Source organism: Tachypleus tridentatus, chromosome 3 (assembly GCF_004210375.1).
Source record: "Tachypleus tridentatus isolate NWPU-2018 chromosome 3, ASM421037v1, whole genome shotgun sequence".
NCBI classification, from domain to species: Eukaryota; Metazoa; Arthropoda; class Merostomata; order Xiphosura; family Limulidae; genus Tachypleus; species Tachypleus tridentatus.
The window spans coordinates 78,516,740-78,588,828 of record NC_134827.1 but is presented as its reverse complement, the minus strand read 5'-3'; the positions used below and the strand labels follow the sequence as shown (position 1 = coordinate 78,588,828).

The window sequence follows — 72,089 nt, the reverse complement described above, 5'->3', positions numbered from 1 at the left end:
AGGTTAATAGACGAATGATGGGTGACTGGGGAAGGGGGCAAAGTCAGCAAGTAATCACCTGGGTAACACTTTCTGCATGGACCTTGTACCTGAAGCTAGATGTTTTTTTATGAATATCACGCAAAGCTGCACGAGAGTTAGGTGCATTAGCCATCTGTAATTTAGCAGTGATAGACTAGAGGGAAGGCAGCTAGTCATCACTACACTCTGTCACCAATGGGGCTATTCTTTTACTAACGAATAGTGGGATTGACCGTCACTAATAACGAGCCCAAGACTAAAAGATCGAACATGCTCGGTGTTGGAGAGTTGAACCCGCGACCCTGGCTGCGAGTTGAGCGCGTAATCATCAGGACAAGGGAAATGTATTTTTGTACTTTTATTAGAAACGGCCGTTACTGTTGCAAGTGTGCCTGGTACCATTGGATTATCTTCTTGGTGGAATAATGTAATTACGAGGCCACTCCCTATTCCAGGTGGCCCAGCATAGCCAGGTGGTCAGGTGATGCTCGACACGTAAACTGAGGGTCGCGGGTTTGAATCCTCGTCACATCAAACATACTCGACTTTTCAGCTGTGAGTGCGTTATAGCTCGCCGCCAAGAGCTGGCGGTGGGTGGAGATGACTAGTTGCCTTCCCTATAGTCTTACACTGCTAAATTAGGGATGGTTAACGCAGATAGCTCTTGAGTAGCTCTGCGCGAAATCAAAACAAACGAAAAACAAACAATCTGGAACAATGATGTGTCCCGACAAGTCCAATTTTTCATGATTCTCGGACAGTGGACGCTCCTGAATTTGGCGACTCTCTTCCGAGGTACTTCCGTTGGACCCCGTGCAAGCCTCGGCAAAATACGAGCATGGCAGTACTTTCACAAAATTACGGTTCAAAGGTCAGGATGTTACCACATTTCCGTGGTCAGCGGCTCAGCGAAGAGTATTTGGAATTATATGTTAGAAATTGAGTTTCGATACCTGTGACGTATAGGGCACAGATAATCCATTGTGCAGCTTTGTGCTTAACTGCAAAAACAAAAGAACAAAAAAACAATAATTTTACTTGCTCGCCCTTTCAGCTGCGAGGGCGTTATAATGTGCGATCAATCCCACTGTTCGTTGTCAAAAGAGTAGCCCAAGAGCTGGCGGTAGGTGGTGATGACCAGCTGCCTTCCCTTTAGTTTTACACTGCTAAATTAGGAACGGTTAGCGTAGATAATTCTCGTGTAGCTTTGCGTGAAATTTAAAAACAAACAAACAAACCTTTTATTTATTGGCAGGATGTGCATATGAATATTCCAATCATAAGCTCAACCCAATTAAAGTAAGTTTAATTTTTTAGTGTAAGAGATCTGTCAATACTACGGATTTAATGATGTTTTTAAAACTATATTTTATTCTCAGTCAAGTGATCAGAAATTTATGCTGGCTTGTGCAGACCAGGAACTATTTACGAGACTTGCTCCACTTCAGTTTTCTTGCTCAGACAAAATCCTCGGAGGATATTATGCTGATGTTGAGAGTTCATGTCACGTGTTTCACTTCTGTGGTCCGGGCTACAAAGGCGGAGTAGCTGATTATGTATTTTGCTGTCACCCCGACCTGGTGTTCGACCAGAAGTTCCTGGTGTGTGACAGACCCGACACTGTGGTCTGTGATAGGTCTGTTTTTTATTATAGCCTGCAGTTCCGAGATGTACGATCTGTGACAGAGCTAGGATATGAAAGATCTGAGAAGGCCACTTCAACAACAGCACAGAGAACTGGTAACTATGGTAGTGATGTTGAACAATCGACGAGAATCAATTCTTCAGTGCCTACGGTGACAAAATCTTTAAAATTAGTGAATCTGTTAGACATTGGTGATCCCAAAATAATTACATCTTCTAATATTACAGTCACAACAGAGGTACTATCAAAAAAATTGGCAAACATTTTGACAGCAGTGGATACTTCTGAAACTACTACAGTTTTATCAAAGGTGCAGACTATTCGTCACAACAGTGGGAAACGTGACTCCCAGTGGCCTCGAACCTTAGCGATCACCTTTAATATAGAAACAACTTCATTTGAGCCCGTAACAAGTCTCTCAAAATATACAGAATCTGTATGAGTCATCATCCACACTAAACGATAATACTTGGTTCCATCTTCTGGAAACTTTGAAAGTAACCGGAGCCGTGATGACCAAAACGCCAGTGTTCAAGTCGACAACCACTCGCAGTTCCATCAGAGCTGACCAGATTTTATAAGAAAAACGAAATATAATAAGACTTCAGAAAGTGCAATAGTGAAATATTTTATGATATCAGAATCGGGAAACTTGACAAATTCATCGATATCAGAAGCACAGATGACACACATGACACACCCTTTGACATCAGAGCCACACATAGAAACAGATTCCGTAGCATCAGAATTGTAAATTATGTTGGTATCAAAATTAAAAAGGACAACAGTCGATAGATTCTATGAAATCACGGTCTTCATTTGTTTAACTTTAGTCATCGTTTTAAAGGCTAAAGATTCCATTATTCCAGAAAAGACAAAACTTTTCACTCAGAAGTAACAAGGTCATACTGTTTCTTTGAACAGGTACAATATCCTTGTCATCCAAAACAATTTCTACCATAATAGCTGATAACAATACAACAATAATACTTAGATGTGTATAACCTTTGAAGTTTCTTTAACATTTATTACAGTAGCTGTCACCGTTGTAGTAACCATTACACCACCAAAGCTTCTCCTGTTCATAGCGACCATTAAACTACCAGAAGCTGTCACCATCGTAGCAACTATTACACCACCAAAAGCTGTCACTCTTCGTAGCAACCATTAAACTACCAGAAGCTGTCACCATCGTAGCAACTATTACACCACCAAAAGCTGTCACCGAAGCAGAAATTACCATGGCTCCAGAACTAATAATTTTTACCAACTGGAGGATATGATTTTTAACGAATTCACAAAGAAATAGTGTATAATTAATCTTTACTGGATTTGTTATTATTTAAAATCTAGTGAATAACGACAAACAAGTTAGGCATAATATTCGTACCAGTTTGTGTGATTAAAATACAAAATAAAAACAAGGTAATCTTCACTTATTTTATTTGTATCAGGTGAACATAGAATAAATATTAACTAGTGACGAATATTGGAATTATTTTTTAATGCAATTAAAACTTTGTGGCCGAAAACAAAGATAACCGAAAATGGTATTGGATAGTTCAAATAAACTGGTTCCATCTTGGTAATTCCTGTTCTCGCTGTTCCTGTACTGGTTCAAAACGACAGAAACATTGCCGAAACGGTGCACCAGAATCCTGTGTTAGTACCGTAACCATTCTTGCTTATGTTTAATAGAATTAAAATATATTTTGTTATTCAAGTATAGGTTTTACGAATTACGTGAAATGTGAAGAGCTATTTTAACAGTTAAAAGCTAGATGACATGATATGAGTGTGAAGTAGGTCCAGAGATTCCGTTGGCACATTATCAATAAGGGAAACTTAAGGAGCATCCCAAAATTTGAAAACATATGTCAAAATCTGTGATCACGGGAACAAAGTTTTTCACAAGACTCCAGAATTTTGATTTCTTTTCAGAGGACTACAAAATTATATTTTTCTTAAAATACGTCAATTGACTCTCACATTTCAGTGCCAAGGAGGCCTTTCGTAATACCAGAACTAGATAGCTAGAATTGACATTTTGAAATATTTTCAAAGCACTTTTGTACACAGTAAAAAAGTATTTCAAATCACGGTTTAAATCTAAAGGCCAGTGAAGTGATAAAGCCAGTAGGCTTGCTGTTCAAAATACACTATCAATTCATTAACAGAAATATGGTAAAAAATCTCCATAAATAAGTAATTCAAAGGAGTGTGTAGAAAAATAAAAAACAATTTAATGTGTTTATTTATAACCATTGTTAGGTCCATCGGTTTCTTCACTATCCCGGTGTTTGGCGTTGATTATTTTATCATTAAATGTTGTGTATTGCACATAAGTTAGAATTTTTGACAGATTTCTCTCAGCCAGCACGTTTAGAAAATCTAACGAGGTCTGATATATGACAGATGAGAAATGTACTGAAAACATTTATCAGCTGCAACTTAAAAATCAGTAAAACAATTCTCACGTGTCAATAGGAGATTATAAACGACTTTTCTTCCAACTATACACATTAAAAAGATGCTAATCCTTACTACACATTAGTCACATAATCAAACACCTACCTGTTACACATAAAATATCTTAACCCTTACTTTACAATATTCACGTATTTCAACATATAACTATCGTATAATTGCTTGTATGGTTTTGCCTGTCACAGCCTTACCCTAACACCTACCTTTCCGTTTCGCGAACACGATCTCAGTGTACTAACTGAGTAATGATAGAAATGAAAGCAATATATACTTAATTTGTAGCCTTGTAGAGTTTTTAACCATTAGTTCATTTTTTCGCGGTTTTGAAATGTTTATAATTGAAAAAATGAAAAACAATCGGTTAAAGTGAGGCTTGATAGACTCGGGGACAAAGCTCAGTGCTACGTTTTGTTTTTCTGACAATTTGATACTCGTATTCACGTTTACGCACGATAACCGCTAGGCCTAGCTCTGTTTGTTTCGATAGTATTTTAATATTTAATTTTACTCATCGACAGCAATTTCGCTTCTCGTTTGCCAAAATTAAAAATTACATTAAAAACTGCTTTTATTAAATGAATTATTATAATCCAGTTTAAACCAGGCTGCATAATTTAATTACTCGTATGGTTTGTTTGTTTTTTTAATTTCACGCAAAGCTACACGAGAGCTATCTGCACTAGCCGTCCCTAATTTTGTAGTGTAAGACTAGAGGGAAGGCAGCTAGTCATCATCATCCACCGTCAACTCTTGGGCTACTCTTTTACCAACAAATAGTGGGATTGACTGAAACTTTATAACGCCCCCACGGTAGAAAGGGCGAGCAAGTTTGGTGTGACGGGGGATTCGAACCTGCGATCCCTAACCATCTAACGCTAGAAACTAGTGTTTGTACCAGTGGTGGATTAAGGTCGCCCTTTGTTTACCTTTGCCTTTAACAGCAAATAAACAAACAGAAATAAAAATAAATTGACTTAATGAAGTTCACAGAAATGAATTTTGCAGAACGATAAACAATTCGATCACAAACAGAACGTTCTATTGTCTAATAGCGACTTCAGTCGTTGTTTTCGTATAGCTCTTTCCTTTCATTTTATTTAAAAAAATAAGAATGTGTATCTGGAACTATTTTATAACTCGTAGGTCGGTAAAAAGTTGCAAGTAGTACGCTTGAGAAATTAATAATATTTATTCTAGGTTTTGATTTTTAGTGTTGTTGTTTTTTTCACACACTAGAGTTCCCGCTGGTACAGAGGAAAGTCTACGTATTTACAACACTAGAATCAGAAATTCGATGTGGCTTTGCTACATCAGGCACACGAGTGTAGCTATGTTGTATGATAGAAAAAGCGGCTAAGTTTGAAATGCTCTGACCCTAAATGTCAAGTTGTAATTCAAATTCCAGTTCTACACTGGGCACGTTTTTCCGGTTACATTTATGATGCAAAACGAATTCGAAATCTTATCTGACGACGCCCCGTTCATACGTTTTCTACCTTTTATTTGGTAACTGGATAATTATAGTCTTATATTCTTTGAAACGACAGCGTCTAAATAGGCTTAGAAAATTCCGAAACAAATCCACAAAAAACAACAATAAAGAAAACGAATTGATAGATAAATGATTTACGAGTTGAGCTAGCATAACCTGGAATATTAATAGAACACTTATCTTGAGCCGCTCAAATCAAAAGGCTAAAAAACAAATCAAGATATTCGTGGAATCTATATAAGCCACTTTGATTTTTACATAACCTTGTTTATCGATTTGATTTAATGATTGATTATTTCCCATTGAAAATTCTACAAATTGTACGTAAAAATTTTAAAAACAATTACGTATAAAGAAATAGAGACAGTTGCTAAAAGTTTGTTTATTTTTTAATTTCGCGCAAAACTACTACAGTATTATTGGCTATAACCGTCTCTAATTTGAAGTGATAAAGTGAAAGCAAAGCAGTTAGTAAACGCCACCCATCACCAATTCTCTTAGGAACTCTTTTTTCCAAACAAAAGTGGGATTGAGTGTAACATTATAGCCCCAAACTATAAAGGACATGTTCAATGACAGGATTTGAGTGTCGTACTAACCACCAAGCCATGCCATGCTCCAACGCAAAGTAATTTGGATAATTGGATTTGACAGAGATAACCAAATATATATAAATACATGTGTCTGTGTGTGTTTACTGAAACATAATGTAGTCTAAATAGATTACATACTGAATATTTGACATAAAAATCTGTACCCCACTGTCACAACGATATGTCTGCCAACTTAAAACGTTTAAAACCGGGTTTTAACACCCATGGTGAGAAGAACACAGATATCGCATTGCGTAGCTGTGGGTTTAATTTCAAAGAACCATAAAAGTCTAAGGTAACATTTCATACTTGATTGCTAGACATGATCATAAATATGTTGCAAATCAAGTGGTGACCTCTGGTGAGTGTGAAAGACTGAAAACCATTGACCTAAAAGCATGTGAAAGTAGTAAATGTCTAAACAGTACCCATCTCTTATAAACATAAATAACACGTTTATCAAGACTCGAAGGTGTGAAAGTGAAGTATTGACTGTGAAACAAATAGAGATAAAAAACAAACAAAATCAAGTAAGTGTTAACAGCTTTAGTCTGTACTGCCTAAACCTATATTACCTGTATTGTTTTGTATGATATTCTGCGTATAACAAAAAAAAAAAAAAAAAAGATTTCAGGCGAACGAGGTGACCTTTGTAATGGTAAGACAATAGGCAAAAGTAACTATGACACTGCACAACAAAGATTTTGCTTTTTGAACACTGTTGGGTGTTACTTATAGATTTTTGGCTGCTGGTCACGAAAATCACATCCAAATTTACCCATCACGTACCGTTTCATCGAAATATTCAGTTTTGTCATGTTTTTTCTTATATTTGTGTCCAAACATTTTCGTTTCTATAAGAGACCTGTAAAAAATGTTTTGTGCAGTCTGGGCATGTCCAGGCATGAAATCAGGCCATAAAATCAGGTATAAAAGTGGCTTGCATACGAGGGCTGTTAAAAAAATACGCGAACTGACGTCTTGAAACAAAATGTACTTTATTTAGAAGTTACAGGCCTGGGACCCCTTCAAAGTACTTTCCTCCCCAACGCACACACTTTTCCCAACGATGTTTCCACTTGTTGAAACAGTCCTGGTACGCTTCTTTTGTAATGTCCTCCAGCTCCTTCGTCGCATTTGCCTTAATCTCGGGAATCGTCTCAAATCTTCTTCCTTTCAAGGGTCTTTTGAGTTTGGGGAACAAGAAAAAATCGCAAGGAGCAAGGTCAGGTGAGTAGGGGGGGTGGGGAAGAACAGTGATTGAGTGTTTGGCCAAAAACGCACGAGTTCTGAGGCACAAATTTCGCAGCAACGCGGTGCATCTTCAATTTTTCGGTCAAAATCCCGTAACAAGATCCAACTGATATCCCACACTCTTCAGCAAGCTGCCCGACAGTCAGACGTCGATTTGCCCGCACCAGGGTGTTGATTTTGTCAACGTGTGTGTCGTCAGTTGACGTGGAAGGACGCTCAGGACACTCATCATCTTCAATGGACTCTCGACCATCCTTAAAACGTTCATGCCACTTGAAACATGCCGTACGCTTCATAGCAACATCACCGTAAGCCGTGTTAAGCATAGCAAAGGTTTCAGTCGCAGATTTTCCAAGTTTAACACAACATTTTACAGCAAGTCGTTGCTCCTTCAGGTCATTCATTCTGAAATCCGCCAAACGAAAAAAATCGCACTTCATTTAAAACCGGTAGCTAATACACAAATGAAGATATTTGCAATCGGGAAATGGCGTCGTAATCAGCTGATCTGTGCGAACCTAGCGACACCAAGCGGATTCCCCTGGAACCAACTGGAGCCGCGCAATTCAAACAGTCCGCGTATTTTTTGAACAAACCTCGTACACAGGTGCTGCTCATTGGATTAATATAGACCTTATAGTGTGTATAAGTCTTCCAATTCCGAAACCACCAGAGGAATGGACCTTAGACGAACCAGATGAAGAAACTGCAATGCAGGAAACTGGCAGTGACATTGTTCCGGATTTTGAACCGTGCTCCTCAGGCGATCCACATCTCATAACACAGTCAGAATTAAATCATCTGGTCAGAGATTTGGGTCTGTCTAAAGCAAAAGCCGAATTGCTGGGTTGGAGACTGCAGGAATGATGTTTGCTGTCACCAGGTACGAAAATTTCTGTTTTTCGAAGCCGCCAAGATGATATAACCAAATTCTTTGCACAAGTTGAGAGTCTCTGTTTCTGTGTTGACATCGAAGGATTGTTCTCTACTTTGGGTTGTGACCATGACCCGCAAGAGTGGCGTCTCTTTACTGATTCATCAATGTTGAGCCTCAAAGCCTCAATGACAACGTTCACCTTTCAATACCTGTTGGCTATGCAGCACACATGAAAGAAACCTACGAGAACATGGAAATGCTGCTGAAGCACATCCAGTACAGCAAGTACAAGTGGAATATCTCTGGAGATCTGAAAGTCGTTGCTCTGTTACTGGGACTGCAGCTCGGCTGTACAAAGTACTGTTGTTTCATCTGTGAATGGGACAGTTGTGCCAAAGAGTCACATTATTCTAGACAGAGCTGGCTACTCAGTAAAAAGTTAGTTCTAGGGCAGAAAAATGTGGCGCATGAACTGCTTGTCGACCCGGCAAAGATTTTTTTGCCTCCTCTTCACATAAAATTGGGACTTATGAAGAATTTTGTGAAAGCAATGAACAAAGAATGCGAAGGTTTTCGTTATTTAAAACAGATGTTTCCAAGAATAACTGAGTCCAAGACCAAAGAGGTCATTTTTGTTGGCTCTCAGATCAGACATGTTATGAGTGACAAGCGGGTCGAAGATCTGTTAGTTGGGGCGGAAAAGATTACCTGGAAAGCCTTCAAAGACGTTGTTGACAATTTTCTTGGCAATTACAGAGCCCCACATTACATTCAGCTGGTAGACAAACTTCTCAAAGCACACAAAACAATGAAGTGCAACATGTCGCTCAAGATTCAGTTCCTCCACTTACACTTGGACTTCTTCCCCGCAAATCTCGGTGTTGTCAGTGAAGAGCACGGTGAAAGGTTTCACCAGGACATTGCTACAATGGAAAAACGATATCAGGGCAACTGGAATCCGTCAATGCTTGCTGACTACTGTTGGACACTGCAACGTGATGCACTGGACATTGAATACAAACAAAAATCAGGAGCAAAACACTTTTAATTATGTTCAACTTAATAGCGTATTAGAAACATAAACGCAATTAAATACGTTATTGCCGGTAAACAGTTAACTGTCTATTTCTCAGAGTTTGTACGTGATGAAGCAAAACCAAAACTATATTTGTGCATACCCACCAGGTACCTGTCACAATCAGCAAAAACTTTTTAGGAAGCAAAACTTTTCAAAACCATTGTTGTGCAGTGTTATTTTTATATTATGCTTATACATAGTTGTTATTAATGACAGAAGTTTCTACCAGAACATACCTGATAACGATGGTAAATGTGTATTAGCCTAAGGACCCTAGTTTTCATTCTCTCAGAACACACCTGACAACGATAGCAAATGTGTAATAGTCTTAGGACTGTGGTTTCCATTATATTACAGTGAGCAACAACGTTTATACAAATTCATTTAGATACAATAGTATTCATCCAAACACATCTTAACAGAATACTTAAACACAGTTATCTAAAAACTATAGTTTTCACCATACTGATATATACATGTTTATATACATATAATAACAATTTTTCTTCCAAGTAATATAAATAATGCAGTTTTCATCAGACCACAGCACAGAGCAGTACTTATACACAATTGTGTAAGGGCTATAGTTACTAAGTAAATGAAACTAAAAACGGGTTTGTTTAATTCTAGAAGTGTTTGCTTACTTATAGATTTTACAAAAGATTTTGATATCTCTTTTAAATAACTCAACATTTGTGAAATTCATCCATAGTGTATAGTTTACTTTCAGTTGACTAGATGGCGTGCATTTCTAATGAGAGGGCTCTACAAGGACTGGGAAACTTTTCTTACGATTTTTCTCTAAACATTAATTCATGATTACAGAAATACCACTGTTATTACATGTCTTAGTTGCGATAAGAAACAAAAAAAGGTGAATGTGTGAGCTCAGGTGTCTGCTTTCTTGTGTAGCATTGCTAATACAGAACCTCAAACATGGCCTGATTTACTTTACGTGTAGTCATTAGACTAAATAACAGATCAAAATTTCACCTTTATTTAAATATTATAGTATTATATTTGTTCTTAGTGTTGTATTTACTATGAAATACAAAGAATTATCAGAACGTTTTCCCGTTAGTGCTATATTAATATTTTAGGTTTGTAGACAATACACAGTGATAGCTCCGAAAGAATACATAATGATAGTTCTGAAATAATACAAAATTGTACATCTGAGACAATACACACTCATAGCCCTGAGACAAGCTTGTTTGTTTGTTTTGAATTTCGCGCAAAGCTACTCGAAGTCTATCTGCCCTAGCAATCCCTGATTTAACAGTGTAAGGCTAGAGGAAAAACAGCTAGTGATCATCACCTACCTGGCGGTGGGTCATCACCAGTCATCACTACCCACCGCCAACTCTTGAGCTACTCTTTTACAAACGAATAGTGGGATTGGGTGTAACATTATAACGCCTCTATGGCTGAAAGGGCTAGCATGTTTGGTGCGACGGGGAATCGAACCCGCAACTCTCAGATTAACGCCTTAACCCACCTGTCTATGATGGGCCATAACGCCTTTTCAAAATATATTATTTCTAATAAAATTAATGATAAATTTTATTTTTCCGTGGCACTTTTTTTTTAATTTCGCGCAAATCTACTTGGGGGCTATCTGCGCAAGCCGTCCCTAATTTATCAGTGTAAGATTAGAGGGAAGGCAGCTAGTCATCACCACCCACCGCCAACTCTTGGGCTACTCTTTTACCAACGAATAGTGGGATTGACCGTAAAATTAAAACGCCCTGAGAGGGCGAGCAGGTTTGATGCGACCAGGATTCGAACTTGCGACCCTCGAATTACAAGTCAAACGCCTTAACACGCTTGGTCATGCCGAGCCAAATAATATTGATCCGGACGTGACACGAACACTCCATGGCACTTATAAGCGTTTTTATAATAGTGTGGGTTCCAAGTTTATCTGAAAGAATGGTCTTAGATTACTGGAGTCTACATGTACGTGTATTTTCTTTTACCAAAGTTACATGGAACTATCTGCTGAGTTCACCGAGAGGAATCGAGCTCTTGCAGTTTGTATTGTAAATCCATAGACTTACCACTGTATTAGCGGTGGACTAGATTAATAGAAGATTTTTGAAAAATATATATACACTGTTAGCCAAAATCTAAAGGCCAATGAACATAAAAAAATATGCATTTTGCGTGTTCGACTCAACCACTTATTTGAGTAGAGTTTCGAAAGATGAAAATAAGAAAAGAAAAAATAAAAACAAAAAACTTTTTTGGCATTTAATATGGAAAAAGTGAACACCATGAAATTAGCTTAAACATTAGCTGGTCAAAAGATTAAGACCATACCAAAGAGAAGTCCCAAATAGTGTAGGAAATGCCCAACCAGAGGTCTCAGTAGTGAATTGCACGGCTGTCATTGCGAATAACTTCAAACATTCGCTTTGGCATGGTCGATATAAGCGTTTGCAGAAGGCTGGCTGGAATGTTATTCAAATGGTGAAGATGGCTTCACAAAGATCATGTTCTGTTTGGAATTGACCATTCTTTAGACTTCCATTGCCATCCACCCCCAAACATTTTCAATGGGGTTCAGTTCGAGCGAACACGTTGAATGGTCCAAAAGAATCACGTTATTCGCCATGAAAAAGTCCTTTGTCTTGCGGGCATTGTGAATTACAGCGTTGTCTTGCTGAAAGATCCAGTCATTTTCACACAAGCGATGGCCTTCAATCAATAAGAATGTCTCTCCAACATGCCAACGTAGCCAGCTGCTGTTTGACACCCCTGTATAACGTGAAGCTCTATTGTTCCATGAAGGAAGAAAGCACCCCAGATCACGATCGAACCTCCTCTACTGTGTCGTGTAGAAAATGTCTCCGGTGGAATATTCTTATCGTGTCAGTAACGTTGGAAGCCATCTGAACCGTCCAGGTTAAATTTTTTCTCAACAGGGAAGAAAACCTTCGTCCACTTTTCTACGTCCCATGTTTGGTGCTTCACAGCATTCTGCAACCGTAAGGGTCTTAATTTGGTTCGACGATCGACTGGTGTCTTGCCGGGCAACCTGTCGAATCCTCCTGCTCAACGCCGGTGAAATTTTCTTGGACCGACCACTTGAAATTCTCGTTCCGTATTCTTCATGGTCTTTTAAGAAATTTGCAATGGCAGTTTTACTACACCCAATCTCACAAGTGATGGCACGTTGAGAGAGACCTTGCTTTTGCAGCTCGACAATTCTGACACGTTAAAACTCTGTCAACATTTTAGCCTTTGCCATGTTTTTACCCAATGTAACACAGGAGATTTCAGTGTGAGAGTTGACAACGTTATTGCTTGAACACAAATGACTAAATTTCATTACGTGTTTATCGATTAACGTTTCGTTTCACTACGGTCTTAAACTTTTAACCAGCTAGTATTTAGGTTAGTTTCATGGTGCTCACATTTTCCATATTAAATGCTAAAAACGTTTTTTGTTTTTATTTTCCCTTTTCTTACTTTCATCTTTCGCAGCTCTACTCAAATAAGTGGTTGAGTCTAACAATGCAAAATGCATATTTTTTCATGTTCATTGGCCTTAAGATTTTGACCAGCAGTGTATATAATGTTATAAAATTATAGTTGGAGAAAAAAGTGTAACAGCCAGATACACTTCCGCTGAGTTCCCGAATTTCTTTTCTGTTTAAGAAGTAAATAAAACCAAAATTAAGAATAAGAAATATTGATATTTCTTGTTTTTAAAGTTCTTACGACATACTGTGTTGTACCCGACAGAATACATAATGTTTCTCGTGATTCATGACATGTACATGTTTTACTGATGTCACGACAGTACAAATCGAAACGCTAAGCGTTCCTTATGTGACGTCATTTTAGTGTCTATTGACTGACAGACAGTCTGGTGTGAGTGGTTTCAACAGTTGACCTCTACAGATGACTCTCAGCCTCTTTTCGGAGAAAGAAAAAATCGACAAAGAATTGCAGAAATTGCCATAAAGACGCGGAATTTCTCTATTAACATCAGTAATGCCGCCTAGTGGCACAACGGTATGCCTGCAAACTTACAACGGTAGAAACTGAGTTTCAATACCTGTGGTGAGAAGAGCACAGATAGCCCTTTGTGTAGCTTTGTGCTTCATTTCAAACAAAATATATATTATTATTCAAATTAGGTTTATTTATTAGGAATTTCGCGTAAAGCTACTTTAGTGACTATAAGCATCTAATCACCCCTAAAGTTGAAGTGGTACATTACGACTGACCGTTACATTATAAAACCCTCATAGTTGAAAGGGTAAGCATTTTCGGTGACGGTGTTCGAGCATGTGACCTGTAAAGTGCAAGGTAACCACCAGGGTCTTTAAGTTATGACGTTAAAACCATCGTAACTGTACAATTCATACCACTTATCAAGACCGAAACTTTTCGAATTAAATCTCTGAAGGCAAGGAAACTATATACTGTCGCAGTACTTTTATTTATATCTATGTTTCTGACGTGGTTAAAGATAATTATTGTTACTTTTAAAATTCATATTTTTCTTTATAAAACGGAATACTTAATTGCGTAAAAAAAACGGAACGTGATACATATGAAATAGTATTATATGTTACCTGTATTTTGGGTTTAGCTATTATGAGTGATTTCTCGAAAGTGATTTCTGATTTCTTATATTATAAGCAACCTACAGAATGTTGAATTCTTATGTTTAATTGTATTGGCGTTAATATAAAAATGCGTCGCAAGTTTCTGTTTGACATAAATAAATAATCGCATTATTATATTAGCTCACGCATGCGTATAGAGCAATCGTTTTACACAACCTGACAACTTCAGAGAGAAGCACTAAAGTTTGCTGTCATCTGTAATCCAATAAATTTTAATAACGCAACGTTTGGTAGTACTTGAAAGGTGGAAACAAGTGGCTGATTAACTTATAATTTATTTAACCTTGGTTTGCTTAGAATTAAAATTTTGTTTCTTTTGGAAGAATGAAATAGGCCTACAGCTGATCTATATAAACGCAATCATCAAAGCGTGAGCGGAAACCTTATTTAACAAGATGACATTAGCACTTGTCTAAACCTAATTTATCTACAAGTGACAAAATGGCATTCGTTGCTGATCTGGTGGACTTTACATCTATAGCTGTGTTTAAAATAAATACCTTTGAGGACTCCTGACCTTAATTATGCAGATCATATAAATACAGTATATTAGTTCGTGAAATGTCGCGTAAAGCTTCTCGAAAGTTACCAGCGATAGGCGTTCTTAATTTTAAACTGATAAACTAGAAGGAAAACAGTTAGTCAATACAACCCACTGCCAACTCCTGGATTATTATTCTACCAAAATATTTTCATTAACTGCCACATTATAGCGAACCTGTGTATGAAAGTTCAATCATGTTCGGGATTCGAACGCGGGGCCCGCAAATTGCGAGTCGAGCGCTACAACCAATAGACATACTTTAGTTAATACTACACCTCTTTATATCGATACTAAAACTTGTAATAAACACGATCTGTTAGGACCAAGAAGACGGCCCAGCATGGCCAGGTGGTTAAGAAACTCGACTTGTAATTCGAGGTCGTGGGTTCGAATCCCTTTCACACCAAACATGTTCGCCCGTGGGGGCGTTAAAATGTGACGGTCAATTCTACTATTCTTTGGTAAAAGAGTACTGCAAGAGTTGACATTGGATGGTGATGACTAGCTGCCTTCCCTCTAGTCTTACACTGCTAAATTAGAGAAGGCTGGCGCAGATAGCCCTCGTGCAGCTTTGCGCCAAATTCAAAAACAAACATCAATGTTTTTCCCTTTTCTCCAGTTTCCTTTAATTGTTATTAAAAACATAATAATACAAAACGTTCATTGTGGTAAACAAAATAATAATTTGATAATTTATTTCTTCCCGATATAAAAAAACAAAAGAAAACAAACAACTTTCGTGACAGAAAAAAATATATTTTTTCAAAATCTGCGTCGGTAACTTATGTAAAAATCGGTTAAAATATTAAAACAACTTTTATGAAGTTTAAATTTGTAGACCTGTTTCGTTGCAGGAAAATATTCCAGGTATCCAACAAGGCATATTCCGAAAAATAAATTCATTAGAATGAATATAATCTGATATTTGCACTTAATTCTAATAAATTCAACTTTGGCTCAGCCGGTTGCGATCGAATTAACAGTTTTTTTCATTGAACCTTAACGTTTTAATACTCCGACAACTAAACTTCTACGGTACATATTTCTGTGTTTACTATATTAGCAACATAAGCGGAACAGCTCAATATGATAAGAGGAGGTGCCTTGTTTTGTTTCTGTAGCTTAGTTTTAAAGATAATTCAACCCTCCAAGGTGTCAAATACCGCTTGACCAACAATGATCATTAAATGTCGTACATATTCGGTTGGCCCGGCATCGCCATGTGTTTAAGACACTCGACTCGTAATCCAAAGCTCGTGGGTTCGAATCCCGGTAACACCAAACATGCTAGCCCTCTCAGCCGTGGGGGCATTATAATGTGACAGTCAATCCCATTATTTGTTGGTAAATAAATAGCCCAAGAGTTGGGGGTGGGTGGTGATGTTTAGCTGCCTTACCTCTAGTCTTACACTGCTAAACTAGGGATGGCTAGCGCAGATAGTTCTCGTGTAGCTTTCCACGAAATTCAAAAACAAACAAACGTATTTGGTGGAATACATTGCCACTTCTCTCCCGAAGCAATTCAAAGTACATTTTGAAACTTGGAACTATATTACAAAATGAAAAGCTTTAATCACTGTTAAATATTGCCCGTCTTCTAACTCAAAACATTTAAAACGGATATGAAACAGTTCGGTTCCATTTTAAGAAGGACGCAATGGTGTGTCAAACCGAGACCCATCAACATTGGGATTCACATGAGCATTTAAGTGAGATGGGTCTTTGGTAATTAAGCCAGATTAATACGATTTTGCGCATATGAATCATATTGCTGGTCTGGTTCGCTTTAATAAGATTTCATGTCATTCTCAAATATCCTGTACTATTTTAAAACTATTGAACCAACTCATGTGGTCATACTTTGATCAATTTTTCACACATAAAACGAAGACAACAACAATAATTCAAAACAATAGATGTTCCTAACTCGGAAGTTGGTGAACATCAAACCTTTTAACAATATTTAATCCAAGCAATATATTTTAATTAGTGTTAAACAGTGAGGACAATGAGGTTTGTTTTTTTCACGATAAAAATATCAATAGAGCCTTTTATTGTAAAGAGTATACCTAATTTTACAAACAACTTAAAAGGAAGAACTAAAACTGTAGCTGGCTACTAAGTTTAATTGTATTTGAATAATTCAGCTTTATCAGTACCTTATATCTCGTCAGTACAGCTTAGATCGTGAGAAATTAGGAGAAAGGTTGTGATATTGGGAGATAAAATCTCATCTAGCTTTCTCTGGATAAAGAAACACCACGCCGTTATGACTGGTAGGTTGTTTTCAATTTACCTAGGCTTCGAGTTAAGCCATCTTCGTAAAGGGTGTGTTTGCAGTAGGGTTTTATTTGTAGTGTCGGAAGCACAAAAATAATACATGAAGTAAATCGGATTTAAGTAACCTATACTGGTAAAACTGTAGGAAGACTGAAACCGAGGAGATAAAGGTGCTTACTTATTAATACTGATGAAATAAGAAATGAGATCGACAACGTGTCTGTGAAACTTATGGAAAACTAGAGTCAGGAATCTCTGATAATCCAACTTGATGTGTTTTTTATTTTTCACAAGCTCTAGTGGTAGGCTACTGAGTTATCGAAGCTAGATGGCTGAAATAACTGAAACAAAGTTTATCTTTCACTGTGCCAAAAAAAAAGGAAAAAGAAAACGTTTTAATTTTTATTCTGAATATAGATTTGAGCGTTATAAGGTTGTTTTATCACCGACGTTATAAAAAATAATAAAAAAAACCTTTTAAAAAATCAGAATGAATAATCAGCTGACAGATTTGTTGGTAAAGGTTTGTTTGTTTTTAATTTTGCGCAAAGCTACACGAGGGCTATCTGTGCTAGCCGTCCTTCTTTTTGCAATGTAAAACTAGAGGGAAGGCAGATAGCCATCACCACCCACCGCCAACTCTTGGACTACTCTTTTACCAACGAACAGTGGGACTGACCGTTGCTTAATAACTCCCCCGTGGGTGAAAGGGAGAACATGTTTGGTGCGACGGGAATTCGAACCCGTGACCTTCGGATTACGAGTCGAACGCCTTAACCTACCTGGCCTGTTGGTAAAGGATGACGTAGTAACAAAGATAATAAGTCTTTCACAGTTACTAATGGCTATGCGCAATAGAACAAAAACGTGTGTCTTCACTCAACACATATGTTCTGAAACGTTACACTTCACATAAGACTTGCTTAAACGTCTCACACAGAACACTTTTGCATAATAAATAAATTGTTTCTAAACACTTAAGATTTTGTGTAAAATATACGAATACAAATATTTATACGACAAAGTTTTACAAAGTTACGTATAAAACATGAATATAAATTACGCTGTGTTTTTTCTTATAGCAAAGCCAAATAAGGCTATTTACTGTGTCTACTAAGGGGAATGGAATCCCTGGGGGACAAACTACACTGTGGAATGGGTTAAAATGTAGCTTATTTCTGTTGAATACGAACACAACTTTCTATCAGACTTAACCACTATTCTTAAATTTCTTAAGCGGGAAAATAAAGTTAATTATTTAATTAAGAAAATATACAATTGATCAGTCTCAAATTTATTCAACCATTCACATTTTCTGTTTCTAGTCAACAGTGAGGTTTTGTTTGTTTGTTTTTTTAATTTCGCGCAAAGCTACACGAGGGCTATCTATGTTAGCCATCCCTAATTTAGCAGTGTAAGACTAGAGGGAAAGCAGCTAGTCATCACCACACCCCGCCAACTCTCGGGCTACTCTTTTACCAACGAATATTAGGATTGACCGTCACATTATAACGCCTCCACGACTGAAAGGACTATAGCACATCCCATTCATCATTTATCAAGCTGTTTCAAAGTGTGTACTACAAATGATATTTACCTTTTCTTACTCTAGAAGAACGTGCAGTCCGTGTGACATGTTTCTCGTTGGAGTGAAATCAGTTTTTTGTTTATTGTTCTTGGACTACGGTTTTTCAGTAGGCTTGCCAGTAGGTATACGTTTCTCTAGCTAAATTGTCGTTATAGTTTTTGTTAACTTTGAGCTATAAAATGGGCTATCTGTGCTTTGCCTACCACGGATATCGATGTTTGGTTATTAGTGTTATAAGTCTTCAAACTTACCCTTGAGCAACAAGTAGATTCAAAGATGTGATGCGTAACATCTCGTAGTAAATAGTATGATATAAGAGTTATTTCATATTTTGAAAGGCGCTGCATTCCAAGTAATATATCGTCATTATTGTAACAGGGATGCAGAGTTTGAGCTACATTTGTTGTAGTTGTATGTAACAGTTCTATCACACTTAACTTAAGCTGTATTTATACGAGACGCGAATGGAAAGAAATCCAAAAGACTACAGATATCACGTAACCCAGTTGTATATTTCAGTGTGAAATCGGGCACTCTTAGAACTAGCTCTAAATGCACATACAGGAGAAAGGCTACAGACTTTTATTATTGGACCAACTTCATGCAGTCTCAACTTTGTTTTTATGATATTCCTTATAAATTCATATTTTCATCATTTTTGTCTATTAACTTTTTAATATATTATTATTATTATTGCTCACGTAATTAAGTGACTATATGGAACCTAGCAAAGATGTAATGACAGATTTACACTTAAATTAATGTGCTTTATTTGAAGGGCAACTTAAAGCACTGAGATCACCCTATTTATTTATCACATTAAAACAGCGAAAGTGCTCGCTAGAGGCTGCAAGAATTCTTGAAATATTCGGTCATTTCTGGAAACTTCCTTTATGTACCTAATTTACAGTTCTACAGTCAGAGCATACCGTTTCGCTTCATTCATATTTCACGTGCTTCCGTGTATTCAGTTGTCTCAAGACTGTTAACCTTGCTTCTGATTGACCATATTAATTCGAGCCGCGAGAACAAAGAGAGATAGACAAAAAAAAAAAGACAGATTCGATTTCAGCGGAGCCGCGAAGCCTTCTAAGCAACACCGCTCGTGGTCAGCGTATATACACCTTTGGTCTTTTAGTTACATTCAATGTAAATTGATGAACATTGCTCCGTGAAAGTGTAGAAATTACATTCAAGTCGGCTAACGTATAAAACACGTATACCGTGTGGTGAAATGTATTATAAAAACTAGAAACGTGAAATGAATTTTTAGATTGAGATTTTTTATCCTTCTGCCGAAAATGTTATTTATTGAAATTTAGATAATTGTAATGTAATGTAATGTAATGTAATAATAATGTAATAGTGTAATTAATCGAAATTTATTTTCTCAGATGAATAAGATCCAAATGTAGAAAAACACATAAACGATTCTTAACTTTTTCAGTGAAAAGAAATGTCATAATGTGGTAAAAGAAATGTCATAATATGGTAATAGGAGTAGAATGAAGGTACAATTCACAAACATAAATGAAAGAATGGATATTATAAACCCTGTTTTAAGTTGTAATAGCATAAAAAGGACGCGGCATGGCCAGGTGGTTAAAGCGCTCAACTCGTAATCTGAGGGTCGCGGATTCGAATCCTCGTCACACTATACATGCTCGCCCTTTCAGTTGTGGGGAAGTTATAATGTGAAGGTCAATCCCACTATTCGTTGGTAAAAGAGTGGCCCAAGAGTTGGCGGTGGGTGGTGATGACTAGCTGCCTTCTCTCTAGTCTTACACTGCTAAATTAGGGACGGCTAGCACAGATAACCCTCGAATAGCTTTGTGCGAAATTCAAAAAACAAACAAACAAGCTTCGTGCCTGTATTGATGGTACAAAGAAACACAAAACAACAACTAAAAAATCTTTACACTTATTAAATTAAAACTTCTTTGTTAAATTTTCATCAGAATTCAAATACTTGTAAAACTGCTAAGTTTAACGCGCTCAGTGCAAGAATCTGTATTAATATTGATAAAACTTTGTAGACTGGACGGCAACTGCCTGTTGTGGAGACACAAGTGTAGAGGACGACGTTTTGAAAGCCACCGGGTTGTACGGGTTCAACTTCAGTTCGCGAGTTCCCAAATTCAGAACTTTACAACGGCATCTATACATATTTTATGTAAAGAAGGTTTCCATATGATTATGTTTTGCACACATTTAAATCATGACGAAAGTCGTTACTTAGACATCCATGTGACGTCACTAGTTAAACAATAAAAACATCATGCAATGCGGTTCGTTCAAACTTATACTGAGCCAAAGTGTGGGGGGCATTGCAACAATTCTTCTACTAAATATTATCTAAATTCATCACGACGTTCCAGCACCACAAGAAGGACAATATATCTTATAGCATTCAGCGTGAAATTTGTTAAGTATGGTAATATTTGATTCTGTTTTAGAGACCGAATGGGATGTTACTAATACAATGTTACATAAATAAAGACGCAGATTAAACTGTCGAGAACAAAGAGACCAGTGAAATGCTATTTCAACATCAAACCGAATGGCCATTAAATAAATAAAGATCACGTGTCTGACGCTCAGTATAAGTTCACGTTAAAAGATGAGCACAGTTTATGGATGTATGGAATATATACGATCATAATTTATAACAAATCCCTTGCCATAAGTAACTGAGAACTGCAGTTTTGATCCATATTAGACTAGCTAGATCAATTTTAGAGATTGTAGTCCAAGAAGAGATTTATATGGATTTAGTTTCCTGTCGTCTTGTCACGAAAAAAGGCTAAAACGCATGTCCCTAAAAAGATACGTTTATCACACCTGACCATTATCATGACCACAGAGTAATATTTCTACGTTAGGACATTGATAAGGGTTATTTGTATATATCTGAGTATAAGCAGTCTTAATATTTCCCGTTTTACTCCAAGATAAATGTATTGGAAAAATAACTTTTATACTGGCGGTAATAAAAGTCTACATATTTCCATCAATTCATAGTTTTCTTTTTGTGGACTACAGTGGAGGCAACTAGTCAACAGCAACAGGCACTGAGCATCGACAACATCAAAGTGTTTGAAAAATGGAACCCTACAACAGTGAGTTTAGGACCACAAATACTTTGATTCACACACTAACCTCCAGGTCTCATCCAGTTTTTGTTCTTTCGGTTCTTCCATTTTAACGAAGAGAACTGAGACACTATTCTATAATTGTTTGTTTATTGTCATGCGCAAAACAACACATTGAACCAGCTGTGCTGTGCCGTGCCTACCACGGGTATCGAAACCTGGCTCTTACTGTTACAAACCTTTAGACCACTGTTTTATATTTTCAAGCAATCGAAACTTTTGAAAACATTCTTAACCGAAATAAGTCTTTTAATTTTTTTTTCAATAAATGGTAACTTTACGATCTTGTATCGTACATATGAATACATTAATTGAAAAGTAAGCATATATCATTAATAAACAAAAGGAGTCAAATTAATAGAATGATTGGAAGTTATGTCGAAAATTAGAATCGTTTCGTCATTGTATGTTTGTTTATTGGCGGCGGACGCTATCAACACAATTAAGGAGGCCCGGCATGGCCAGGTGGGATAAGACGTTCGACTCGTAATCTGAGGGGCTCGGGTTCAAATCCCCGACGCACTAAACATGCTCACCTTTCAGCCGTGAGGGCGTTATAATGTGACGGTCAATCCCATTATTAGTTGGTAAAAAAGTAGCCTAGGAGTTAGAGGTGGGTGGTGTTGATTAGGTAGCAGCTGCCTTCCCTCTAGTCTTACACTACTAAATTAGAGACGGCTAGCGCAGATATCCCTCGAGTAGCTTTGTGCGAAGGCCCGGCATGGCCAAGCGTGTTAAGGCGTGCGACTGGTAATCTGAGGGTCGCGGGTTCGCATCCCGGTCGCGCCAAACATGCTCGCCCTTTCAGCCGTGGGGGCGTTATAATGTGACGGTCAATCCCACTATTCGTTGGTAAAAGAGTAGCCCAAGAGTTGGCGGTGGGTGGTGTAGCTGCCTTCCCTGTAGTCTTGCATTGCTAAATTAGGGACGGCTAGCACAGATAGTCCTCGAGTAGCTTTGTGCGAAATTCCAAAAACAAAAAACAAACAAGCTTTGTGCGAAATTCAAAAACAAACAAAATTAAGGATGTAAAGCACAGATAGCTTCTGTATAGGTTGTCGCACGAAAATCCGAAACAAACTTTTTTTTCTTTTTTAATGTTTTGATATCCGGTGTTTGCTGTAGTGGACAAAAGGCTGACAATGCAGTTTGAGAGCGTTTAAAAAGTTGTTGTAGAACATATATACATTCATAGAAATAAATTTATATTTTAAAACACTTTACAAAGTCACGTGACATGGGCTGCGAGGCCAAGTCACACACCGTAAGGTTCATTCTAAGTGTCTTGAAATCCAGTCTCACAGGACTCATGCCATTCACTGTTTCTATTAGCCGATTTTCATTTTTATAACGCACCTTTAGCTTCGACTCATGAGCCTTTTCAGACACGTTGTAGACTTAAACCTTGCATCTCAAATCCGAAGCGTGACTTGTTAACCACTAAGCCGTAGCAATTACTAATCACATATCCTTAGACTACGTAATATGAGTACAAAAACTGAACGTACTTGCTATAGCTAAATATTCTTGATTTCATTTAACATGCGTCATTTTGTTGTAAACATTATTATTTGTTAAGAAAATGTTTTATTTTTCTTTTATTTATTTTAAGGCTCAATCTTATGATCAATATGACCAAATGGCCATATTGTAGCTTTGCCCATACTTCTGATACAAACAAAGATGGGTTTTACTTAACATAGCATAAAAGAATAACAAGGGGCGTTTTAGTTCATCTCGACTGTCCTGCCACGAAAATACGTTAAATCCTTAAAACAAAAATCATCAACGCCAGCCCTTGTTATTCAAATGTTTATGAAGCTTTCCCTTAACTTCCCTCAAAATTAATTGCATCCACCGTCCCAAATGTGAACCATCCTGTTAGAAAAAATAAAGTTTTTTAGCGCACTTCTTCCCAGCCAAAATTTATAATTGTGTCCACTAGTCCTACCATTCTAACCACTAAGTATTAAAATAAATGATGCATCAGCACTCTCAATTCTCTTAAGAACCTCAAACACCTCAATCAGATATCTTCTAACTTTTCTTTTTATTTATTAAAATAAACCAAGTTCAGATATCTTAACCTATCCTTATATGACAACATCTCCATCCAAGATATCATACTAATACGTTTCTTTGAACCACTTTCAACATCTAAATGGCCTTTATGAGGTAAGGAACCCAAGGCTGAACACAATATTCCAGATGTGACCCAAACAATGAAATTATAACCTCTTTATATATGTATTTAATATTTCTGTAGATACAACTTAAACCTCCATTTGTCCAACCACTAACAACACCACACCACTTGGATGATTTAACTGATCAATTATTACACCAAGATCTTTTTTTCATGGTAATGCAATATACACTGCTGGTAAAAATCCTAAGGACAATGAACATAAAGAAAAAATATGCATTTTGCGTTGTTCGACTCAACCACTTATTTGAGTAGAGCTTCGAAAGATGAAAATAAGAAAAGGGAAAATAAAACCAAAAAATGTTTTAAGCATTTAATAGGGAAAATGTGAACACTATGAAATTAGCCTAAATACTAGCTGGTCAAAAGTTTAAGACCATACCAAAAATAAGTCCTAAATAGGGTAGAAAATTCTCAACAAGAGTTCTCAGTAGTGAGTTGCACAGCTGTCATTACGAATAACTGTAAACATTCACTTTGGCATGGTCGATATAAGCGTTTGCAGAAGGCTGGCTGGAATGTTATTTGAATGGTGAAGATGGCTTCACGAAGATCATGCACTGTTTGGAATTGACGTCCATTTCTGTAGACTTTCCTTGCCATCCACCCCCCAAACATTTTCAAAGGGGTTCATTTCGGTCGAACACGTTGAATGATCCAAAAGAACCACGTTATTCGCCATGAAAAAGTCCTTTGTCTTGCCGGCATTGTGTATTGCAGCATTGTCCTGCTGAAAGACTCAATCATATTCACACAAGCGAGGGCCTTCAGTCAATAAGGATGCTCTCTCCAACATGCCAATGTAGCTAGCTGCTGTTTGACGCCCCTGTATAGTCTGAAGCTCTATTGTTCCATGGAAGGAGAAAGCACCCCAGATTATGATGGAACCTCCTCTACTGTGTTGTGTAGAAATGTCTCCGGTGGGATATCTTTATCGTGCCAGTAACGTTGGAAGCCATTTGGACCATCCAGGTTAAATTTTTTTCTCAACAGGAAAGAAAACCTTCGTCCACTTTTCTACGTCCCATGTTTGGCGCATCTCAACAAAGTTTAACCGAACTGTTTCGTGGTGTGGAAGGAGGCATGGCCTTTGAACACGTTTACGGATTTTAAATCCTTTCTCTCGTAGATGCCGTCTTATTGTTCTTGAGTTGCATTCTGAGTCCATAAGGGCCTTAATCTGGTTCGACGATCGACTGGTGTCTTGCCGGACAACCCGTCGAATCCTCCCGCTTAACGCCTGCGAAATTTTCTTGGGCTTGAAGCTCACGTTCCGTATCCCTCAGGGCCTTTTAAGAAATTTGCAACAGCAGCTTTACTACGCCCAATCTCACCAGCGATGGCACGTTGAGAGAGACCTTGCTTTTGTAGCTCGACAATTCTGACACGTTCCAACTCTGTCAACATTATAGCCTTTGCCATGTTTTTACCCAATGTAACACAGGAGATGTCAGTGGGAGAGGTTGACAACGTTAATGCTGGAACACAAATGACTAAATTTCTTTACGTGTTTACCGATTAACGCTTCGTTTCAGTATGGTCTTAAATTTTTGACTAGTTTAGGCTAATTTCATAGTGTTCACATTTTTCCTATTAAATGCTAAAAATGTTTTTTATTTTTATTTTCTCTTTTCTAATTTTCATCTTTCGAAGCTCAACTCAAATAAGTGGTTGAGTCTAACAACGCAAAATGTTATGTTCATTGGCCTTAATATTTTGCCCAGCAGTGTATTCACCCAACTCACCAACTAATTCAAATCTTTTTGTTAAGTTGTCTTATCTTCCTTGCAACCAGCAACACCGATAACTTTAATATCATCAACAAATTTAAATAATTTATTGATCATTCCTTCATCCATATCACTGATAAAATCAAAAGAAGCAAAGGTCTTAAGACTGAGTCATGAGGTACTCCACTTGTAACATTAATCCAGTTTGACTTAACTACACTTATAATAACCCTCTGTTTCCTTACACCTGACTAATTTTCTATCCAATGAAACAGCTTATCTCTAACACTTACACAGATTGTTCTGTTAAGCAAGCCTTTTATGTGGCGTATTATTAAATGTTTCCTGAAGATCCAGATACACTACATTCACGTCTCTACCCCTCATCAACGTAAGCAGTATCTCTTTCAAAGAATAGAAAGGAAAAGTTTCCCCCATTGGATCCATTTTCATCATCTAATAATCCATGAAACTTTGTTAAATGACTTTTAAAAAAGTGTCTTTTGACAGATATTCATAAAGATTTATTACTAATGATGTAAGATTAATAGATGTATAATTACTTGGACAATTGAAAGGAGTAGTAACAACATGATCCACAGTAAGACAGAATCATATCAGTGTATAAAAAAGATGCAATTATGAACTTTTAGAGAAAGAAAAAGTAGAGAAAGAAACTATTTATAATACAACAACACGTTTATATAACTTGAACTGCCTTTTTTCTCTTCGTAAGTTCAATTACAGTTATAACATCCAAATTCTAGATGATGCTTTTAATGTGTTTCTGTTTCTATTTTCTCAGACAATAGTGGGCTAAAAGTTTAACAGATTATATTTTAAACGTTTTTTCATCTAGTAACAAAATATATCGTAATGGAACTTTGCACTTTTTCGAAAACTTCTATGTTATCAAATACTTTTCCCCTAAAACTTCTTGTTATCATATATTTCTGACTTATAAAGGCATTATTTTCTAGTTAGTCGTTAGTAGTGTTTATGTTTTAGGCTTAGTGAGATGTCTTCAGGTTAAAAATGTATAATAATAAGTAACAATATGGTAATAAAACTGCTCACGCTGGTAATACGTTTGTCTGTTTTAAAGAACAAAGGTACACAATGGGCTATCCTCTCTGTGCCCACCACTTGTATGGAACCCCGATTTTTGCGTTACATGCTCTCGTGCCGATAGTTGATTATTCAAGACCATTTTTCATCTTGACAATTTCGTAAAGTTTGGTTTGGTTTATTTTGAATTTCGCGCAAAGGTGCACAAGGGCTATTCTGCACTAGAAGTCCCTAATTTAGCAGCGTAAGACTAGAGGGAAGGCTGCTAGTTATCATCACCCACCGCCAATTCTTGGGCTACTCTTTTACCAACGAATAGTGGGATTGAAAGCCACATTATAACGCCCTCACAGCTGAAAGGGCGAGCATGTTTGGTGCGACGGATATTCGAACCCGCGACTCTCGGATTACGAGTCGAGTGTCTTAACCACCTGGCATGTCGGGCCATTTTGTAAAATTAAGAACGAAAGAAATTTCAATGACTCATCACTCCCGAAAGTCGCTTGCACTTTGAAATATTTAATGATAATATGAGATATTCTTGCTGTGTCCACCGCAGAGAATCAAACACCGAAATTTAGCGTTGTAAGTCTTTAAACATACAGCTGACCTACCGATGACAGACAAGAGTTACTGGAAGCCAAGGTTTCTATGCGCTGAAAGTAGTGAAATTTAAATGTGTGCTTTTCTCTATGTTGTGATTCGTGGGATATCTTAATATCTATTAATAGTACCCTATATTTATTATGTTGTTGTTTCAAAAACAGAGGAGATGACGTATGCATCTATTTATCTAATTTCTCCTGGTCTTCTCTTTGTTCACGTACAATAATCAAAAGAAATGAAGTAATCTGTGTTAAAATATAACATCATTTTCTATCCTGTGATCGTAAAGTTATGTGTTAAGTCTTTTGAATGCATAGGCAAGTTATAGTTATTTATGTTAAATAAAACCTGCGTTTCAGAGTGAAGCTGGAAAATAATTATACCCAGTGTTTTTTTGAATGGAAAACGGATAATGTTGCTGTTAACTAATACAATGAAATTCAAGACAACTTGTAAATTGTATGCATTTCTAAAAGTCTGTATTGAATATTAATAAGTTGATTTATATGATTCATATTTATGTTTAGGAATAAGTGTTTAAAGAATAAGACGTGTAGACCATGTATTAACTTGTACAGTATCAGAAAGACACTGTTTTTATATATGTTTAAATATGAAACTACATCTACTTAAAATAAGTAAAATATGTTTAATCCGTGTTTGTTTTAGAGTAAACACACATTAAACTACCAGCAATGTTTACCAAGGAGAATCGAATCAAGGATTTTAGCATTTTAAGTCCGTGAAATTACTGCTGTCCCATCGGTTGACGTTTAATTTACGATTGGCTGAAATTGTAAATGTCTAAGTAAAGCAGACGTAATTGTAATAATACAATATAATTTGTTGAATAATAAAGTAAAGTTGAATCTTCATATTTAGATTTTTTCCCGTTTATTATTCATAAAATATTTCGTCAATTTAAGTTTCACAAATCAGATCATAACATTTTCATACTTAACTTTTATACGATTAAATGACTCGAAATGCAATAAGTTTATTTATGTTACTTTTTTTATTACACTTTGTATTTCAACTCTTTTTTTCGATATGCTTATAAATAAACGTTGTATTTTATTGTACGTTATTTATGTACAATTGTTTTTCATTGAATTTCCATTTGCCAATACTATTCTCCATTATTGAGAAAGAAACGAATTTCGGACATGAACGTTTCATTTTGTCCCCTCTTCTACTTGAAACTGGACGCTCCTTTTACCTAACCCAAAGTGATATCGACGTTTCATGAAATCTTCTAGTTCAGGAGGTAAGAAATAGTTTAGAGCAAAGGAATTTCTTTTTCCCAGTTCCCTTGTGTATCCATAGTGATTGGAGGAATGTCGCTTCTCAGACCCCAAAGCAACGCTACTACTGGGTCTCTTACCAAGACTGGAGCTTAGTCGGCGAATACCCCTTTTTTCTCGTTCCGATGCGAGTTCGAGTATTTTTGGATCATTATTTTGTGGTTCCTTTCCTAGACCAACGTCGATACGATTGTCTTGTCGCTTGCCTAAATCAAAACTGAAATCATGAGAAAGTCGCCTGTCTTCGTCAAGAGCTAAATCGTCAAGATTGAAATCATTTAGTAAATATTTCTTACCCGATACGAATGCAAAATGACTATCTGGTCGCTTTCCTAAACCAAAACTAAACTGGCGATAAAGTCGGCTGATGTCATCAAAAGGAGCGCCACCAATAATGGGATCAATTCGTGAGGATTTCTTACCTAATCCAAAAGCAAAACGACTATCTGGTCGCTTTCCTAAACCAAAACGAAATTGGTGAGAAGGTCGTTTGTCTTCTTCAAAAGGAGAATATTCAATAGTTGGATTATTAATTGAGGACCTCTTACCAAAACCGAAACTACTGTCAACACGTTTTCCCAGTCCAAAATTAAATTGATGACTATATCGGTTAAATCTATTCATTACTCTAGCATCATCATCATTATTGTCAGAAGTGGTTCGTTTACCTAGACCAAAAGCAAAGCGGCCATCAGGTCGTTTGCCCAATCCAAAGGCAAAACGGCTGTCAGAACGCTTACCCAAACCAAAAGCAAAGCGCCTGCCAGGTCTTTTGCCCAATCCAAAAGCGAAGCGGCTATCAGATCGTTTACCAGAATTTAAACCTGATTGCTGAGGGTAACGTCTATACCTTTCTAGCACCAGAGAATCCTTTGACGACACCTGATGTTCAGTCGGCTCAAACTGGTAATCACATTTATTTTCAAGTTGGTAATCGTGTGAATATTCGTCTGGCTGTTCGCTTACTGATTCTTCCAAATTATTTGGTAAACTGAAAGTTGTGTCAAAAGAAGTTTTATCTTTCATCACATCAGCAAGTGATGAGGAAGTCAACAAAAGGCAAAAAATAGTAGTAGAATAGATGTTCGAGGACATAGTTCTGAAAAACAAAGAGAAATAATAAACTTACTTTCGACATTTTCGGTGACGTAGCAATATATTACTACATTAGTAGTGGAGCTTTATTTAACAATATATTACTACATTAGTAATAGAGCTCTATTTTACTTAAGAATGTATTATTATATTAGTAATATAGCTTTACTTTACTTAACAATATGTTACTATATTAGTAATAAAGTTTTACTTTACTTAACAATATATTAGTACATTAACATTGGTCAAAGAGTAGTTCAAGTGTTAGCGGTAGTTGGTGATGACTAGTAGCCTTCCCTCTAGCCTATCACTGCTAAATTAGGGTCGTCTAGCACAGATAACCCTCGTGCAGCATTGTGCGAAATTCAAAAACAAACAAACAAACATTAGTATTAAAACGTTACTTTACTCAACAATATGTTACTACATTAGCAATGGACCTTTAATGTTATCTTCGCGTCAAATATTATACATTTGTACAAAATAACGCGTTAGAAGATAACAGTCTAAGTCGCCACTTACTTACTAAGGCTCTTTTAATCAACAAATGCCCCCTTTATTTGCATATGCAAAATAGAGTAAAAATGTCAAATATTCAAGTTGATACGTTAACACCACAAATAGGCCGCAAAACAATGCGAAAAAGATATTACAGAGACATTATAACCGATATGCATACGCCCAGTTATGGTGTCAAAATCAAAGACAGGTTGTTGACGTATCTTATCAAAGACAATTAACTATGTTAAAGGAATTACCAATCTCTTTAACATTGTTCACTTTTGCCATGCAAAGGACTCAAACTATTCACGTAAAATGAATGACTAAAACCGTGTGTTTTGGGCTGATAACTGATGTTATATAAAGAAAACAAAGTGAGGCATTTGATCCTACTTGGGCTTTTGTGAAGGTTGCAAAATAAAATGGAAACTCGATTCCTTTGGCATATTTAGAATAAAATATCATATCTATGACTAATCATTTACACCCTCAAGTGTTTCATTTGCAACGGCTTTTCGACAATTTATTGTAAAATAAAGCATATTCATTTTTATTTGCCAACAGAGACACTGCATTACAACCTAATTGATTATTATTACACGAACGTTGTAGCCGCAATTTGTGAACCAACAAAAAGCCTGAATTTTACACAAGCTAGCCATCTCTAATTTTGAACTGAATAGATAGGATTAGGAACACTAGTCAACAACATCCACTAGAACTCTCTTCTCTGGTCGAATATTGGGACTTCACTATCATTCTCATAACCCACTCACGACCAAACAAATTCGGTGCATGGTTTTGCAGCAATGGGTTGAAAATTGCAAATCTCCAGATTTACAATCCGAGCATCATAACCTCTACAGGCCAGGTTAGCTCTTTCAGAATGTGAGAAGAAAACAAATATATGAGGTTTGAGAAATGATAATTTGCATTACCACTTAGATCATTGATCAACAGAGATCAAACTGCCTGGTTTCAAAATTCGATCAACATCCTTTTCAATTTATCTTCTGCATTATTCTCAGAAGTCATTGGGCCCTAACATGGCTTGCCTGATGTTTAAGCCATGACTTGGCTTGTCTGTTGGTTAGAACCTGGCACGACCTGATTTATAATTAAGACCTGACGTGGCCTGTCTGATAGTTAGGCCATGACATGATTGCCTGATGGTTAAGATGCGGGATGGTAGGTCTGAAGGTTAAGACCTAGAAATTTGAGGGGCTCGGGTTCGAGCCCTCGTCACACAACATGCTCATTGTTGACTTAGCTGCCTTTACTTTAGTCTGTCACTGCTAAATAATAAACGATTATTATATATAGCTCTCGTGTAGATTTGCGCGAAATTCAAAGCAAAGCAAACCAATCAGAGTGCATTACCTATGTCGTTGAATATTTTCTTAATACATTGCTCCACACTCAAACTAGATTTGTTTGAAATTATATATAGTATAAAATGTATAAGTAAACCATTTCGTGACCCACTGAAACGCTCTTGTTTGGCATTCGATATTATCATTTATATATTCCTTAGGGACTAGGGGTTACTTTAGGTTAAGGTCATAAAATGGACTTTAATCATTGCCGCACGACCTGAGGTGCTCTAAAGAGGAGTTTTTTTTTTCGGATGAAATATCTGTAACAAGAAAAGCTACTGCATTTAATATCTGATGCAAGATTGCCATGAGCGATCCAATAACCAGATGTCTAGTAATCTTCTTCGAGATATATTCACGTGTGTTCATGTTATTGCGGAGTTATGAAAATCAGCTGATAAAAAGTGCAAATGTATTCAATTTGGAACCCAGCAAAGCTCTCGCGTTTCAGTATCATTAATAACGAAAACAAAACGTGTAGGCACTACCCCCTATCTGAAGGTAAAATAACGTTTGAACCGAAATATATAATCACACACCATACCTTGGTGAGTCGTAAACAAGAACAAACCTAAATGATCAGAACTTCACCCATTAGACACATATTTGTAAAACTACGAAACATTCTTGTGTAAGAATAACTTGAATCTCGGTCACATGTTAGTTGCTTGCTTTCTAAACATTGAAATGTGGATGCTAAACAGGACTCGATAAAAACGTAACCCTTAATTTGGAATATAGACTATGCTATCTTAATAGGGACTCTCTGTATTACTAAAGTATACACTAGGTTTGTTTCTGTTGTTAAGACACATATACAATGCGTTATCTGTACTACAAACCGACCCGATTTTTAGCATAATATTTTATATTATCGTATTAAGCTTCATGAGGCTGATTGGTACAATTAAAACTAAGGTATAAATGCTTTGTATCAAGGATACATAACGTCTCTCCAGTGACTAGCATGACCAAACCAAGGACGAGCATCCTAATAACATTTTCTCTGGTATGGACCTTTTTGGAGTAATTATAGCCAGAAATCAATGTAGGGTAATAAGGCTTGCTTATTTGCACGTAATTAAATGTAAAGCTACAAAATGGGCTATCTGTGCTCTGCCCACCATGGGTATCTAAGCTCGGTTTAAAGAGTTGTAAGTCCGCAGAGGCTCTGGGAGGGTGGGGTAACAAGGAGGATTAAACGAGTCACCTATGCATGATGGGGATTTAGCAGGGTCACTGAACTCCAAACTGGCATTAGATTGTGTATTACTCTTCCGACTGAGATCCTCTAAGCATTATGTTTGGAACTATGTGCATACTTATACTGACAACAGCACCAAAACGTATTTACGTATGCAAATAGGATTTGCTTATGGGGAGGGGGTTCTATAAAGATAGTCTATTTGGTATAGTGGAGATGTTTTATCCGTATAATGGGGCGTCTTGAAGTCACGAGCGGCGTCTGTGAACCTGAAATGGGGCGTTGGGGTTCTATATACTAATTATATACAATACAAAGATACGAAGTGGAGTATTAAGGCTTTGGTATCGTGGGAAAGCGAATCCAATGCCAATCTGTTTCAGATGGATTATATTTTGAATGTTTTAGTAAAATTGACGTATTATAATAACTTGGTTATTCCTATAAAATCATGGATACCCCAACATTGAAAAAAAGATCTATAGATTTTCTTACATGTAAGATTTTGTACATTTATTAGTTTCGTTGCTGAACTACACAATAAGTTACTGTTTCAAACACTAATCTTCGAATATGAGCTTTCAGGTTCTTCCTGGACTGTTGATGACAAAAGAGAATTATTTGTGATAATTAACTGCGAATAAAGCTTAGAGAATGAAGTTTATCTTCTCCGAAGAGGATATATGTATAATGTAGAAGATTGAAGCACGGTGTTTAGTGTCGTGCTTGTCAAATCGCCAGTTTTTATTAACACGTGCTTATAGCAATGCAAAAACGTGTCATTAAGAGAATAAAAGTCTTATAGCAATGCAAAAACGTGTCATTAAGAGAATAAAAGTCTTATAGCAATGCAAAAATGTGTCATTAAGAGAATAAAAGTCTTATAGCAATGCAAAAATGTGTCATGAAGAGAATAAAAGTGTAAAGGTAAGCATAATAGTGGTAGCGGTACGCTCCTTTCTAAGTTGATGTCCTATTAGTTTGAACACATTAAAAGTATTACGTTGCATTTTGTAGAAACTAATTACATCTAGCAACAAGATCAGGACGTGTATTGAGTTTCTATTAAATGATGAACGGTGAGATTATTGGACATAATGCAATTTAACAACACCAATTCATGTTTCTCGTTTCTACATCTGCTAGAAATCTCAGTGCGTTCTCTTTCAGGCAACCTAAGTGGAAGTTCAAGCTCTCTCTGGACAATAGTTCCAAATTAGGGATGTGTAACTTTATTATAAAGCTCATGTGTTGTGCTCTGGTTGCAATAGTTAAATGGGATCGTCGATATGGTCTTTAGCTCATGTGTTGTGCTCTGGTTGCAATAGTTAAATGGGATCGTCGATATGGTCTTTAGCTCATGTATTGAGCTCTGGTTGCAAGAGTGAAATGGGGTCATCGATATGGTCTTTAACCCATTGTTGGGTTTGGGTTGCAATAGCCAAATGGGGTCTTTAACCTGGCCCTTTAGTCCATGTGTTGAACTCGGGTTGTAGGTATTAAATAGCGTCTTTGATCTAGTTCTCTAGCCCAAGTATTGAGCTCTGGTTGCAAGAATTGAATGTAGTCTTTGACTTAGCCCTTTAGCCCATGAGTTGAGTTTGGGTTGCGAAAGTTAAATATCTGGATCGATCGAGTTCAGAAATCTGCTTTTATTTCTCGGGTTAAATCTTTTTATTATTAAATAACACAATAAGTGCTTCAGAAAATTGTTTGTTGTAAACACTTATCCAGAAGTGCAGTACGCATACTGCGTTTATAAGATACATTGAACCAGAGTCTCTGAATGGAGAAGACAGCTGTATTAGGTACATGAGAAAAATACTAACAATCACCTTGGTGACTCCTAGACCATATTTCATTTTATACCACTACTTAACCTCCTGTGGATGGATCTTCAAAAAACTTGGTTTATTGGGTCTATGGGGAAATAAATTTTGCGTTTTGCAGTTTGTGTCGACGTTTTTGTGGTTTTTACCATTTCTTCGCCCTCTCTTCATGGATTTTCATCAAATTTGGCAGGAAGATTTGTTTGGTCTATGTAGAGAGGCAGGCAAATTTTAAGTTTTGCAGTTTTTATGGGCGTTTTTTAAAGTTATATATAAGGGAAGCAACTTTTCATGTCCTAAGATAATCTTTCATTAATCGTGAATGTACACAACGTAACGCCAGGGAAAGAGTATTCTGGCTGGTATCTTAATAAAAATGTTTCCTCTAAAAAAAAAAGAAAAGTTCAACAAATCCACCGTATTTATGCAACGTCATCATTACAGAATGGACCTCATGAAGTGTACAGTGGTCATCATGACAGGATGAGCCTCGTGAAGGATACAGTGATCATCATGACAGGATGGACCTCATGAAGTACACAGTGGTCATCATGCAGGATGAATCTCATGAATTATACGGTGGCCAGCATACCGGGATGAACCTCGTGAACTGTACAGTATTTTGAATTATGAGTGGATTCAGTACAAATAGTACTTTACTCAAATCGCAGTTGCTGTGTTTTTTTTTTAGCGTGAATCTATGTAGTTAGCTATGTATCCTTTTCACCGCGAGGGATCGAGCCCAGGATCTTATAGTGATTAAAAAAACTGAATAATGATTCAGTTGTGACTCAAAATTATTACGAAAACATAAACAATCATAATATATATATATATTACAACAATTTCTGATGTTAGTGTGTCTGTAGATCCGTTAAGCAAGTAAACTTTCGTTCCACAACCTTAAGCTAGCCATAGCTGAAGTAGTGTGTGTGTGTTTTTTTATAGTAAGACCACATTAGGCTATCTGTTGGGTCCATCTAGGGGAACTGAAGTAGTGGAAGCCGATTGAGTAACTGAGTGATACAGAATGTATAAGATACAGGTTAGTTTAGGGCGCTCGAATCCCCATCACACCAAACATGCTCAACCTTTTAGCCATGAGGGCGTTATAATGTGACGGTCAATCACACTATTAGTTGGTGAAAGAGTATCCCAAAAGGTGGCGGTGGGTGGTGGTGACTAGCTGCCTTACTTCTAGTCTTACACTGCTAAATTAGGGACGGCTAGCGCAGATAGCCCTCGCGTAGCTTTGCGCGAAATTCAGAAAACAAACAGACGAAACAAATACAGTTTAATCATAAAGTCTTACTGTACAGTCAGGGTGTATCTCGGAAACTACAACGCAGATTAATTTGAAATTTGAAAGGATCACACGATAAAACTGGCCAGCATGTAGCAAAACACGATGATTATGCTTCGAATTTTGTTTCTTGCATGAAACGCTAACAGCTTTTATATATTATGCTTGTTCATAGAATCAAGATCACTCCAAGCGCTACCTAGCAGTGATGCTTTTGTGTCTTTATGTTTCACAATCACGCTTTGTGTATTTCTCCTCAATATTCTCTGCCTGGCTTTAACAGCATTCCACTTGATAAGCAATCCTAGTAACTACGTTAACATAATTCTTCGCATTTATTCTGAGAGTATTTAAACCTTATAAGTAACACAGAGGGTTAAGTGATCTATGTTGCCACGATTCTTAATATGCAAATTAGAAAGTCGCGTGACCACCAAAGCCGTTATATAGAGTGATATGTGTAAAACTTAATTTTTGCAAAGAAAGCAAAGGTTTCGTACACTCAAATTATAAAGATATGTTTAGATAGGGGATACCCTTGTGTTTTATGACATTGGAAAGCAAAGATATATATACATCGATTTCGGGTACCAGGACTATTCGATCTGGAAAAAAGTCGTATCCCTTTCGTGATAAATTGCTTTGTACCGTCTTGCAGTAGGTAAAAATACACGAACACAGAAGTCAGTGGCAAATGTACCCCTGTGTTTCAGACAACTGTATGCAACATAATCAAGTTGAAACTCTGTCTGGAAAAGCGACACAAGTCACGTGTATACAAATCGCTTCTACAACGTATCACTTCAATTATCGTATATCTCAAGCAGATGGAAAATAAAACGGATATCATACTTATTTATTATTTATATGAGATTACTTTTTTACACTGTTTAAGACTAGTTTTTTGTCATTTATTTGTTGATTATTATTGAAACCCTGATATAGCCTGGCAGTTAGGGCGCTAAAATATAATATGTCTTGCGTGGGCTCGAATCCCGTCACCAAATATACGCATCCTTTAAACACTGGGAGCATTTTAATATGATGGTCTACCCCAATTTTCCTCGGTAAAAAGAGTAACACAAGAATTGGCGGTAGGAGGTGTTGACTAGTTGTCGTAAATCTAATCTATGATTTCTAAATTATGGAAGACTAAAACTCGAGAACTTCTGTGTGAAATTCAATAAAAACAAACAAAAGCTGTTGATAAACGAATTTAATATATTTTTTAAATAAAACTCGGGTACATGTGCACTCTATATATGAGAGCAATGAAATCAAATAGTTTTGAGAAACATTTCTAAAAGACTTATATCTTTACTATAAATCTAGTTGTTTTGTATTCCCACAGAAGCAGAAATAAAGAATTCGTCAGGGTTAAGTGTGAAGATAATAAGGTAACCTACTTCCCAAAATAAATAATTCCATTAATAACTTCGCAGTCAATGACGTAGCCTCAACAGGTTCATACCTTCTTCTGTGTTGACACAAACGTTTTATTTTCCTTCTGTTATTAATTGAAAAAAATTTAATGCGTAGACAACAACGAACTAAATATCGGATCTTCATTTCAACTCGACAATAGAAGATTAATTATGCAAGGAGCATACGCCTTTCAGATTTCCTGACCTCTGTCTGGGTGAAAAGAACTAATGAATATAAAATCAAATCATATGGCATAGTTAAGTATGCGAAATAAAATTGTTAAGAAACGTAAAATAAAATCATATAGTATGACTACGTATGCTCAATGACAGAGAGTTTTTTTGTTTATAATAGAAGAAACGGATTTGGAAATTTGAAATTAGGCACTTGAAAATGTTTTAACTTGAGTATTTGTATTCATCACTGTGAAAAAAATAACAACAACACTTGAAAATGTTTTAACTTGAGTATTTGTATTCATCACTGTGAAATAAAAATAACAACAACATATTCACATCTTGCTGATTAAGGAGTTTTTTTTTAGTTCGCGAAAATACCACGTGTTCGTCCTGTTTTACATTTTCAGAGTAAATGCATGTTTTATACGACATGTTCATAATAGCACCGTTAGTGCAGTGTCTATACGGTGTAGGATGGATCACAAATAACTGTGAAAATATTTATTTTAGAACATCATTTATACCTATCATTACTCTGAAGTAAAGAATACTGCTTTAGTTTCCGTCTTCTTTGTAATATTGTTAATCGAACAATATAAACAAAAACAACAAATTTGATGAAATGTAGTTGAGGAACTTATATGGACTCTTCAAACTCATATTTAAAAGAATAAGCAATTGGACGAATGATTTGAGCTTAGCAACCACTTAAATTTCATTATTTCGAATGAATTCAATCAATAAATGACCTTTATGCTACGAATCCAACCAATAAATGATCCTTATGCTATTAATCCAACTAATAAATGGTCTTGACGCTTTAAGTAATTGTTAATTTCTGAAGAAATATCACTATAATATCTTATTGCAAGAACAACATTCTATCAACAAACGAATCACAGTAACTTCACGGAGATAACGTTATAACCGAAGAAATCACAGTTACTCCACGAAGATAACACTGTAACCTAAGAAACCATAGTAACTCCACGAAAATAACACTAGAACCTGAGATACCGCAGTAACTCCACAAAAATAACACTGGAACCTAAGAAACCACAGTTACTCCACGGAAATAACACTAGAACCTGAGAAACCACAGTTACTCAACAGAGGTAACACTAGAACCTAAGAAATCGCAGTACCACCATGGAAATAACATTTAAACCTAGACGTTATTCACTTGGTAGAACGTCTGAGGAAACGCTTTCAACCATGTTTTTTCTATTCAGTTTTTTTGTAATAACTTTGTATAATTCATGTTCCATTAGTACACAGATCTATGACATCACGTAGAGTTTCCGTATCTCCGACGACGATAATATTATAAATTTCAGTTGATTTGTTCGTCTGAGTTTTATGACAAAGTAACACAATTGTTTTTTGTTGCTTACATTGTTTCAGTACACGTAAACTTTCGAACCAAAGCAATTAAAAATAAAAATTCGTTTGATTTTGTTCCTTCGGAAAATCAAAGTAATAGTTTTAAATTAGCAAGAGAAATGTATTGACTTTGTGTGTGTTTGTTTATTGCTGTTTTTTATAGCTTTGATAAAGGCGACTTGGATTTGATTAAAATTTGAAGAATTGAGTCTCTTAAACTGCTAAAGCCCAGTAAGCAATTTGCTTACAAGACAATTTCGTAATGCAGTAAAACAGCCTTTACAGGGGCTTAAATATATATTTTTATAAAGTACTGCAATATTATTCCTATCTCAAAGCAACTTTTCTGAAAGATAAGTTTACTGAAGAAAACCAACATAGTTATAAAATATTTTCTATAGATAATATTTGATTATTCCACCTCCATACACTTGTGTCACTTTTATTCTCGAACAAAATCAATTTGATCTATCGTGAAGACCTTATTCTACGATTCATAAATAAAATCCAGTTTACCGCTTTAGCAAAATGAAATACAATAAAAAATATTCTATATCAAAGTTAGCAAATCTTTTTTTAAAAAATCAGTTTTATTTCCCTTGAACAAAATATAAGGTTTAGCCTATAGAGGTTCGCCTATTAAAGTACTAGTAATAAAATATAAATTGAAGTTTGATTGGATAATTCGATTGATCAGAATTCTCAATATAGTTGAGTATGATTGACATAAACATGCTTCGAAATGTTATTATTTTCTCAAAAGAGTTACTATATACATATAATTAACTTGTAACAAGCTGATGATGGCTTATTGTTTTCTCTGCGTGCTTTGCTGGCTGGTAACCTACTAAGCAACGACAAGACAAAAAAACTGAGGTTGCTAAAAACGTAGCACAACGTAGTTCATGCCTACCTGATGCGGTATTCTGTTGTAAAAAAGTAGAATGAAGGGGCTCAACTCTTGCAAACAAACAAGACGAAAATATCTATCGGATATTTATAGCAATAATTGTTTGATTCAATTATATTAAATGTTTAGATATTCACGTCAGTATCATTATATTTCACACAAGATTTTATGGCCACTTTATTTCTATAGAAACATAAATGTTCTACTTAACAAACTAAATAATCGTTTCAACAAAATTTAAAATACTTGTTTTTTTCTTTCTCTTTGCGTGTTTTGTAATAAATCAATCTAGTGGTATTTTTTTAATTGAATGACAAGGGTCGGAAGACTCGACTGAAACAATACGGATAAAACTTTAAGGCAGACATTTGGTCGGCCCTGATATTAGTATTTGCCTGTAAGAAACTTAAAAAAACCTGAATGCTTGTTTCATATACCTAACCTGGAAGTCTAACCTCGAGTGATAAAACTATACATATTGAAATATATATATCGTGAAGTTAAGACAGCTAGTCGTGACATACCTTTCTGTTATTGTACTTGTTGTCTATTTCAACATCTGAATCTTACAGCTTTCCGGCTGTGGACTAACACCCAGGTAATAAGACATTCTCAACTGCGCAACCCTTTTAAGTTTACACTGAAGACCAGTGGGCGAGTCTTTATGACGTCACTAATCCTACATCCAATCGACAAAATACTTTGTTACTGATATAAGTTTCTTAGGGTGTTGTAAACATTGTGTAGGCGTTCACTTACAAATAAACATGATTTTTGTTGGAGCGTGATTACCCTCTCTTTTTTTTTTCGTGTAAGTACGTAACAAGACAAGACAGCTAATTCATCAAAATCCGTGAAAAAATGTAGTTGACAACAGAAAGTAATGAAGAAATACACACTAATACGGGTGACTATGTTTCAAATTTCATCAAGTCCAGATGTGTATTTCTTCATTACGTCCTATATTAACTGTTTTCACTAATTTTTCGCTTGTACATCAGGACACCTATAAATATTCCAATTTACAATTAATTTATGACTGACAATTTGAAATAATCAGTTTTACATATGACTACGTAAATAATAACACATAAAGTGAAATAGTAATAGAGCAATTATTCTTTAGAGAAGCGAATAACATTAATAGGAAATAAAAACGACACATTTTTCTTATCAACCAGCACTTCTGTCATTTCGTTTCTGTGAAACAGTATTGGTTTATTTATCATACATTATCTTGTATTAAATAAACAGTATTGGTTTATTTATTATCTTGTACTATATAACGGTCCTTCTTACTATGCCATATTTTATTCACCATTTTCTTGTATAATTTGATTTTATTAAATGAAATGTTTCTGCATGGTTACCTCCTTTATCAAACACTACAAAACTTCTGATGTCGTCTCTTTATCTCACACGTAGTCTTCCAGTGGCTCAGCAATAAGTTCGAAACCTTATAACGCTAAAATTCGAGGTTCGAATTCCTGTGATGGAAACAAAACCAGTAACAAATTACAAAGCTCTGTGCTTACAACAAACAAACAGCTTCTCACGCGTTGCTTCAGCTCTCTTTTAAACTAGTTTTATCATAGTTCGTTACACCAAACTTAACGTTTTCTAGTACTTAGTGGTATATCTCTTCACCAAACGTTTTTCTCTTCATCCAGCGTCATTCCTGTTCATATATTTGTAATGTGATTTTCGTACACCAGAGGGAGAAATAAAATTTTATAGGGACGTAATGTTTCACACTGAAAATGTTACGATCGTTTCCATGAATTTCTCAATAATTCACTTTATACAGATCACTGTGAAAGTACAAACAACTGTTGTTTTAGTTTGAAATGACGTCATAGAATGTCTGTATTATTTTAAACTGGTTTAATATGTTTGGATGTACTCTTGCTTTTCTACATACGTCCATGCTCAATGCATGAAAAAACGTAACAGTCAGATTCTTAAAGATAGCAATACATTTTAATTTTTAATTTTTTTTAAATATAGAATAAAACACGCAGATAGACGAACCATATGCATCACTATTTTTATACTGCGGGAAATAAAAAAAACGTTCCTTTTATTCCATGATGACGAGAACCCCACTAGAAGTAAAAACATATTCTAAAGATGGCTGGTATGGGTATTAAAACTTTAATTACAATTATGTACGGAACAACGTTTCGACCTTCTTAGGTAATCTTCATATTAACAACTGTCTTTATTCTGTACTTGATTTTAATTAAAGTTTTTTGATAACTATACCAGCAGTCTTTATAATTCATCTTCCCATTATTTTCGTGAACAGAAATAATTGGTCAAGTCAGCAATGCCTTACTATATGGCCGGACTATGGCTTTAGTCACAAATCTAATAATACAGTGAACCAACCCTTGTCGGCTTGTTCCACATCCAGCCGATTATTTCAGATTCGATGAGAATTCACATCATTGTATCTCATAACATTGTTACTTCAGCGCTCACATACTGGAAACATTTTTATTTCGCTTGGAAGACGGCTTTTTAATAGGTCGTTTTATCTTTTAGTGTTGTACAAACCAATCTCACCAGGGTAACAGCGTTGAGGACGCAAATTCTTTAACCTTATAAAGTATATATATATATATATATATATATATATACTAGTATATCATATGTATTAAACTCAGTAATAGATTTAATAGACTGTTATCTCCTGTAAAAATTATATGGTTTGATGTCTAATATTGTTAATATTTTTTTATTCAACTGACATCGTACAGACTACGAAGGTTTCGTCAAGTGTTGATCTTTAACATAATACTTACAGTAAATACGTCCAAAACAAATGTTAATTATTAATGCTATTTCTTAAAAACGTAAAATCCATGTTATCTGTTTATTCATTTTCTATAATACGATCAATCAGTCTGTTTTATCTGATTGCAGACTGAATGTATTATTGAGTGCACTGTACAACAGTTATCAAAATATCTTGTGCGATTGCAGACTGAATGGGTTGTGGATTGTATAGCAATAATTTACACAGTTTTATGACAAAGTAACACAATTGTTTTTTGTTGCTTACATTGTTTTAGTACACGTAAACTTTCGAACCAAAGCAATTAAAAATTCGTTTGATTTCGTTCCTTCGGAAAATCAAAGTAATAGTTTTAAATTAGCAAGAGAAATTTATTGACTTCCTTTTTGTTTTCAAAGTAATAAGTAACTAGGCCCGAAGAGAGCTAAAATTATGAAGATGAAAATATACCATTTAATGAGTTTGAGTGAGTTTACTTGAAGTTATAGAAGATAAAGAGATGTCACTAAATGAGTTCGGGTGAGATTACTTTAAGTTATAGGACATGAAGAGATATCACTTAATCAGTTTGAGTGATTTTACTCAAAGTTATAGAAGAGCCACCGATAAACCACTTTGAGCTATATGGCTCAAATAACTTGGTGATATGAAATATTTAGCATAAAACATAATCAATCAAATAGAGTTCGTAGATCAGTTTCTAATCTGACACGTGACACGTGACACGTGAGAAGGTTCCGAACGTCTTGTGTAAACTGACACGTGGGAAGGTTCCGAACGTTTGTGTAAACTGCAGTTGTACCAACAGCTATCAGTACCATATTTTTTCAATTATTTGTTTTTTCTGGTGCATAGTTATAGTTTAATATTTGGCTATAGCGTGCGGCGTGTATGCAAAAACAAAAAAATTAATATGCTTTTTAGGGGAAAGGTTTTCAGAAAGCAGAGAAAGAAGAACATTTTGTACAATCAATTAATAGCTGAAATCTAATTTTTAATAAAATTGTTATTAGAAATGAAATCAAAGATAAAAGTGTTTATAGAAGTTTTACTTTTTATTGAGTCATACGAAGAAGAGTTTATTATATAGTACTGTTCATAAATGTTTGAACAAAATAACATTTTGTCATTGTTTCCATTTTATGGAGCTAATTCTTCCAGGCCATTATAGAATTTAAATTTCAACGTTATGGTAACACTTCACTGATCCCTGTTGACAACTAAATGAACCAGGGAGAGAATACTTATCATTCTTTAGAATCACCAAATGCTTGTAACAATGACACGTCATAATGGTTCTGCTTGAATGAATATACTGATCAAATTTAGGGTCTGAAATAACTGTCGTTGTACCCCATACAGTGTCTTAACTATATATAGAAAGAAGCTAGAATAAACTACCGGTATATGCAAGAAAAAATCAAATTAATAGCACTTCAAAAGTAAACCTTGATGAAAACAGTGTTTAACACAAGTTATATTAAGTTTTTGTCATGCCACGTCCCAATGAGTGTATACAATTGTCAGTAGAATAGACAGTTCATATAGAAGCTTTAATGGTGATTGGACTCTGAGACAAATTGTTGCAGATTTGAAATGCTCCCCAAACATTGTCAAGTACATTCTAAAACATGAAACCGAGACAGGTAGCTTTGAAAATAGGAAATGAAGAGGCAGAACACCTAAACTCAGTGATACTGATGTTTTGTATCTTTGTTTATGTAACATCCATGACAGAAGAAAGTCTTCCACTGATTTCAAGCATGAGATAAACAACCATGTACCAGATGACAAAAAGAATGTCAAAACCTACAGTACTAAGAAGACGTAAGGACAATGGAACACTTAGAAACTTTTACTTCCATATCCAAATATATTCAAGAGACAGAAAATTGCTACAAAATTCAAAAACAGAAGAATGGTGAAAGATATTTACCTCAATGCATAGCACCTACCACGAATCATGGTGGAAGAAGTGTGATGGTTTGGGGGAGATTTTATGCTGAATCAACAGGCGATATTTACAAAACAGATGGAGTTATGAATCAACTAAGTACCATCAGATGCTGATCTGTCATGATATGCCCAGAGATTTGGGTATTATCAGTAAAGGATTCTACTTATAAGAGAATAATGACTCCTAAATCTCATACAACGTATACAGAAATTTAGTTGAGAAAGAAAGCTGCTGGAGTCATTCAAATGATGCAATGTCCTCCACAGAGTCTTGAGCTCAATCCAATTGAGCAGATCTGGGATTTAATAGGTCTAAAACTTGACAAATAAAAAGATACTTCCAAAGAAACTTTATGGGAGTATATTAGAAACATTTGGAGTAAAATCCCACGGAACACTTTGATTAAATATGTTTTAACAATACCTGAAAGACTGTCTGCAGTTATTAAAATTAAGGAGACACATAAAATATCAATTGTTTTTCTGAACACAAGCACTTCCACTGAGTTTCTGTTGTACCAAATATGAAGATTAATACAATTTTGATGTTTTACCTGTGATTTACGTTCCATTGTTCTTTTAAAGTAGCCTGAAATGTAATTTTCTTCTGTGTTCTAACAATTTTGCACAGTACTGTATATAAGAGGTTAAAAATAATATGTGATCAATATGCCTATATTTTTCAGGGAGGCGATCCTTCCGGTCCTCACTTGACTACGTCTCTAGATCTTATTTCAATAATGGTAAGAGCGAATTGTCTCAACTCTATATTTCTTTTAACCGATTAATCTCTTTATTTTCTTTGGATAAAATAAGATTTACTTTACAGATTTAAATTATTAGGGTATTACTTTACAATCTTCATTTAATATTTAACTTACGTATTAATCGTGCCTATTCAATTTCAAATTTTACCTGAAAACCTGAAAGAAAAAACTTCACACCAAAACGAGAATAAGTACAAGTCAGACACAAGTCTGCGATTATTTCTCGTTAGATTAAGTTTTCAACTGCCAGACATGGCTAGGTGGTTAAGGCACTCCACTCGTAATCTGAGGGTCGCGGGTTCGAATCTCTGTCACACCAAACATACTTGCACTTTCAGCCGTTGGGGCGTTATAGTGTAACTGTCAATCCCACTATTCGTTGGTAAAAGAATAGCTCAAGAGTTGGCGGGGGGTGGTGATGATTAGCTATCTTTCCTCTAGTTTTACACTGTTAAATTAGGGACAGCTAGCGAAGATTGCCCTCGTGTAGTTTTGCGCGAAATTCCAAACAAACCAAACCAAGTTTTTAACTGCTTCCTGTATAAGTTTTAAATATAATGCGATATTAAACAAAATTATTATTGAAACTATAGACATTCTTATTTTGTATACTTGGTAATTTTGTGTTGTTTTCTCTCACTTGTTATCTCGTTAACTTTGAACATCACAGAAATTAATGTACGGTAGGAACAGGAAGAATTAAAGAAAGTTTCCAGTAGAGTATTTGAAAGTAATTCAGGCCAGTCATGTTTGTCTTTATATAACAATGGCAACTTTCCAAAGGAATTTTATGTGGGCTTGTGTTATTGTTATTTTGAATTAAGCACAAAGCTACACAATGGGCTAGCTGTACTCTGCCCACCATGTGTATCGAAGCTCGGTTTTCAGCGTTTAAATCCGCAGACATACCGCTGTACTACTGGGGGCAAGCGTGTGTTACATTGACACATCTTTTTACAATTGCATTGACATGAGCTAAACTCAAAAATTGTTCATAAACTGTGATTTCGGAGGTTCATGGTTCAGGTCCGTTACCACAAAATTGCGTCGTATTTTAAGAATGGGCGACGATTGATATATTCCCCATAATATACCACCTTAGAAATAAGAACAGTTATATCCTAATAGGTCTTTCTGTAACGAACTGTAACTTTTACATGCTATCCATAACCGTCTCTGAACAAAATAGCACAGACAAAACACACAGTTAGAAGTGATCGATATTTAACTACTACATTCTCTTGGCAAGAACACCGGTTCCCAAACTCGTTTCAGCTGAGGCTCCCTTGATATGAATAAAAATGTATGTTTGAGCCTATCCCAACCTATAACTTTACCATAACGACTTAAAAACAATGCCGTAATAAAAACAATAATAACATCTCTGTCTCAGGACGGTCTTCGTTAACCTAAGAAGGTCGAAACGTTGTTTTTTGCTTTATTACTAAAAGTGTTAATAACCATACCAGCCGTTATGAAGTACATTTTTATTTCAAGTGGGTTTCTCGTCATCAAGGATAATCACATTTTATTTCGACATACTGTATCATCTAATTAATTCATCATCATGTTTATCGGATCATTGTTTATTTATACTTAAAATTAATTTAACATCTCCGTTTCCGGTATACATTTTATGGCCACGGTTCCCACCTTGGGAAATACTAGGATAGAAGGAGAAATGCAAAGTTGACTTTCGAAATGGTTACAAACTTGTGTGGACTAAAACACTTCAAAATCCTTACCATTATAACTGAGTTTAATCTGCTTTATAGCACTTGGATAACTAGTCTGTCTAAAAAAGGAACAAGGCAACACTGACTAATGAAATTTTAATCTCGGAAGGTTTAGATGTAATGGACTTTATGATGTCCGAAATGAAGTACATGTTTATTTCTGATTGTCCGAAGCCAATGTCGGTGTTTAGTTGTCTTGTACAACTGCTATCATTTCTAGATTTTCTGAGTTAAATATTATTATACTCTAACTGGCGAATGTGAATAATGATGTTGCCACGTAACAGAGATTTAACGAGATTGGACGAGATTTTAATAAGAGTATTCACGAGAGAAAGCTTAGTGCTGAGTGAATGTTGAATTTCAGTTTTCCTAGATTTTCTCGAGTTTAACTAATCAGACACGATGTTCAGTTGCTTCAGGGATCATTGATTACGTAAAGGTTATATCCTGCATCTCTGTGTTCTCACGAGTTTTCACCTTTAGTTGTTAACAATCTCAGGGGGATTACAAATGCTTGTCTCTCTACATAACTGGCGAAACAAACGTGGAACTTAACTTTGCCTTATTGTCAGTAATATTGATCCAAACGAACCATCATGAGTTAATCTCCACGAACCATTGCTTTCGCAGATTTTATATACGTGTGTATATATATAATTAAAATCAATAACTCTGAGATTATAATAGGTAAAACGTGCAACCAGTGTTTTCATTTCTGAGTTTGGTTCGGTTTAATTTCGGTGTTGGTTAGCTAAGGAAGAATATTTTGTATGATTTATACCAACTGTTTGATTCATAATTGTAAGATGTTGCACGTTTCACGCGCACGTGAATGTCAAAAGTAAACGTGATGTCAAAAGTTACTGCTATTACACTTCATTTTAAATTCTAGTTAGCTATGGAGTATTTATTTCTAAACGAATAATTCACCGTCTTTTCAATTATAAGAGCTTTCGACTCTAAAAATCTGGTTTCGTTTCCTGTGATGGGCAGAGCACTGATAACCCATTGTTAACTTAGCGTTTCACAACAAACACAATGAAAACCACAATAAGTATGTAGGTAGCGATAGCGTAGACAAATATCTAGTCTGAAAAAGGATATTTCGCAAATGGTAACGAGCTAATATTTTTACAGAATTACAGTAAGTAAATGAGATAATTATCATGAGAAAATGAACGTTAACAAAGGAATAAAACAATTTATTTTTATGTGTGTGTGTTTCATTATAGCAAAGCCACATCGGGTTATTGTCTATGTCCACCGAGAAAAATCGAACATCTTATTTTATCATTGTAAATCTGAATAATTACCGCTTTTTTAAAAGTTGATTTGTTTTTGAATATCGCGTAAAGCTACACGAGAGCTATTTGCGCTAGCCGTCCCTAATTTAGCAGTGTGACACTAGAGGGAAGGCAGCTAGTCATCACCACCCACCGCCAACTCTTGGACTACCCTTTTTACCAACGAATAGTGGGACTGATCGTAACATTATAACAACCCCACGCCTGAAAGGGCGAGCATGTTTGATGTGATGGCGATTCGAATCCGAGATTCTCAGATTACGAGTATTGGGTACTTATAAGTCAATAGATAAATTCGAGGAATATTGATATCTGTTAATTCGCTTAACGAAACTTTCAAGAGTTCAGTGCAAAAAAATTAATTCTGAGCATTATCTACTTTCATATTTCTACCAGAGGAAAAATGATTAACATTATCAACACGTTTTATAGTTTTCGTTTTCGATTATTTTCCTGCACAGTAATGTTTTATAGAAGGTTGATATAACAATGTTTATATTCAAAAATATAAAACAAAAAGTGTATTTGTTGCCTAAATTAAAAAACACTCAGTTCTTTAGCGAAAATCTACGTAATGGGTCATCTGTGACTCACTAAGGGTTGTCGAAACCCAATTTTTACTATTGTGGATCTGCAGACCTCCAGCTGAGCCACTGGAATCTGAATACTCTAATTAATTTAAGAGGATCGTGTACCCGTAAAGAGCTTTATCAACTAGATCCTTACAAATTTGTATATTTCTTTAAAATATGTGATTACACATGGCATGGCTTGCAACTCATTATTGGGGTTTCATGGGAATAGAAGCGAAATATACTAACCTTTTAAGAACAGACTTTCTTCTGCAAGATTGTCAACCTGGATTACAACTATAAAACACTTTCATGTTGAAATTCCGCATGAAAATTTAACTTGTATGAGTGTGCAAATGTTTTATTAACTTTGTTTTACTCACATTTGCACAGCTTTAAGTCACACCGTTAACATTATTACTGTCAGAGCGCGTGCTTAATACGCGTTCAATAAATCAAATAAAACAATTCAAAGCATCAAAAGCTTATCCTAAAGAGAACCATAAACGAATACCAGTGGAGTTTAAAGGTATGTAAATACACTTTAAATAACGATAGTTCCCATGTAACAGTGAATATTTTTTGGGGGTGAAGAAGTGAAACGTTGTGAATTTTCTAGAATATTTCAACCTACATTTCATTGAACAAGATTTATTATAAAACCTGCTCACACTTGGACGTCTCGTCGACCAATTCAAACGTAAAAAAGCAACAAAAACTTTTGAATTTTTTAAAATCTATCTTTTTAGCTAATGATAATGCAGTCATAAAGCACGTTTTGTAAGCATGTTCTGGATATTTTGTAGTCCTTAAAATATAGAACGGATCGAGTTTAACGAATGTATCTTTCCTGGTTGCCTTAATAAACAGAAGCTATTTACAACACAAGAGTCAAGGATGTTTCGCTTCTGGTTACCTTAATAAACATAGGATATTTAAAATACAAGAGTTATGAATGTTTTGGTCCTGGTTACCTCAATAAATAGAGGGCATTTAATAGTTACGTCGATAAACAGAGGACGTTTAAAATATCCTTAGGTGTTTCTGTACAAGGCTTAGTGGCAGAGGTTGCATGGAATTAGAACAGACCATGTATAAAAACCAAGCAGTACCAATTTCACAAACTGAAAGCTATATTTGTTACAATCGAAAGCAAATGTGAACTAAAGTGCTGGTCACGTTTATAAATTTACTATCAACAGCGATCCAATTTTAGCAAATATCAGATTTCTGATTATTATCGTTTCTTTTATTACTTTCAACATGTATGGCACATTATCCGACACGTGTGCTAAATTATTAGATCAGGAACCACAACAGCCCCCTCTACTTAGATTTGTAATAAGCCATAAACAACCGGTCGTTTGTATAGTTACTCTTTAGTGAATAGTAATATCAGTTCCTCACAACTACATAATACAGAGGATTACAAACTAGTGCGTTGAGACTCGAACCTTAGACACTCTAATCCACACTGGAGTACCTTAACCATAAAGCCAGGTCCATCTCATCAATGATTCTAAATGTCTATCTTACACAACGTTTCATTAGAAATGAATGCAACAAATGTATTTACTTTTGGAACAAGTAGTATTCGAGTACTATTTAATACACATTATTTGAACAAGTACAAATCACGCATGAGTTGTACGATTATTTCTCTTAAGACTAAGGTTTTAACTGCCCGGCATGGCCAGGTGGTTAAAGCACTTGACTCGTATTCCGAGGGTCGCGTGTTTGAATCCCTGTTACATCAAACAAGCTAACACTTTTATGTTACGGTCAATCCCACTATTCGTTGGTAAAAGAGTAACCAACAGTTGGTAGTGGGTGGTCTTACACTGCTAAATTAGAGACGACTAGCGCAGATAGCCCTCGTGTAGCTTTGCGCGAATTTCAAAACAAAAGCATATTGTTTTTGTTTCCTGCCATCTGTTGAGTTCTTACGAAACAATATGTTTTTGTGTTTTTTGTTAGTAGGCCTTAAAATACGTGTATTCAGTTATTATACTCATGCGCGTCTTATTTAAGGTTTTCAAAATTAGGTAAACAGTTGGAACATACTTTTAACGATATAAAAATGATGTACCGTGGCATATTGACTGATAAATCACTTACGACATCAAAGCACTACTCTGGTACTAGTAATAAAGTTAATAAAATTTTATGGTACGTTTATTGACCTATTGATTACAAGTTCAAATAAGACAATTATCTGTATTTATAGATCGCTACTTAGACCTCAAGTACAATTAGTACTTATTTACATAAGGATTATTCAGGTAACGGAAGGTTATTGTACAGGTTTGTTTATAGTTAAACACAAAGCTACACAATGAACTGCATGTGCTCAGCCCACCACGGGTATCGAAATCCTGTTTCTGACGTTATAAGTCCGCAAATATACTGCTGTGGTTAATATTAGATTTGATTTTGTGAAATTCACACAACTATCTGAAAGGAAAGGATATTTATATGTTAAAATCTTCTAATTTCTTTGCGTCATATTCTGAAGATAACAGAACGACAACCTATAAACTTGAATCTTTTACTTTATTATCAATATATCTAATCGCCGCCAAGTATTGGTCGGTCAGTCAGGTGTTCATGCTAGTTTTTTCCAAATTTCATGAGTTACACAAATACAATTCCAATTTTACTGTTATAATTCTTGGTTGAATTTAATCGCTAACATAGGTGTAAATAGATCCTAAATGTCAACACTTTTTCTGTTATATGGAGTTCCCAGGACCACATCATTCATAGCGTTATGTGTGTGACACCACATCATCCACTTCATTATGACGTAACATTGGGTAAGATCTGATTAGGAAAACTGAAAAGACTCTTGCGAAGTAACTTAAAAATAAGCGCAAATTTTTGCTTGGGAATTATTACAAAAGAATCTTTGTTGAAATAGATTGCGGAAACCGGTTATATTTAGGGAAAAGAACAAGTTTGTATGCAAACACGTGGTCATCGTATGTTGTAATCATCTATGCAAAGGCACCAATATGTAGCATGTTTGCTCAGTCATATGTAGTGGATTCAGAAACAATATGTAGCACGCTCCTGAGAAAGGGCATTTTATATTTGTTTTGTGTATAGCCTGTTTTATAGAGAACAGTTTTGGTTTTCAAAATTTTCTTGTGATTTTTGACTGGATTTTACGCTAGTAATTATATTGTTTGGTTTATTTTGAATTTCGCGCAAAGCTTCACGAAGGCTACCTGCGTTAGCCGTCCCTAATTTTGCAGTGTAAGACTAGAAGTAAAGCAGCTAGGCATCACTACCCACCGCCAACTCTTTGGCTACTCTTTTACCAACGAATAGTGGTATTCGCCGTCAAATTATAACACCTACACGGCTGAAGGGCGAGTATGTTTGTTGTGACGGGGATTCGAACCCGCGACCATCGAATAACGACTCGAGTGCCTTAACCACCTGGCCATGCCAGGCCCAGTAATTATATGACAGACAAGAAGGGTTCAACTCAATATATTATCTTAAGATGTCAGCTCTGCAATCTAGGTTGTATCACCAATACTAATATAATCAGAAACACAGGTAAAATTGTTATATTTAAAATATCTTTCTCTTGCAGTTCTAAGAACTGAATCTATGTAATGAAATACATGTGGTTATCGTTATGTTGGTGAAACTGAACATTTAGGATGAATCGATATACATTTCACGTTAGAAGCCGAAGTCAGAATCCGTCAAGATGATCTAATATTTTTCTTTCTTTTTAAATCTCGCGCAAAGATACACGGTGATTATCTGCGGTAGCCGTCTCTAATTTAGTAGTGTAAGACAAGAGGGAAGGCAGCCAGTCATCACTACCCACCGCCAACTCTTGGGCTACTCTTTTATCAACGAATAGTGCGATTGACCGTCACATTATAACGACCCAACGGCTGAAAAAGCGAGCATGTTTGATGGGACGGGGATGCGAACTTGCGACCCTCGGATTACGAGTCGCACGCCTTAACCCACCTGGACATGCCGGACCATGACCTAGTACAAGAACGTTTCATTATTTCTATATTTCATTTTGGTTTTGTGAGAATCGATAGGAAAAAAGAAGAGATAATTTTATGAAACGTATTTTATAAATAAATTTGGAAATACTTTAAATCTTTTGAAAGTTACTGATGACGAGAAACCCACTTGAAATAAAAATGTGCCTCAGAACATTACTTTTAGAACATTTCTACTGGAATGCATGTTTTTAATGTACTTCTATTTCCATTTTATCTTTTATATATTATTTTCAATCCCCGTCGCACCAAACATACTCGCCCTTTCAGCCGTTGGGAGTTATAATGTGACGTTAAATCCCATTATTTGTTCGTAAAAGAGTAGCCCAAGAATTGGCTATGGGTGGTGGTGATTAGCTGCCTTCTCTCTAGTCTTACACTACTAACTTATGAACGGCTAGAGCAGTTAGCCCTTGTGTAGCTTTGCGCGAATTTGAAAAAAAAACAAAACAAAACATCTATAAAATTAAGTAGGCTGAAGGCAGTTGTATAGCTGCGAAAGCGTTACCTACCGACTGAAATCAGAAATGATAATGTTGTTTAATATTTTCGTATATTTACTACACTTGAGAAAATCAAATCTTTATGTGTATCGTAATGTGTCTGTTTAACGTACTGCTCACTTCGAATAGAGATCATGTTTAGATTCCTTGGCGCGTTTTGATGGAACTGTTAAAAATAAAAAGATTTAGACAGACAACAGATAAATTATTACTTAAAACATTTTAAAGAACCTAACAAGTGCACTTTTTAAACATTTGAACACCTAGAGCAGCGTGAGTTGTAATTTGGAAAATACCAAAGTTCTAATAACAATTTATGACCGGCCGTAAAAATTCTACGAAAAAAATTATTATTTGCCGTAAGCCTAATCGTCTTAAAAATAATAACATTTTGATAAATATATTGTACAGTTGAATATACCGATACATTTTGATATGAGGCAGATTGCTTTTAAAACTTTACTTCGAAAACTTTCTTCTTTATGTTGTGTTTGTACGTTTTAGTCCACTGTGTAGATAGACGTGTTATTGTGATATTTTTATGTTACGTTTATTATCCGAAAACACTGCAATCAAATTACATGAAGATATATAAACTTATTCGTGTATTCGGTACATCAGATGAAGGGATATTGATGACCACGACATCAATTATACAGTAAATACATACTTATCCTTACTAAGTGACTATATTCATACCACCGAGTAATTTTATTAATTCATAGTAAGGCCCGGCATGGCCAGGTGAGTTAAGGCGTTCGACTCGTAATCTGAGGGTCTCGGGTTTGAATCCACGTCCCATCAAACATGCTCGCTTTTTTAGCCGTGGGGGCGTTATAATGGGACGATCAATCTCAGTATTCGTTGGTAAAAAGAGTAGCTTAAGAGTTGGCGGTGGGTGGTGATGACTAGCTGCGTTCCCTCTAGTCTTACACTGCAAAATTAGGGACGGCTATCGCAGATAGCCCTTAAGTAACTTTGCGCGAAATTCAAAACAAACCAAGCTTTAAAAAATCTATTACGTTGACTAAGTTTTTTCGTCTTATGTCTTCCCAGATTTCCAATATTGTAGATTGTTTTTTATAATGAATAATTGTGTTTTTGTTGAAGCGTTTCTATCTATAACTTTATTATGAATGTCTTAATTTTGTGTTTGTTTAATTTGTTTGTTAAATATATTATCTCTATAAGTATTTTCTAAAATACGTGCTAGAAAAGTTAGGCTTACTTCGTGATGACGAGAAACCCATTTGAAGTAAAAATATATCTCAGAACATCTTGTATTGGTATTAACACGTTTACTAATAAAGCATGGCCAAGCGTGTTAAGGCGTGCGACACCTAATCTGAGGGTCGCAGGTTCGCATCCCCTTCGCGCCAAACATGCTCGCCCTTTCAGTCGTGGGGGCTTTATAATGTTACGGTCAATCCCACTATTCGTTGGTAAAAGAATAGCCTAAGAGTTGGCGGTGGGTGGTGATGACAAGCTGCCTTCCCTCTAGTCTTACACTGCTAAATTAGGGACGGCTAGCACAGATAGCCCTCGAGTAGCTTTGTGCAAAATTCAAAACAAATAAACAAACAAAACTAATAAAGCAGAGAACGACACTTCAATCTTCTTAGGTCATCTTAACCTAAACTGTATTCATTGTATCACTTGTGAGTTTAAAAATAAGGCTTGAAAACTCTTAATTTTTTAATGAACATATTACTTATTACCATGGTAGATTTTAATAGTATTACTTTAAAAAATGGCCCGGGATGGCCAGGTGGTTAAGGCACTCGACTCGTAATCTGAGGGTCGTGGGTTCGAATCCCCGTCACACCAAACATTCTTGCCCTTTGAGTCGTGGAGGCGTTATAATGGCACAGTCAATCTCACTATTCGTCGGTAAAAGAGTAGCCCAAGAGTTGGCGGTGGGTGGTGATGCCTTCCCTCTAGTCTTACACTGCTAAATTAGGGACGGCTAGCACAGATAGCCCTTGAGTAGCTTTGTGCGAAATTCCAAAACAAACAAACAAAACACAGATAGCACTTGTGTAACTTTGCGCGAAATTCAAAACAAACCAAGCTTTAAAATATCTATTATGTAAGAATAAAAATAAAACCATAATTTGCGCAAATGTATCTGTATTAGAACATTCTTATGGTTAAAGAAAAATGAACCATTATTGGTAACTAGTTAAATAATTAACTGAAAATGGCAAAGTATTAAATAATAGTTTGAAATTATGTTTATAAAGTCGTCATCCAACGTGAATCACAAAATTTATGAAGTTGCATAAATAAACTTGAAACAGAGCAAATTAGTTGAGTTAGAATGTTTTAATTGTTCACCCCTAACTTATTTTTGTTTCGTCTCCTTGGAAAGCTGACCTCAACAAACAGGTGAAGTAGACATTGATTGATGCAAATAATTACACTTCGAAAAATCTTTAATACTCTTTAATGAAAATGAACTTTACATGAAAGTGAAGTAAGACAAGGTTACAAAGAAGAAATAGAATTCTTGTTAACCACGCCTTTTAAAAACTGTTTTCTTTTCTTTGTTTTTAATCTCATATACATACATAAAAGTCATAAGAAATGTCTTCATTTTGTTTATAACTGTAGTGCGTCAAAACTGTTCATAAAACGATAAAAATCGAACAGGTGACACTTCTTTCCGAATCTCGAGATCCTTATTCGTTATCTTGAAGTCCATCGTTAAAGCTCGTGCTCAAGAGCCACCCTGCTGCTAATGACAAGCCACCATTTTAATTATTTGTTAGCCTATGGAACTAAGGTTAATTTTGAACCAAAAACAGTAGGAAATTTCTGTGCTATTAACGAAGGAATTATGAATTTAGAAAGACAAAAGTGTCAAGTGTTTTAAGTTAACCAGAGTAACTGTAATTTATTTACTGAAAAATTCGTATGAAAACTAAATTTTGAGAGCTTTCGTTTATTCGCAAAATCTTCACAAGGGCTACCTGATAGACAAGAGAGAGGGAGCTAATCAGCGCCATCCATCGACATATCTTGAACTACTGTAATCGAATTGTTGGATTGTATCTTTTTTATTTTGTTAATTGGAATTTGCGCAAAGCTACGCAAAGACATTTTGCACTGTCATTAATTTTGAAGTTGCAAGCTAGATGGGAAGGTAAGGAGCCAGTAGTACCCACCGCTAATTCTTAGACTATTTTTCTTTTACTGAAAGCGACGATTTCAACGACACCCTTATAACGCACCCGCGTTCTAAAAATTACGGAAAGAGATTTTTTTTTATTTTAAGTTAAGAAAACACAAACCATGTGCATTCCTATTCAATGTTTGCTATGCATATGCTACAAAATACTCATCTCATGAAGAGCTCATATTCATATGTACAGGTTGATTCCGATGAGTAACATTGTAACACATAAGATACGTGATCCTCTATCTCAGAACGGCTGGTATGGGTATTAACACTTTTATTGATAAGAAGAACGTTTCGATCTTCCTAGGTCATCTTCAGGTTAACAAACAATTATCAATAATTACTCTTTAAACCCTGCCGTGTACATTGTATGAGCCTATTGAAGCTTTCAAACATAAGATGTGTGATTTTATTTAAACTGTGACACGTAAGATATGGATACTGTTTAAGATGTAACGTATAAAATATGTGATCCTATTTAAGCTATGACATATAAGATATGCGATCCTATCTATAAATTGTCACATAAGATGTGTGTCTTATTCGAACTTTGACACTTAAGAAATGTGATCTTACTTAAACTGTGTAGCGTAAAATGTGTGATCCGATTTATACAGTGACACACTAGGTAAGTGATTCTATGTCATTAGTGAAGTAGGTATTTTTTTAGTATACCTTTGAGTATACCCAGAAAAAAAGTGTAAAATACGTGTTGTGTAACACGTAACAATGTAACACTCTAAAATAACTGTTCTGTAACATATAGCAATGTAACACAAAACTATACATTTTAGTTTTCCTTTAAGGTGTCCGAGTAAATACGAAACCAGTTTTTTTACGTATGTATCTAAATCGTTTAATATAATTTTGTTTTTTAGGCGTAAAGAAAAACAGTAGTCTATCTCTTTTTATCCTTTGTGGGTGTCGAAAATCCATGTTTTTTTTTATTGTAAGTCCTTATTTTCTCCGCTGAGTCATGGGAGGGGGCTTTTAACAGAATTTGTTGTTGTTTTTGAATTTCGATTAAAGCTACACGAGGGCTATCAGCGCTAGCAATTCCTAATTTAGCAACGTAAGACTAGAGGAAAGGCAACTAGTCATCACCACCCACCGTAAATCTTGAGGTACTCTTTTACCAACGAATAGTAGGATTGACCGTCATATTATAAGACTCCCATTACTGAAGAGGCGAACACGTTTGGTGTGAAGGGGATTCGAATCCGTGACCCTCAGGTTACGAATTGAGTGCCCACACCAACTGGCCGTGCTGGGCCTACATTTAATAGAAACCGCTGATGTAAGGAAATTATCAAACTCTAGTCTCAACATTTATAATTTCTTTTCTGAAGCACCAATTATCCTTTTATCATAAAGTAAGTCACTTCTTTCTTATCACTGCTTTCACAGATGTGTTTATCCACCTAGTAAAAAAGCACGTTATTCATTAATGAAGGGTTATTTATTTTATTAGAGCGTTAATATTGAAATTATTAGGGGTGTTTGGACCGTATGTTGACTGTTTGACCTTTAGCTGTTTATTTTTATATCAAAGACACATTGGGTTATCTGCTGTGTTCACCGCGAGGGATCGAAGCCTGGAATTTAGTGTTCTACGTCCGTAAAGTTATAGTTGTCCCAACGTTGGACACTTAGAGGAAAACTACATCAGATTGTCTGCCGCGTTCAATGTGGGAAGTCAAACCAGGGATTTGGCGATGTATGTCCAGGGGTGTATTGTAACTTTCCTGTTTATTTGATAGTTCATTATCACTAACATTAACATAATTTATATGCGTACCCATATAACATTAACTTAACTTACATGTGCACGCGCATTACGTTATCATTAACATAATTTATATTAGTACTAGCATTAGATTATAATTAACATAATGTACATGTGTACTCGCATTACATTATCACCAGCGGGCTTGAATCCCCATCGCACCAGCCGTGGGACGTTATAATGTTACAGTCAGTCTCACTATTTGTTAGTAAAAGAATAGCCCAAGAGCTGGCGAGGGATGGTGATAACTAGGTGACTTCCCTCTAGCCTTACATTACTAAATTAGGGACGGTTAGCGCAGATAGCTCTCCTTTAGCTTTGCGCAAAATTAAAAAAAACAACAAAAACAAACCATTATAATCAACATAATTTATGTGTATTCGCATTACATTATTATTAACATACTTTACATCTGTACTCGAATCAAATCATGATTAACATAATTTATATCTGTATATGTTAACAAAATATATCTGCACCGTTTTGTTATCGTTACATCATCACATAAAGTTGACGAATAATAAAATACACTATTCCAAAAATTTGTTTAATCAACCAGGAAACACTTTTTCAGTTTACAGATCTTACGTGTAGACTTCCAAAGTAATTCAAAGGCATATTCTACAATTACGCTTTTATTCTCTCTCTTCAAGTTTTACGGTTTTCGAGGCGCCGAACTGGAATATTACAGACTAGTTCTAGACTTATTATCACCAGAGTGAAGTACCCTCTTCTAGACTGTAGTAGCTAATACTTGACTGAACTAAGTCTCATGTATTATCGTCGGAGAATGTCTGCCTAATCTATAAATTTCTAGTGAGCAGTTAGTGCGCTGTTTATACAGCGGTTATTTTATCACACAAACAGACTGTATATGCTCGTCCGGGATTCAAAGTATCGAACTTGAAGATTAAATCTATACTTTTTAAAAACCTTATAAAATAAGAAACGTTACGAGTGATCCGTTCGTTTATATTTCAAGAAAACATCCAACAATTTCCGTCTAAAGCCACAGTTACGCTAGTAGCTATAATGAAATGTTCCTTTGTTTGTTTGTTTGTTTGTTTTTTTGAATATCGCACAAAGCTACACGAGGGCTATCTGCGCTAGCCGTCCCTAATTTAGCAGTGTAAGACTAGAGGAAAGGCAGCTAGTCATCACCACCCACCGCCAACTCTTGGGCTACTCTTTTACTAACGAAAAGTGGGATTACCGTCACATTATAACGCCCCCACGGCTGGGAGGGCGAGCATGTTTAGCGCGACGCGGGCGCAAACCCGCGACCCTCGGATTACGAATCGCGCGCCTTACGCGCTTGGCCATGCCGGGCCCCATGAAATGTTCCAAACTCCATTCACGTTGAGGAGTTAAAACATGACGGTCAATCCCACTACTCGTTAGTAAAATAGCATCCCAAGAGTTGGAGGTGGGTTAATGACGTCTAGTTGTCTTCCCTGTAGTCTACCACTGCTATATGAGGGAAGGTTAACGCAAGTATTCCTCGAAAATCAACAAACAACAAAGGTCATTTACGTTGTATCCAAACGTAAAGGGAAGTAGTTTTATAAAGCGTATTACGAAGTAGTAAAAGAAATATTTTCCAAAGTTAGGTACAGAGTGATCAGAGAAATGGCTAATAGTTAAAATCAGACTGAAAATAATTGTATATACGATAAAAACAATTAAAAGTGCTTAGGTCAGTTTCATAGGACCCTGATGGATTTGTTTGTGCAATTTCGCGTAAAACTACACAAGGGATATCTGCGCTAGCTGTCCATAATTTAGTACTGAAAGACCAGAAGGAAGACAGCTAGCCATCACCACCCACCGCCAACTCTTGGGTTACTCTTTTACCAACAAATAGTGGGATTGACCGTCACATTAAAAAGCTCCCATTGCTGAAAGGGCGATAATGTTTGGAGAGACAGAGATTCGAACATACGACCCTCGATTTATGAGTCGAATACTCTAACCACCTGGCCATGCCGAGCCCTATAACTTCTAGTAACATCAGATTCAGAATCAGATTTAATTGTAACAATAGTCTCTGATGTAGTAGGTACAGGTACATCACGTCCATGAACTACAAGTCTTACAGCAGGTTGAAGGTTCGGATGAGAAACTCACCTTTTATTTACATTGTTGTAGCTTTGCACGTTAAATTAGTAAAAATAACAGTCATTCTTGTGGTTTCTAGGCTCACGTAATACGATTTTTTGATGAATTCTATAATGTTTTGCCTCTGTTTCGTTTCTCTACAGTATATTTATCACAGATATAGCAAAATATGTTTGAATCACGTTGCACAAACTCTCGTTGCCATAGCAACAAACAAATAATATTGAAAAAAATAATAATGCCAAAGTGCACCACAAACAAATACTATCCAGAAATGACACGTCATGCAGCCCGTTAACAGTTTATATACTAGCGGTGTATTTATCGTGGATTCTAGAACGATCGATGAGATTCTCACGTAGCTATTGGTCCAGAGAAATCTGTGGCCAGTGGTCGTTAATACATAAATGGTAACAAAATGTGGCTTGATTTCCATACAAATGATTCACTTATGTAAACGTTCAAGTGACGTTTTGTGAAATTCTATACACGATGAATAAAATGGATATCATTTTCGGATTTTGCGCACAGAATTACTGTTCTGTAAGTAAAAATTTCAATACATAAAACCATGTTAGACCTATATAATTAAAAGCTAAATTGATTGCACCTACGGGATTATTCCTGAAACTTAAAACAACAACAATAACAAAACACAAAATAAAAACAGAATCAGAATCATGAAAAACAAACTTTTAACTTTGAGAAACGTTTTTAATTAAGTGTTTTTTAATATTTAAACATTTTGGTAATATCGAGCCAAACAAGATTTCACGAACACATTTTTTTTAAATTTCTCGTAAAGCTACACTAGGGCTGACTACGCTAGCCGTCTCTATTTTAGTGGTGATAGACTAGTCAACACCACCCACTGCCAACTCTCAGGCTACTCATTTACCAACGAATAAAGGGATTGACTGTCACACTATAACGCTTTCATGCTGAAAGGACCAGCATGTTCAGTAATGGGATTCGAACTTGCGACTCACAAATTGTTACTCGAGTACCCTAACCACGAGGTCATGCCAGATCTTTCATGATTTTAAAGACCCTGTAAGACGCACTAACAAAAGCAACAAGAAACAACGGAATAAGAACATTACAATTGATATCTATGTTACCATTAATGGCAACATTACAATTAATGTCAATATTACAATTAATATGAATATTATAATTAAAGTCAATGTTACAATTAATGGCAACATTACAGTTAATGACAATATTAAAGTTAAAGTCTATATTACAATTAATGTCAATATTACAATTAATGTTAATATTATAATTAAAGTCAATGTTACCATTAATGGCAACATTACAATTAATGACAATATTACAGTTAAAGTCTATATTACAATTAATGTCAATATTACAATTAATGTCAATATTACAATTAATGTTAATATTACAATTAATGCCTATTTTACCATTAATGTCAACATTACAATTAATTATCATAAATATCAAAATTACTGTTAATGTATATATTACCATTAATGTCAAAATCACATTTAATGTCAATATTGCATTTAATGTAAACGTTACAATTTATGCCAATACTACAATTAATGTCGATATTACAATTAATGTCTATATTATCGTAAATGTCAACATTACCGTTAATGTCTATCTTACCATTAATGTCAACATTACAATTAATTATCATAAATATCAAAATTACTGTTAATGTAGAAATTACCATTAATGTCAAAATCACATTTAATGTCAATATTGCATTTAATGTAAACGTTACAATTAATGCCAATACTACAATTAATGTCGATATTACAATTAATGTCTATATTATCGTAAATGTCAACATTACCGTTAATGTCTATCTTACCATTAATGTCAACATTATAGTTACTGTCAATATTAAATTTAATGTCAGTATTGCATTTAATGTCAACGTTACAATTAATGCTATCATTACAATTATTGTCAGTATTACAGTTAATGCCAACATTACAATTAATGTCAGGATTACAATTAATATCAACACTACAATTAAGGTCGATATTACAGTTAATGCCAAATTACAGTTATTGTCAGTATTACAGTTAATGCCAACATTACAGTTAACCTATTTGTTGGGTATGGAATATCAGATGTATTTTAAATAGAAAAGCAGTAATTTTAACAAGTTCTGATCACTGCAACGGGAAAATTATAAAATTATTCGGTAGGAGGCTATTTGTAAAGTGCACTGGAAAATTTCTCTCTTCTATCTATATCACAAAATGTTTCTCTTTAATGGGGTGATTTTGTACTCAATTAATTAGTTAGCTTCGTCGTAAAAGCATTTTTAATCAAAGAACAGATAATAGTTTAACAACTTTGCTTACGATAATTTATATGACACACAATTAGAATGACACCAACCTACAAAGTGTTATTTTTGGGTTATTGTTTCACTGGTAGAGTTCTAATTAAGCAGGTAGAGCTGATGAAATGTATAAACATCTATGTCTGCGCCATCATCTGAAATTTTTTGTGCATTATTTTACGTATGATTCTTAGTTGAATTGTTTCCATATTTAATACCTCAAGGTTCGATATCCTTAACGAACAATGGGATTGATTGTTGCATTATAATCCTGTCACAACAGAAAATGTATGTGTCAATGTTTTTGTTTAATTTTTATTGCTATCTGCTTATTTTTGTGACTTGTACATTTTATGTAATAGATGCTGTTTTGCTCAGAATTTTAATGTTTAACATTCAAAATATTACGCACACAAGTTCTTTGAATTTTGCGCATGCGCTTTTGTCGCAAGCTGTACAATATGACATAGATCGCCAGTCTGAAACGTCAAATTTCTAGAAATGAAAAATATACATAAAACCTTGACGATGGTTGAACCCACTATTTAATTTTGTTATTTTTATGGTCTCTGCGGTTTTGGCTATATTTCTCTTTTAATACACCAACAATATTAGGTTATACTTTTGTTGCTATGCAACATGATTTAAAAACCGTTGTTGGAACGTAGTTCAGTATTACCAAAAGCACTAGCTTTTCTCTGTTGTTAATCTAACAGTATTTTACCTATAATTTTTCCATGAATACATTACGAATTCAGTTCATGAATGATTTTTATTTTGATTGGATCACAAAGACAATTACCGACGTTTGACTGCATCGAAAGCAATTTTCACCCTATATATTGGCCAAGCTTGATTTCGCAAAATTTATTTGTTTCAATCAAGTATGAAATATGAAGTTAGGATGTAATATGTGGTGGTATAACTTGTCCCATCATTTTAGACGGGCTGTACACTAGTATAATGCATATTTTAAAGGATGATTGAAATTATTGGAAGTTTATAGATTTTTCTTTTCTAATTTTATTATTTTTAAAAGTCGATAATCGAACTTATTTATTTATTTTTCTGTTTTAGCTGGTTGTTTCTAAAACATTCTGGACTTCGTAAAAACACTTCTTCACTTTTGGTCTCGTTTTCACCTTACACACATTTAATTAGAACTAGTTACACACGACGTCATTGATGTTAAGAAAGTAAACAAATATCATACCTTATCTAAACCGTGTTTGAATACAGTTAAGACGAAGCGATCCTCTTCTATTCCACAGAAGTACCCATCGCTGATTTTGAGCTACTGAGCTAACAACACTCCCCACCCCACGACGACATTGTTTGGCTCTTTAGACGCATAATGCAAGTAATTCTTTAAACACCCTTACAACCGAGGGCATAGAACGTGATCGTCGATAGTGTGCTTTGTTTGTTTTGAATTTCGCGCAAAGCTACACAAGGGCTATCTGCGCTAGCCGTCCCTAATTTAGCAGTGTAAAACCCATCGCCAACTCTTAGCCTGCTCTTTTACCAACGAATATTGGGGTTGACCGTAACATTATAACGCTCCGACAGCTGAAAGAGTGAGCATGTTTAGTGCGACGGGGATTCCAACCCGCGACCATCAGGTTATGAGTCAAGCTCTCTACCCACTTGGCCATGTCGACAGTATGTTTCGAACCAGACATGGACTTTCTGATCCGCAGTTCAACTCGGCCATATGGTTTGTTCCACAATAAAAGAAAAGTGTTTTCCTAGTTTGTTGTTGTTACGTTCGTTGAAAACCAACTCACATAAATTAATCCATTAGTTGAGTAATCAAACACTAGCGCTTCAAACTCTCCAAAGTGTATCAGTAGTTAACATAGGAAAACTCAACATCAGTGTCCAACTAATACTCTGTGTATTGATTTTGTGTATAGCACACTCTCGGCCCCAAAATGCAGAACGGGTTTCTGCTTCGATGACCACAAATCATGAATCTAAAAAAAAAATTAAAAAAATCACAGTTCAGCGCAATAGCCAAGTTGACATTTTTTGTTTTAGTTGTTAGGAAAATGTATACAAATCCATTGATTGGCAACCTGAGGAGATAAAGTCCACAAAACACTCTGTTGTTGTTAGAATACCTTGCCGCTGTCATTGTTAGTGTCCGTTCAATAGAAGCCAACATTGTGAATAATGAATATTCTTGTATCAAGTACTAAAGTAGTACTTTTTTTACCCCGAAAGGGGATCAAGGGTCGTCTGGAAGGATTACTTGTTTTAATCTCTCGCACTACTATAATTAATAATATATTGTCTGTCAGTCAGTCAGTAGTAGACATTAAAATGATATAGGGAACGTTTAACGCTACGATTTGTACTGTCGTGACGTCAGCAAAACGTGCGCATGCCATGAATCATGAGAAGTATGAGATATGAGCTTCAAGAGGAAAAATAAAAAATATTTGTTTCTCTTAATTTTGGTTTTATTTACGTTTGCGTATGTACATCTAGTACCTAGTGAAACAAATTATTACTGTTTACAAAAATAGTTTATGCACATATCCCTTGAACAGGATCTACCTGGATTTTTATAACCACTGAAAACGTATATATATATACACATATAGCATATTATGAATGTACAGGAGTCATTATCCTGGAACTGACGCGTATTTTATTATAATTCTCAATATCCGCGTTGTTGAAAAAATATATTTATGTGTATAAAAATCTGTAATTTTTCATCGCTGTCAAATTCTCTGTTCTAACCACTTCTAACCTGAACTAAATACGATCAGACTAAACCATTTATACTGTTACGTGGATATTTCTACATGGTGTAACATGTTGCTGTAATACCCTTGTTTTCATATCTGAGCTTGTTTCTGTATATTTTCCTTTTTGCTTATGACGTATATTATTGACTGTGTATTGTGCAAGTCCCCCGCCTGTTCTCGAAACTTGTAGAGAATTCTTGAAAGCTAGAAGTACCAATATTTGTCTATGAAAACGCTTGAGATCGTTATTCCAAGCGAACTTTGGTGAATGTTGTAGAGTCTCTCTTGATTTCTATAAAGGTAACGCACTAAGAAAGAGAATATTAATGGATAACTACAGTCATTACGCTATAGGCCTAGAAAGCTATACTTGTGACTAACGTCTACTAATTGAAAAACTATCGAACTGGACCAGGAGCGTTATTGAACACTACAAACCGTTCAACTCTGGTGAATTACTTCAAACGTTAGAATTTCTTCGAGGACATTAAATATCTTTGCTAGAAGGATTGAGCTCGTACCCGGTGTGAGACCAACCAAGAAACGACAACCAGTTAGCTTAAGCGAGGTGTAACAGTATCAACTCTGAATAATTTACTTGTCGTGGACCTGGATCACCGATAAAATATTTAGTTGTAGACCAGATCTAAGACTCAGAGTTATTTGTAAGTTTGTATAACTGTTGTAGATAAACCATCATTAGTCATAACAGTTATTATAAATTGTATTATTGTTATGCTTGTATATTAAAATATATTTGTATTAAATGAGGAAATGGTGTGCATCAGTCTTGTTGGCAAATAATATAAAATTGATATATATTCACATTTAATTAACTGCTAAGTTCAAATTAAAATTCCGGTTATTTGAAGCAGTAGCACATAACTTACAAAACGTAATAAATCGGAGACTCGTTCGAAATAAATACTAATACGTAATAATGTTTTACGGATGTTGATTTAAGATATATTAAAAGATGTTATTATAAGAGTAGTGCAATATTTCGATTTCTAACCATTCGTGGTTCTAGTTAAACTGTAAATCGAATTATTTACGTTATTTTCTAAGTAAATTTTTTGTGTAATAGATTGAGTGTTTGGAATTAAGCACAAAGCTACACAAGGGGCTACCTGTGCTCTGCCCACCACGGATATCGAAAGCCAGTTTTAGTGGTGTGAGTAAGCAGACATGCCGCTGTGCCACTGACAGAATATTTGTCACGAGCGCTGAAATCAGTGTTTCACATCTCTCAATAGATCTCTGGATAAAATGTAATAATTCAAATTAATCACAGCTGATATAGCGTTTTTTTTTTGTTGTTGTCGTTTAGCGACAACATTAAAAATGTATCAGATCTGGACCACACTGGGAAAAATCCTTATCTTTGCATTTACCGAACCCTTCTGATCCTTAGGCGTAAACAGAGTGACAAAGTGTATATTAAAAAGCGCGGCGACTTTGATTCCATCTTAATGTTGTGCGTCTTGGTTTACTAGATAGCTCCCCTAGACCGACATAGTATGTCAGTGTGGAATCGGTGATTTGCTATATTCAGTTAACCAGAAACCATAATCTCTGCGTACACACACTTGTTAACTTAACCGAAGGTAGCTACTTCGAAAGAGGACTTTGTGAAAGGCTTCTGTTGACTCTTCCCTTTATAGCTTCAGTCAAAGTTCGTGAGTTATTTAGAATTAGCTCTATATCTATAATGGGTTTCTACCTTACGTATAGTCTATTTATATTCGGAGAAGTTTCTCTCCGCTAATGACATGGTAGAGGAAAACAAAATTAGAAAACACTTTGGTACAGAATCCATTGTTTTACATTCACAAAACAAAATTAGAAAACACTTTGGTACAGAATCCATTGTTTTACATTCATAAAACAAAATTAGAAAACACTTTGGTACAGAATCTATTGTTTTACATTCACAAAACAAAATTAGAAAACACTTTGGTACAGAATCCATTGTTTTAAATTCACAAAACAAAATTAGAAAACACTTTGGTACAGAATCCCTTGTTTTACATTCACAAAACAAAATTAGAAAACACTTTGGTACAGAATCTATTGTTTTACATTCACAAAACAAAATTAGAAAACACTTTGGTACAGAATCCATTGTTTTAAATTCACAAAACAAAATTAGAAAACACTTTGGTACAGAATCCATTGTTTTACATTCACTTTTCTGTGCGATTTGAAATGTAAAACTCCTCATTGTCAAAATTTTATTTTTTAAAGTTGAATGTTTATACTAAACTATATTATATTAATAATAATATATTTACTTTTAAGGATTTAAAATTTTCAAATAAAAACAAGACACAATAATACCAAAACCCTCCTTCCTTATCTTTCTCGGAGGGGCCCGGCATGGCCAGGTGGATTAAGGTGTTCGACTCGTATTCTGAGGGCTCGAATTCAAGTCGCACCAAACATGCTCGCCCTTTCAGCCGTGGAGGCATCATAAGGTTACGGTCAATCTCACTATTCATTGGTAAAAGAGTAGCTCAAGAGTTGGTGGCGGGTGGTAATGACTAGTGGCCTTCCCTCTAGTCGTACGGCTAGCGCAGGTAGTCCTCGAGTAGCTTTGCGCGAATTTCAAAAACAAAACAAACCTTTTCGGAGATTTAGTAGTAAATTCTGAGGTATAATAATGTTAATAAACTTGTTTCGATATCAACGATGGTCAGAAGGCAGATTCCTCATTGTAGAGCTTTGCGCTTTACAACAAATAAAACCAATATATATATACAAAATCTATATTTGATTAGAACCAAAATTTATACCTTTGAAATCTACTCTTCAAAAATGTGCAAATTTTTGTTTATATAAACGTAAACTTTTTATAGTCAATTTCACGAAAAGGCTCGTGCTTCTTAAATAACTTAGATCGAAATATTTAGCACATATTGTCATGATCCCGTCTTGCTATAAATAACACAGTAATATATATATATTAAAACGTACATCTTACTTTAAACGACACAATAAAATATTCAAACATCTCGTTAACACAAAATGACTGACGCTAATAACAAGCACTTTCGAAAGATAGTTGTCGCTAGCAGCTTCTATGATTTCACTATATTGCTCCGATGGCGTCAAAGTGTATTTTCCGACTTGATAATGGCTGAAAGGAGGTAAGTGTTTCTATCAATAATACTGTTGATAAATGTTGACTGCCGTTCGTCGATAGACAGTGGCGGTTGCTAGAGAACAGTACGAACCACTGTGTTAGCAGTATTTAACCCTTTCAAAGTTAAAGATAACCAGCAGTAATAAACGACTTGACGGTAACTTATACGTCCTGAGAGAATAGCTGTGGACCTTATGTATTGTATCGTGACATATAGAATAACTGGTAGGCTTAAGAAATCAAGATACTGTACTACTGCTCGAAAAAGAATATTTTTACGAATCGATTGTTATTTATCTAAAACTAATCGTTCTTTGGTCTAACTACAAAAACAATTAGCAGGTATTAATTAACACACTATAAATAATATTAAGATAACACGTACAGTTCTTCTATTCAAATGACAAACAGGAATAGTTAAACCATGTTAATTCAAAACAGTTTTAATAAATTTAATTAAGTTTACGAGGCTTTTCAGTTTTATCTTACATTGTGTGTGTTTGTTTGTTTGTTTTGGAGTAAAGATACATAATAAGCTGTCTGCGATGTATTCACCATATGGAGTCGAACCCCGGATTTTAGGATTGTAATCCCGTAAATATATCGGCGATCCACTTTTGGAGATTAGTTTGCTGAAGAAAAGAAATTACGAATGAAAGCGTTATATGAAAAGGCATTAGGCTATATATTGCTTTTAATTACGAAATGAAAAGAATCATGTTATTGTTCCTAAATATGCATTATTCTGATCACATTGTTTATTTGCGTTCGTTAAAATATATTAAGACTATATTCATGCAATACAGCTTAAAACGCAGTTTTTATAGTTTTTTCTTCTTGCATGGGACAAAAGCTATAAATCTAGAGTACAAAGTTCGAGTCGCTATTTACAGCGGAACTGTTTCTGCACTTTTTGCTGTTGTGGTTAGATAACCGTTACAGTTTATCCCACTGTTTGGTAAAAGGTATGCATATATAGGCGGCTGATACCAGTGACTGGTCAGTTGCCCTCTCTTTAGCCAGCAGTTCTAGACTGCGAATGGCCTCAGTCTAAAACCTTTAAACCTCTGACCTGCCCTATTAGTAGGTGTGTCGCATAAGCTGCTATTCCAGTTCAAGCTGAAAACACAAATCTTTCTAAAAAAAACCTTTGTTTCGACCTAATTAAAAATAATTTACACGTGCTATTGGTCTTGGTGATAAATAGTAAGCAAAGCCGATTAAGAGATTACTGATGTACAAGGAGACTACTTAAGGTTAACGCTTTCGCTGCGTGGAGATTCTATCTAATGAGAAAGTTGTGTAGTCACACACGACCGGTTGTGGCAGGTTTAATCTGATCTCAGATTCCTCGCCAACTGATAAACTGTTAGTGATTCATACGGTGTCAAGGTTTCAGTTTATTAAAATGTAGTATAAAAGATAAAAGTTTATCGTTATTATCCATAACAGCTAATGATTAAAGAGGTATAAAATGTTGATAATTACACAGCGCTAGCCGTCTGTAAGTTAGCAGTGTAAGACTAGAGGGAACACAGTCATCGCCACCCACTGCTAACTCTTAGGCTACTCTTTTACCAACGAATATTGTGATTGATCGAAACATTATAACGCCTCGACTTCTAAACGAGAGAGAATGTTTGTTGGGACCATGGATTCGAACCCGCAACCCTCAGATTGCGAATCAAGCGCTTTAATTACTTGACCGTGCCTCCTTTGCATAGTTACGTTGTTTTTTTTTACATACCTTAAGTAAATTGTTTTATTAAACTTTGGACCTTTGACTTGCATTCTCTGATATTTTTATTTATGCCAAAGCTATTAAGATTATCTTCTGTCGTTTCTGAAATTCAATTACTTAGCAGAGGGGGAGATAACCAGTCAGCAGCCTCTTATCGCCCACAGTCCAGACTAAAGGATGCATTGACCCCCTTATAACACAACCACAGTTTATTTTGCAGAAAATAATTTGTAGTACCACCTGAATTCCAATCCCGTTCCAAAATTCGGAGCTCTAACACAGGGTTATTTGAGCCCTTACATTCTCTAGATATGTTTATTGTAATATATATAAAAGAGTATGTTATGCTACGTGAATAGTGTAGCAAGCATAAATTGTTAAAAAATATATGTAAAAATAGCTCGTTTGGGTTGAGAAAATTTTTTACGTAGAGGAGTGAACAACGCTTCAACTTTCTTCGGTCATCGTCAGGTTCAAAAAGAAAGAGAGAGGTAACTGACCGGAAGCTGACCACATGTGTGAAAGGGGTTATGTAACTGAGTGTCGGAATGTAGAGGACGGGCTTAGATGTTTGAATATATAATTTTATATTATTTATTTTATTATTATTATTTATTATATTATTTTTTAATATAGGTATAAAAATGTTCCTTTGTATTGGTTTATTTTGGGTTTAAGTTGTTGTATAAGTAAGGCTTATTTAATTTTGCGTTTGTTTATGTTTGTTTCTTTATTTAGTATTTAAGTGTTTTCTATGGTTATGTTGTGTTTATTTCACTTGCAGTATTCGAAAACGTGTGAAGGTGACTTTTATGTTCTTTAAATCTGGTTTCCATTTCTCTACTTGTTTCTCCAATATAGAAGTCGTGGCAGTTATCACATTGTATTTTATAAATAATGTTGGTGTGGTGTTTGTCAGTGTAGTTTTTACATAGTATAGACCTCAGTTTTGTTCCTGGTTTTTGAATAAATTTTGTATTCACTGGAATGTCATATTTTGTTACTAGTTTTTGCCAAATGTTGGTTATTTTTCTGCTGATATCGGGAATATTTGGTATGCAGCAGTATACGGTTTCGTGATTTTTTGATTCGTCAGATTTTTTAACTTTTGTTGGTTGATTTTGCTTTCTGTCTAGAAAAACTAAGATGCAAACAACAGAAAAGACATCAACATGATAAACCGTTGACTAACCTCATAATTAACAAATCCGACCGACAATTAAACACAGACGAGATACATCTACTTAACGAAAGGCTCAACTTCGTAAAGCACCTAGGTACATTTCAACCTTAGAAATAAAAACATGTTTAGAAGATCTAGCCAGGTGACTTGTGATACTTTCCACAGAAAATAAAAACAAGAAAATAACCGAAAATAACCAACAGAAGGAAGACAACTTAGACAATTTTATTGACATCCAACAGCCAAACTTCCAAGGAAAAATTAAAAATTTATACTTTCCAGAAACACCAAAAAACATCTTAAACGATTTTTTCAAAGAATTTTCTCACAAAACCATCAACATAATTTCACAAAACAGAAAGTTAAAAAACAACCTTACAAAAAGAGACATTAATT

The 72,089-nt window shown here is 35.4% G+C and overlaps 2 protein-coding genes across 2 annotated transcripts in view; one reads left to right on the top strand and one right to left on the bottom strand.

Annotated features, from left to right (window-relative positions):
* LOC143247275 (uncharacterized) overlaps positions 1-3,153 on the top strand; it is a 12,490-nt gene extending 9,337 nt beyond the window's left edge. The window contains exon 4 of the mRNA XM_076495043.1: positions 1,401-3,153. Within this exon, the coding sequence (XP_076351158.1) occupies positions 1,401-2,108 (708 nt within the window). The 3' untranslated portion in view covers positions 2,109-3,153. The remainder of the gene's footprint in view (positions 1-1,400) is intronic.
* A 25,091-nt stretch (positions 3,154-28,244) lies between these two features.
* LOC143246101 (uncharacterized) lies at positions 28,245-40,366 on the bottom strand. The gene is made up of 2 exons (XM_076492316.1): positions 40,298-40,366; positions 28,245-29,667 (listed from the first exon to the last, which is right to left on the bottom strand). The coding sequence occupies exon 2, from the start codon at positions 29,661-29,663 to the stop codon at positions 28,440-28,442; it is 1,224 nt and encodes a 407-aa protein (XP_076348431.1). The 5' UTR covers positions 29,664-29,667; positions 40,298-40,366; the 3' UTR covers positions 28,245-28,439.
* Positions 40,367-72,089: the final 31,723 nt, after the last annotated feature.

Bases quoted from the DNA above. Each gene is read 5' to 3' on its own strand.
- LOC143246101 (XM_076492316.1), bottom strand. From the start codon at position 29,663: ATGTCCTCGAACATCTATTCTACTACTATTTTTTGCCTTTTGTTGACT.